This window comes from Euphorbia lathyris, chromosome 2 (genome assembly GCF_963576675.1).
Source record: "Euphorbia lathyris chromosome 2, ddEupLath1.1, whole genome shotgun sequence".
Taxonomy (NCBI): Eukaryota; Viridiplantae; Streptophyta; class Magnoliopsida; order Malpighiales; family Euphorbiaceae; genus Euphorbia; species Euphorbia lathyris.
The window spans coordinates 125,153,256-125,225,344 of NC_088911.1; the positions used below are offsets into that span (position 1 = coordinate 125,153,256).

The 72,089-nt window shown below is 37.3% G+C and overlaps 5 protein-coding genes across 6 annotated transcripts; 4 read left to right on the forward strand and 1 right to left on the reverse strand.

Annotated features, from left to right (window-relative positions):
* Positions 1-1,241: 1,241 nt before the first annotated feature.
* On the forward strand, positions 1,242-5,602 carry LOC136219831 (glutamine synthetase, chloroplastic). The gene is made up of 14 exons (XM_066007388.1): positions 1,242-1,387; positions 2,079-2,348; positions 2,446-2,485; positions 2,591-2,694; positions 2,770-2,818; positions 2,917-3,023; positions 3,186-3,273; positions 3,357-3,485; positions 3,591-3,665; positions 3,951-4,004; positions 4,096-4,133; positions 4,235-4,394; positions 4,509-4,569; positions 5,180-5,602. The coding sequence occupies exons 2-14, from the start codon at positions 2,095-2,097 to the stop codon at positions 5,317-5,319; spliced, it is 1,299 nt and encodes a 432-aa protein (XP_065863460.1). The 5' UTR covers positions 1,242-1,387; positions 2,079-2,094; the 3' UTR covers positions 5,320-5,602.
* A 198-nt stretch (positions 5,603-5,800) lies between these two features.
* Positions 5,801-7,821, forward strand: LOC136219832 (membrane protein PM19L). The gene is made up of 5 exons (XM_066007389.1): positions 5,801-6,604; positions 6,731-6,875; positions 7,097-7,316; positions 7,405-7,450; positions 7,541-7,821. The coding sequence occupies exons 2-5, from the start codon at positions 6,749-6,751 to the stop codon at positions 7,619-7,621; spliced, it is 474 nt and encodes a 157-aa protein (XP_065863461.1). The 5' UTR covers positions 5,801-6,604; positions 6,731-6,748; the 3' UTR covers positions 7,622-7,821.
* A 20,786-nt stretch (positions 7,822-28,607) lies between these two features.
* Positions 28,608-33,689, forward strand: LOC136219833 (F-box protein CPR1-like). Of its 2 annotated transcripts, XR_010684285.1 has the most exons (5): positions 28,608-28,962; positions 31,514-31,716; positions 31,807-31,852; positions 31,958-32,057; positions 32,661-33,689. XR_010684285.1 is itself a non-coding variant. In XM_066007390.1 (1 exon), exon 1 carries the CDS (start codon positions 28,844-28,846, stop codon positions 29,996-29,998), a length of 1,155 nt encoding a protein of 384 aa, XP_065863462.1. In that variant the 5' UTR covers positions 28,608-28,843; the 3' UTR covers positions 29,999-30,169. The 2 variants fall into 2 exon arrangements, 1 of the variants encoding a protein (XP_065863462.1); XM_066007390.1 differs by lacking the exons at positions 31,514-31,716; positions 31,807-31,852; positions 31,958-32,057; positions 32,661-33,689 and having other exon boundaries at positions 28,608-30,169.
* Positions 33,690-38,183: 4,494 nt separating this feature from the next.
* On the reverse strand, positions 38,184-40,611 carry LOC136219834 (pentatricopeptide repeat-containing protein At2g20710, mitochondrial-like). Its single transcript, XM_066007391.1, has 2 exons — positions 40,187-40,611; positions 38,184-39,809 (listed from the first exon to the last, which is right to left on the reverse strand). Exons 1-2 carry the CDS (start codon positions 40,517-40,519, stop codon positions 38,664-38,666), a joined length of 1,479 nt encoding a protein of 492 aa, XP_065863463.1. The 5' UTR covers positions 40,520-40,611; the 3' UTR covers positions 38,184-38,663.
* Positions 40,612-69,266: 28,655 nt separating this feature from the next.
* On the forward strand, positions 69,267-70,802 carry LOC136219835 (F-box protein CPR1-like). The gene has a single exon (XM_066007392.1). It carries the CDS (start codon positions 69,422-69,424, stop codon positions 70,622-70,624), a length of 1,203 nt encoding a protein of 400 aa, XP_065863464.1. The 5' UTR covers positions 69,267-69,421; the 3' UTR covers positions 70,625-70,802.
* Positions 70,803-72,089: the final 1,287 nt, after the last annotated feature.

A 72,089-nucleotide genomic window follows, 5' to 3' on the forward strand; every position in this document is an offset into this window, starting at 1 on the left:
TTAAAAAGATTGACTTTGTAAATTGTTCAAAATACACTTTCTAACTTTGCTAATTAATTAAACAACAAGTATTGCACCATGAAAAATTGATTCATATATAATTTTAACTGCAAAATTCACAAAGCACAACCCATGTTTGTTCTAACTTTTAAACCATGAGGATCATATTTGCAAATCGATCAAAACATAAAGTTTACATTTTATATTTTTCTCTAATAGTAATAATAATATCGCTTTAATTAGTTGATTGCTATTTATTGCCCCTGTTATTTATCACCACCCATCATTTGGCGTTTTTGCCCTTTTCATTTTTTTCAACCAAAACTTCTCATTTTATCTCTAATCTTTCCAAAAATCATAAATCCCTACACAGGAATCATGGCAGAAAATTACGGTAAATTTACAGGAAAGTTACGTTTTTTTATTAAATTTTGATCGAAAACAAGAGTTCCGTCTCCGGATTTAGAGACGGAACTCGTCATCCGCCTACTAGGCGGATGAATCTCCCACCTGCCCAAAGGGTAGGTGGGAATGTTCATCCGCCTGCCCTTTGGACATGCGGGAATTTCTACCGTTGAGACCAAATACGAATATAATTTTTTTTCCAAATCGTCAATTTCCGGAGTTCTTGAGTACATTTTTTTTTAAATTTCGGGTTCACTTAGAGGAGAGTGAAAATTTTCAGTTTTTTATCAAAATAAAATGAAAAGGGAAAATTGTCAAATAAGAGATGGTGATAAGTAAAACAAGGACGGTAAATAGCAACACCTCTTAATTAAGGGACCATAAATGTATTTTACAGAGAAAAAGAAGTAGTTGTTGAGGTTAATTAGTTAAGTAAGTTGGAATCTTGCTTTAATTGCATCGAAAAGCCATTTTTATATCATAATTAATACTACTACTAACCTTTTAAGATGAAGAAAGCAAGAAAAGAGATCATTAAATGTCATAAGAAGCCAAGAAACCGCCATTTGTCTTATTATGATATTAATCAGGATTGAATGAAAAGAATAATACTTTAATAAAAGTTCCTTCATATATGGGAGTGTGGTGAAGCAAGCAGAGGCAGAAAAACAACATGGAAAGGAAAACCTTATCTACAATAATGATGAATGTAGTCCAAAACTGCTCTTGGTGTATAGAAAGAGGTCAGAAATCATTTTCCGCCACACAAGCATTACCCCTATCTCTTATGGAAAAGCCAAGAAACCATCTTTGTTTTACCCATCACTATGGAATTTTCCAACTACTTAAACTCCTCTTCCTTCTCTCACTTCTTCTATTCCCTCCCCCCTTTTCTTTTCTCTCTCTCTCTCCCTTTTTATCTGTCACTCACTCACACACTGAGGCCAAGTTCTGCAATACCCACTTCTCATTTTATCCAAAGGTGCGTTCTTTATTCATCTTCTTTATCAATCCTTATCTTTGTGATCGATATGGAGAATGGAGAATGGAGAGTTATCATAATGAAGCATAACCTATTTTGCTTTACTTTCTGTTTTTTCCCCCTTTTATTGTGTTGATTTTGGGGAAAGTTGAAATCAAGAAGATTGTAGTTCACATGGGAATAAACTTCTTTCTTGTAGAGGTTGTCGTGTTAAAATTGTGTTATGTGCAAGAAAAATGATAATTGTGTCAATCAATCATGTATCATGTGGTTCGTGTGTGAGGAATTGTCACCCCTACTTTTTTTGGGGTGAAAAAAAAGTCAACTAAGGTTCTTGAGGAAATATTCACCATTTAGTACATTAGACTTGTTTGGTGAAGCATGTGACAAATTCTGACGCCCCATAGAATAGGATATGTTGGCTTGTAAGTGGCTGATTCTAGAGGCAATAACATAGCAAAAGTCAACTAAGGTTTGGTCAGCTAGGCACATTTTGGATCTCTGAGAAAATTTTCTAACTGCCACTTGATTCCGTACTGAGTTCTACGATCATATCTCCTTGGTTTTTTCTGTTTTTCTCTAGCATATGAGCACAGTTTTAGCCTAATTGTATCAACCAAATTTCAGATTACTGGATGGACTCTTAATTTTGAGCTATAAAGTTCTTACTTTAATTGTTTTAAATTTCCAGCTAGGAGTGGGTGAAAATGGCACAAATCTTGGCACCATGTTCACAGTTGCAGATGAGAATCCCAAAGAACTCAACTCCTGTAAGTCCCTTGACAACAAAGATGTGGAGTTCTCTATTCTTAAAGCAGAGCAAAAAAGCAACAGCTAGAAACACTTCCAGGCTTAGAGTATTTGCCATCAAGTCCGAAAACAGCACCATCAATAGGATGGAGGATCTACTAAATTTGGACACTACTCCATTCACTGACAAGATCATTGCCGAGTATATTTGGTACATGTTTCACCCTTTTTTATATGTTTGAGTAAATTTTCATGATATCCTGGAAATTTGGAAGTATCATTGATCATGCTACCTCTTGTTAAAACAGGATTGGAGGAACTGGTATAGATGTGCGAAGCAAGTCAAGGGTAATACAGAATACTAAATAATAGCGAATAGACAATTTTATACGTTTTTATCTACTGATTTGTGTTCTTGGTGCCTGTTACATTGTTGTCTATTCATGTTTCCAGACATTATCAAAGCCTGTTGAACATCCATCTGAACTTCCAAAGTGGAACTATGATGGATCAAGTACCGGACAAGCACCGGGAGAGGATAGTGAAGTTATTCTATAGTAAGTTACTAAGATCTTGTGAAACTATTTACAATATATATGTTAATCATAGCTCTGACTTAATGTTTTATCCAGTCCTCAGGCAATTTTTAAGGACCCATTCCGCGGGGGTAACAATATTTTGGTGAGTGTTATTGACCCAAGTAACTAGCAAATTGGTCCTGAAAGATTGTCGCCTTCACTTTGTTGACATGGCTTTGTTTGTACTTTGTTTTATGAAAGGTAATTTGTGATGCATACACTCCAGCTGGTGAGCCCATCCCTACAAACAAACGTCACCGTGCTGCCGAAGTTTTCAGTAACCAGAAGGTTATAGATGAAGTGCCCTGGTAAAGAATTTTCAGTTATCTTTGTCTTATTCTCTCATGTTTTGCAGCTCTTATTTGTTTCACCATGTTGTATGTATAGATTTGAATGTAGTACTTGTCATATAAATATTTTAGGGTTTTCATTGTTTGACAAAAATATTCATTTTTTAATTACTTGATAAGGTTTGGGATAGAGCAAGAATACACCTTGCTTCAAACAGATGTGAAGTGGCCTTTGGGCTGGCCTGTTGGAGGCTATCCTGGTCCTCAGGTAATAATTTTCTACACCAAGTTCTTCGTTAATATCTTCTAATGTGGTAATTTAACTTACATGGATGCTATTGTTTATATCAGGGTCCTTACTACTGTGCAGCTGGGGCCGATAAGTCATTTGGTCGTGATATATCAGATGCACATTATAAGGCTTGTTTATATGCTGGAATTAACATTAGTGGCACCAATGGGGAGGTTATGCCTGGCCAGGTTTACCTCTCGCCGTGAACCTTTACATTTTTCAGAGAACCTTATTACATCTGTAACTATGCTTGTTCTGTTTCGTAACTTCTTAACTTTTTGAATGTGATGCAGTGGGAGTATCAGGTTGGTCCCAGTGTCGGAATTGAAGCCGGAGATCACATCTGGTGTTCAAGATACATCCTTGAGGTAATCAAATGTTAGCAAACCTATATATTTACTGTTTACGGTCTCCAAGTACTAATTAGTAGCAGTCTTACTATTTCTCTATGAACCAGTTTAAAAGAGCTGTTTTTACCTCAGTCTATTGCAACTCTTAGTTTTCTGGTTGTCCAACTGTTTTCCAAATGGTTTCTTGCTTCACTTTTAGTTTTCTGGTTGTGATCCTTGGTGTTTGTCTACTGATTTAAAGGAAAGTCGGACTGTGTTTTAATGTCAAATTGTTCATCTTTTGATTATCTGCTGTTATGACAGAGAATCACTGAACAAGCTGGAGTTGTTCTCACATTGGATCCCAAGCCAATAGAGGTGATTCAAATGTTCATATTACTTTTGTCATTTGTTGAAACAAAACATTTTATCAAGTGGGACTATGTAAAACTCTTGTTTATGCCGACAGGGTGATTGGAACGGTGCAGGGTGCCACACCAATTACAGGTAAAATGATGTTCATTGATCTAGATTATGAACTCTTTTACAATGAAAATTATTATAAATTTTCAAGTATTAATTTGATTTGATATATATGTATTTTGCAGTACAAAGAGCATGAGAGAGGAAGGTGGCTTCGAAGTGATAAAAAAAGCAATTTTGAATTTGTCTCTTCGCCATAAAGATCATATTAGCGCCTATGGTGAAGGAAACGAGAGAAGGTTGACTGGAAAGCATGAAACAGCCAGCATAGATTCATTTTCTTGGGTAAGTCTAGAAGCCGTATCCGATTCTGAAAAATGACAGAAAAAAGAAAAAAAAAAATACAAGTTTTCCTTTCTTATTTACTGCTAATTATGTTTGTCAAATTTAAATTTCTAGGGAGTGGCTAATCGTGGTTGCTCAATCCGAGTGGGGCGTGATACTGAGAAGAATGGCAAAGGTAATCTACAGAAAGATATTCTATCCAACTTTCAACTTTATGTGTTAGAAATTGGATCGTTGAGTATAACAAGCTTGATATGTGGAACAGGAATTTGGACACAATCACAAGAATAAGAGATTTAAGTCATTCCGTTCGGCTAGTTAGGAAAACCACAGTAAATAGGAATTTTAGATACCTTAACAATATGTAAGGAACAATTTAGTGAAGAGGGTTTAGCTCTCCAACTATGTTTGCAAGGCCATAAAATGTAAGGGTCCCCTATACAAAAAAGCTTGAAGGGAATTACTTTGAAAGTTAAAAACAAGCATTATCATCATTAAGATAGTTCAATCCTGAAACCTTTTGTTCAATGGGATTTGTATTAGGGTGAAAATAAATCCACAAAATTTTAGTTCCTCAAATGGAAATGTCTGAGCTTTCGTTGTCACTGTTAGGGGTCACAGTTTCTGATATGATAACACGATTTACAGAGACAGCCTGACTGAGACTATCCGTTTTTGGTGCTTTTATATCATGTAAAATAGTATAATGTAATTGAGATTTTTCACTAGAATCCAATGACCATTTGCTGATCTATTTCATTAACTTTCCATTTTTGTGCTATTAGGTTACTTGGAAGACAGAAGACCAGCATCAAACATGGATCCTTATGTAGTGACCTCATTACTGGCAGAGACTACACTTTTGTGGGAACCAACATTGGAGGCTGAAGCTCTTGCTGCTCAGAAGTTATCCTTGAAAGTATAATGTAATTTAACTCAAGAAATCCTCAATCTGTCTTTTCATTCTTGAAGTTGTTCTACGTGCAGAGAAAATTATCGCTTAGTCCTTAGGAAAGATCATTTGTTTGTAAATAAAGGTTCAGATGTGAGTAATTTTTTCTCGCATAAGCTTGTAAAATGGCCTCTCTGATGCAGTAGACATCAAAAGGACCAGAGTTAGCGAGTCATCATTTGCTAGTTGAGAACCTATGAGTAAGTGTTTGATATTTGAAGTTTGAAGCAATTGGCATCTTGGACCTTTTTCTCCAGCCTTCTGACTATTTCTGAGGATTATGATATCACATTGAAGTTCTAGTTTTGATTGCATTTCTATTGGTCTTTGTAGTTGAAAAATGCCTTGTTAAATTGGATAATGATCTTCCATCTTTTGGTCTTTCTTTCTTCTTTTTTGATATGTATGGAGATGGAGTGCTGCAGAAACAAGCCCCAACTGAAATTTCGGGCAAATGAAGCATATAGTAAGGAGCTGATCAACTCCCTTTGTTAATGATGTTGGAGTAGAAAGCTTGAGAAAGGAGTGTCGGAGTAGAAAGCTTTAGCAAGCAACGGTCTTAAGGGATGACACTAGGTGAATAAATGAAATGAATTCCTAACCGGAAAAAGAGAGAGAGAGTTATTAGGAAATATTACTAAGGATTGTATCCAATACACGTAGATACGTTTTGAAACTGTTAGCCTAATAAGTTGGATTTGCACCAAAATGGATAATATCTACGATTCTAGGTGATATTGACTAGACTTTTACATTTGGTATTATAGCTAATTCTCTACGTATGATGTGTTGGCCTGGGGACGAACCGGGCAGATCTGGTTTGGAGTTCGTGACGTCGGGATAGAAAGTATGAGTAATGAGCGGATCGACTTTAAGGGATGGGTTGGAATTAATTGAAACCTACATTGGAAATGGAGAGCGAGTTTAGTCGTGCAGTGGGCCCTTGCAGACAGCAAACCGGCTTGCGCCATCAGCAAGTTGCCTGGGTGGAATAGGCAAGATTGGCCAAGAATGTGCACAGTTGGAGGCTTGCCAATGTTGGGAATTTTGAGTTTCTGTATTAACCCAGCAAGCCAAAGAATAAGTGCACATTAAACAAATAGATTAAAGTGGACAAGGATCAGCATTGTCTGCAAAGAATAAGGAAAAGCTTATATTCCTGCAACTGTACAAGAGTTAATTAGATTCTTTGCCCTTGAATTATGCAAGTCCAGCAACAACAGCAAGGAATTGAAGACATTTCTTTCAAATGAAGACAGTATGTTCTAAAAAGACAATTATTCATTAAAAATATAGCTGAACCACCCTTTATAATTATCATATAAATCAGAAAACATCAACTCACATTAACATCTCTTTTTCCCTTTTGATTTTCCTGCTGCAGTGAGGCCGAATCCATCGTATGGCTTCAGGATCATCAAAATCTGCAGCCTTATTGCTTTCAGTTGTCAACGTTGCTCTCTATTTCATTATATTAGTTATTGCTTCATGGGCTGTAAATCATGGAATTCATTTAACTCATGAGACAGGTAATATTCCATAGCTGCACATACATTTTATGTTGAAGAGTTACTATATATACTAACTTGCACTGGCGGAGCCAGAGCAAAATACTCGGGATTAAGCATCATCTGCGGAAAATTCCGTCACTAATGCTAAATCGGTTGAGGATTCTGAATATAATGAAATTACAAAGGAAAATTATACATTTAGTGACGGATGGTAATTCTATTTTTTAATATGTATGCAGCTTCGGTGTTGTCAATTCCGGCCCGAATTTTCCCGATATTCTTCCCAATGGGGAACATGGCAACAGGATTCTTCGTCCTATTTTCCCTCCTTGCTGGTGTTGTCGGAATTGCTACCTCGCTTACCGCACTCCACAACCTTACACAATGGAACGTTTCGAACTTGCATGCTGCTGCTGCATCTTCTGTGACTGCCCTTTCACTCACTCTACTGGCCATGGGGTAGGCTTGATGTACATTATTGCTTATGCTTATCATACATTGAAAATGAACTCAAAGTTGTAAACTTTTTGCATCAATTCTTCCGCAGATTGGCATGTAAAGAGATTCAAATAGGCTGGACCGAGTCGAACTTGGTAAGTTTGCTTCAACACTCAGCAATTTTTTACCAAAAAAAGTTAAATTTATGGTATGAAATAGTGAAAATTGTGATGTTTGTTAAACAGCGGACGCTGGAGATTGTGACAATAATAGTAAGCGGTACGCAATTGTTGTGCACTGGTGCTATATATTCTGGGATTAATTGAAGATGTTGCTTCAACAAACAGACTTCACTTTCTTTGTTCATTGCCGTTTGATTGATTGATTGTATTTATTTGTTCTTTTGTGATTGAGTTGTCTATATTTTAGAGGGTTTGTAAGTAAAGCATTTTAATCATTGCATTCATCTTGTAATGGATACTTTTTCCTGTGGTTTGTGAATGAATGAAATTAAATGTTCTTCCTATGGTTCATATATGAAATCAAGCAAAGCTTAACATTTATTCATGATTCATCAAGAAGAAAATACAAGAGCTTGTGTCTATATTTATAGACAATGTATACAGAGTAAAGAAGAAAAAAGAAAGCAACAGAAACAATATAAATGTCTAAAATACCCTTAACTAGCCGTTACTCTTTCCTTTCTTTAGTTTCTGTATTAACCCAGCATGCCAAAAAAGCTTGTGCCAGACAAAAGGAGAAAAGGAAGAAAAAGTGCACATTAAACAAAGGATCAGCATTGTCTGCAAAGAATAAGGAGAAGCTGTTACAAAATTGAGAATTTGTTCTATTTTTGTATTTAATTAAAATGTATGTTTTGTTCTAAATGTTTGTAAACCTTAGTTCATGATATTTGACTCTTTGAAAGTTAATTATGGTTAGTTGTTAGAAGTTTGTAGAAGAGTCAAGAAAGTAGAAGTTTGTAGAAGTCATGTACTGTACAAGATATTTTAGATTAGATATTTTAGATTAGTATAAATAGAAATTAAGTACCTCTCTAGAAGGAGAGAGTTTTATCTATTTCACTATAATCTATCTATCTATTTGTTCTCTGTAATACTATAAAAAAACAGAGTGTCTAAAATTGCAGAACAAGTGGTATCCGAGCATTCTTCTCAAGGGACCTGCCAAATGATCTTTTTTTTTTCAAAGGGGAAATGACATCCAACAATCAACTAGTTCCTCAATTTAATGGAGAAAATTATCACATACGGGCTTCCAAAATGGAAGCATACCTAGAATCTCTGGGTTTATGGGATGTGGTACGGGAAGACACGGATCCATCACCTCTTCAACAGAATCCAACTTTGGCTCAGATTAAGGCACATGAAGAGCTCAAGCAAAAAAAAAACCCAAGGCTCTTACTGCAATCCACTCTGCTCTTTCAGATATGGTCTTCAATAAGGTAATGAATATAAAATCTCCAAAGCAAGCGTGGGATAGGTTGAGGGAAGAATATGAAGGAGATGATAGAGTTAAGTCTGTCCGAATATTCTTCACTCTTATAAGGGAATTCAACTCACTAAGCATGAAAGAAGATGAGTTGATATCCGAATATTCTTCAAGGTTGATGAATTTAGTGAACAAAATCAAGCTCTTAGATAATGGGTTTTCAGATTCAAGGGTGAAGGAGAAGCTAATGGTAAGCCTCCCATCAAAACTTGAATCGAAAATTTCAGCAATTGAAGAGTTTTGTGATGTGAAATCTTTATCAATTACTGAAATTATAAGTAAGCTTCAAGCTTTTGAGGAGAGAATCAATCTTAGAGATGGTGGCAACATGGAGGGGGCTTTTCAAGCTAACTCTAAAGGAAAACAGTTTAGAAGGGAATTGAAGAAATCTGCAGGGGAAGGTTCAGATAAGGGCAAGAGAGGACAATGATCAAAAGATCAAGGTAGACAAGGAAATTTCCCACCTTGCAAACACTGCACTAGAACAAATCATAAGGAGGAGGATTGTTGGTTCATAAGAAAACCTCATGTTCAATGTAGATTCTGCAAAAAGATGGGTCACATTGAAAAAAGTTGCCGGCAAAAAAGGGCTCAAACTCAAGGCAGAGTGACACAGCTAGCAAACGTCTCCACTCAAGATGATGATGATGAAGATGACGAACCGAAAGCGAGTTTATTTCTTGCTTCTCACAAATTCAGCCCACTTGATAGTCAATATTGGATGATTGACAGTGGGTGTACAAGTCATATGGCCAAGGAGGAAGATGCTTTCTACAAGCTAAACAAAGATGTGAAGATCAAAGTGAGACTTGGAAATGGGCAACTGGTTGAATCAGCTGGTAGAGGGGTAATTGCGGTGCAAACAAAACAAGGTATGAAATTTATAAATCAAGTTTTGTTTGTGTCATCTCTTACTCATAACTTACTAAGCGTCTCACAAATGCTGCAACATGGTTACTCTCTCATTTTTAAAAATAACCAGTGTTGCATATATGATGATAAAGATGTTTTGTTGGTGAAAGTGTCTATGGTAGACAAATGTTTTACTTTAAACATGTCTTATGCTGAAGAAAATTTGAATTTAACCAGTCATGATGAGTCTGTATTATGGCACCATCGTTTCGGCCATTGTAGTTTCAATTCATTAGTTAAACTAAGTAAGGAGGGGCTGGTTAGATTTATTCCTGAAATCATCATGTCTGTTGATGCATGTGGTACTTGCCAATTTGGTAAAATGCATAGACAATCTTTCCCCTCAATGGCTACTTGGAAAGCCACAAAGAGGTTGGAACTTGTGCATAGTGATGTTTGTGGCCCTATGAAAACAGAATCTTTGAATAAGAATCGATATTTTGTGTTGTTTGTGGATGATTTTACTAGAATGACATGGATTTATTTCATTAGAAATAAATCTCAAGTCTTTGATGTCTTCAAGAAGTTCAAGAAGCTTGTGGAGAATCAAAGTGGTTACAAGATTAAATATTTTAGGACTGATAACGGGAAGGAGTACAACTCCATTGAGTTCAGAGATTTATGCGATAATGAAGGAATCTGTCATCAATTGGCAGTGGCTTACTCCCATGAGCAGAATGGAGTAGCTGAGAGAAAGAATAGAAGCATGGTGGAGATGACAAGATGCATGTTATGAAGGAAAATAGGCTACCGTATACCAGCGGAAATATAAAATTTTTAACCTATTTCCATTAATCCAAGATCCGTTAATCGTTATTTCATATAAAGAGGGATAAAAGAAATACCTTTCAGAAGTTCTATCTACCGTTGCAAACGAAGTGCCCACAACTCTTACTTCGAGTTCCCGAGCACAAAACAAAACAATTGAAGATCAAGTTAGAATCAACCGTTTATAACAACCAAAATAGATTGTCTCTAATTAATCAACACAAGATCAATGATAAAGAGAAAGAGATGAAAATCAATTGAACGGAAGGAAGCGGTAGATAATCTCGTCCTCTAATGTGTGGGTCGAAATTTCTCTCTCCCGGCTTGCTTGTGTGTTTCGAAAATTGCATAGGAGGGGGGTATTTATATCCTCTTGTATCTAAACCCTAGTTAGATAGAATTAGGTTACTGAATAAGAATTTAATTCAGAATATAATTCTTATTTATTATCTATAATTATATCTTAAATATAAAGATAATATTAGTAACCTTATAGGATAATAATAGGAGTAATATAATCTAATTAAAACTTCTAACTTATTTATCCTTTAATTAATTTTAATTCATAATCCTAATCTAATTAGAATTGATAAAATCAAATTAATTATTTATGTATCTTATATACATAAAAATCGCCCCCCTTCATTAACTGGGCCTTATTGGGCCCAGTTGGGCTTCCATCAATTAATTAACATCTGTTTCTCTTTTGGGTTCCAAGTCTTATGTGTGACCCATTAGGTTCTTATTGCTTCTAGCCGTATGCAAATATTAAATTAATTTTCACAGAATTATATTTAATCTTTGCATAACGGAATGAGTATGCAAAATGTGATTGGCAAATCCGAAACATTCCCCCTAGAGCTATAAGAAGACAGGTTGATTCTGTCGTTGACCTTTCCGTATTAGTTACAGTATAATTCGATCCTTTATCAACTACATCCTTGAACTGAATCTTATGACTATGGATAATGTCAAGTCACATATAGCGAGACGTTCGTTTTACTTGTACAGGCCGAGTCAACTCCAATTAGATAGGTTAAGAGAAATCTGTATTTCAATATTAAGCTATCACCTTGCAAGGATTTAGAGTCAAGTCTTCCACAAGCGATCCATGGACATATCTCCCATTTATCGGGAGTGATAAATGCTCAATCCAATGTATAACTATCCTGCAATTACTTCCTGTGATACCCAACGTCTGCCGTTCACACCCCAGAGTCATCTCTGTTAAGGATCATGTTACAACAGGATCAAAGCGTCACATTCCGTAATCCAGAATTACTAATTAACATTCCTTTGAGTCTGAGGATTACTTATACCTATTAATACCAATGAGATAAACAGGTGACAAGGATGAATCTACCCATCCCGTTATCTCAAGTCGGGTCCTCAATCCTAATGAACTCCTTTTCATTGGATACACGTAACTGTCCAGATATCTGTATATATGAATCTTGTGAGATCAGCTTTCTGTCGCGACAGAAGACATTGTTACATGCAAGTCTCAACAGTGATATGTCAATCCTAAACATATTACTTGACTTGGGGTGGTTTTAAGTTTATTAGTTTATTATAAAGTTTCGTCTCACTTCATGCTTGTATGAACACTTTATAATCATTTTAAACAAACTTACGGATTTCCTTTTATTAGACTTTATTTAGTTCTTAAAAGGGATTGCCTTTATATAGTTATGAAACCATATCTCATTAAAACAAATGATATAAAAAAACACTTCATTTACATTAAGTTTGTATCCTAGAACAATTGTCTATAGGACACTAAAACCCCAACATATTAGCTGGGAAATCGACGCCGAATCAGTTTTGGGCAGAAGCGTCATTTACTACAGTCTATATACTTAATAGATTGCCAACTGCTGCCGTTACAGGAATGACGCCTATTGAAGCTTGGAGTAACATCAAACCATCCGTGAAGCACATGAAGATTTTTGGGTCTTGTTCCTATTTTCACATTCCTGTAGTAAAACGAACCAAATTGGATGTGAAAGCTAAAGTTGGAATTTTTTTAGGTTATGCATCACTTTCAAAAGGATACATGATATTCGATCCAGAGAAGAAAAGGGTGGAAGTCTGCAGGGATGTTACAGTCGATGAGCAAGCCTATTGGGTTTAGGAATCAAATGAAATTAAGAAGCAAACTGATTTACAAACTCAAGCTTCAGAAAAGTTGTAGGTGCAAGGTGACTCCTATAAAGATAATGCTTCGTTAGAAAGGGAAAATGATGATGAACCTATGAATCCAAAGACAAGGAGCTTAGCTGATATATATGAAGAATGTAATGCAGTAATAGAAGAGCCGACATCATATGAAACAGCAGCTCAAGATCCAAATTGGATTCAAGCACTGCACGAAGAGTTGTCAATGATAGAAAAGAATCAAACTTGGAGTTTGGTAAAGAGACCAGTTAATAAGAAGATTATTAGGTTCAAATGGGTGTATAAAGTCAAAGTAAATCCTGATGGAACTTTGAATAAAAGGAAAGCAAGATTAGTGGTTAAAGGGTATGCACAGGAAGCCGGCGTGGATTATGGAGAAACTTTTTCAACCGTAGCAAGGCAAGATACAATCAGATTTTTGGTTGCCTTGGCAGCTCAATACAATTGGAGATTGTACCATTTTGATGTAAAATCAGCCTTCCTAAATGGAGTGCTTGATGAGGAGATTTATATTGATATTCCTCCTGGATATGAGGTACAGAACAATGAAAATGTGGTGTTGAAGTTACATAAGGCCCTCTATGGTTTAAAGTAAGCTCCTAGAGCTTGGTATGCCAGGATAGATTCTCACTTCATTCAATGTGGTTTCAAAAGAAGTGAATCGGAAGCTACTTTATATGTGAAACATGATACAAATGGAAAGATGGTTATTGTTTCTCTTTATGTCGATGACTTGTTAGTCACAGGAAACGATGAAGATCTGGTCAAGCAATTTAAGGAGGAGATGGAATCACAATTCGAAATGTCAGATTTGGGTGAAATGAGATATTTTCTAGGCATGGAGGTAAAGCAAACTTCTCAAGGAACATTCATGTCACAACAAAAATATGCAGCTGGATTACTTAAGAAGTTCAAAATGAATCAATCTAAACATGTGTCTACTCCCATAGGGCGTAATGAAAAACTCTCAAAAGACTATAAAAGGGAAAAGGCAGATCCTTCACTCTATAGAAGCTTAATTGGAAGTTTGTTATTCCTCACTCACACTAGGCCAGATATCATGTTCCCTGTAAGTTTTCTCTCTAGATTTATGCATGATCCAGGTCAAATACATCTTGTTCATGCTAAAAGGATCTTGAGGTATGTGAAGGGAACAATCAATTATGGATTATGGTTTGAAGCAGGAAAGCCAGGAAATTTAATTGGATTTTCTAATAGTGATTGGGCTGGAAATGATGATGATTGCAAGAGTACATCAGGCTATGTTTTTTCATTTAGGAATTGTGTGTTTTCCTGGTGTTCCAAAAAGCAGGATGTTGTAGCACAATCATCAGCCGAAGCCGAATATATCTCTACTGCTGGTGCTGCTAACCATGCTGTATGGTTGAGAAAGTTGTTGACGGATTTGGGAATGACTCCTACAAATGCTACAACTATCTATGTTGATAATAAGTCAGCTATATGCCTTGCTAAAAATCCCGTTTTCATAGGAATTCAAAACATATACGGGTCAAATATCACGTTTTGAGGCAATTAGAGGCTGATAAGGATATCAGTTTGCTGCATTGTTCATCTGAACAACAACTAGCAGACATCATGACTAATGGACTCCCTAAAGGAAGGTTTGAAAAGCTGAAAAGTCTTCTTGGAGTATTAGAACAAAATTCTCAAGGAGGAGTGTTACAAAATTGAGAACTTTGTTCTATTTTTGTATTTAATTAAAATGTATGTTTTGTTCTAAATGTTTGTAAACTTTAGTTCATGATATTTGACTCTTTGAAAGTTAATTATGGTTAGTTGTTAGAAGTTTGTAGAAGAGTCAAGAAAGTAGAAGTTTGTAGAAGTCATGTACTGTACAAGATATTTTAGATTAGTATAAATAGAAATTAAGTACCTCTCTAGAAGGAGAGAGTTTTATCTATTTCACTATAATCTATCTATCTATTTGTTCTCTGTAATCACTATAAAAAACAGAGTGTCTGAAATTGCAGCTTGTTCTCTTCTGAAATTAACAGAAGCTTATATTCCTGCAACTATGCAAGAGTTAATTAGATTCTTTGCCCTTGAATGATGCAAGTCCAGCAAGATCAGAAACGAATTGAATACATTTCTTTCAAATGAAGACAATATCTTCTAAAAAGAAAACATCAACTCACATTAACATCTCTTTTTCCCCTTTTGATTTTCTTGCTGCAGTGAGGCTGAATCGATCCTATGGTTTCAGGATCATCAAAATCTGCAGCCTTGTTGCTTTCAGTTGTTAATATTGCTCTCTATTTCATTATAATAGTTATTGCTTGATGGGCTGTAAATCATAGAATTCATTTAACTCATGAGACATGTAATATTACATAGCTGCACATACATTTTATGTTGAAGAGCTACTATATATACAAACTTGCAGTGGCGGAGCCAGAAACAATTAGCTGGGATTAGGCATCAGCTGTGGAAAATTCCGTCATTGATGCCAAATCCGTTGAGTTTTCTGAATAGAATGAAACTACAAATTAAAATTATACATTTAGTGATGGATGGTAATTCCATTTTTAATATGTATGCAGCTTCGGTGTTGTCAATTCTGGCTTGAATTTCAATCATCTTGTAATGGATACTTTTTACTATGGTTTGTGAATCAAATCCACAAATGGAATGACAGTGTCATTCCATTCCTTTTCCCTTGTTTCCCATTCTTGATTCTATTCCCTCTCCCCTGCACGAACTAAACGCCCCCTAAGTGGAGAATGAGTAGTTGAAACAACTCCTGACACTGTAGGTGAACTAGTTGAAGTATATTTTGATACTGTAGGAGAACTAGGAACAATCTTGACCAGTTCTCCAACTAAGACTGGTAAACTGGAAAGTTCTGATGGACCAACACTTGAGAAAGTCTATTCTGTAAAAGGAAACTCTATTTTACAGAAAACAACATTCCTGGAAACACATAGTTTATGAGTATGAACATTATATAACATTATTTCTATCCCGGTGAAGTACCCAAATACACTCCAGGATTAGCCCTAACTGCAAACTTATCTGTCTGAGGTTGAACATGTGAAATGTATCTGTTACAACCAAACACTATAAGAAAGGAATAATCAGGATCCTTTTGGTACAACACCTGATATGGAGTGAGCAAGTGCAATTTTTTTATTAGTGATAAATTAAGCAACATAGATGCATACAATAATGCTTCATCCCAAATCTATAAGGAAATTGAGTTAAATATAGTTACTAGAGTTCTATGCCTTCTCTCTACCACCCCGTTTTGTTGAGGTGTGTAGACACATGTTTTCTGATAACAAATGCCAAAAGCATATAAGACTATTTGTGTTTCTATGCCAGTGAACTCAGTACCATTGTCTGTGCGTATAACCTTGACTTTCTTATCAAATTGAGTATATATCATTTCAACAAGACACCTCAACGAATAAGCTACTTGAGATTTATGCTTAAATGTAATTGTCCAAGTGACTCTACTAAAATCATCTACTATGGTAAGCATGTACTTATCAACTACTAATGATGCCTTTTTGTAAGGTTCCCATCAGTAAATCAAAACAACACTGATTTTGTAACCCCCGTCCCGGGTCACATTGAAAACATATAAAAACCAAGCAATTATCATAATTAAGCACAAACACCAATATAACTACATAAATGCTCCTCATTTATGTCCGTCTACCAAAATCTCATAACCCAAGAATTAAATAACCAACCAAACAATTTAACCCGTCAATAATGTTCACTTAGAATTAAGCAAATAATCAAATCCAATAATATAATAAATCCTAATGAATGTCAATGAAATTGTTAATGGGAATGAGACTGTTGTGCTGGCCATCATGAATGCAGTGTAGACCTGAAAATCTAGTAAATAGGAGAACCTCTGAACCTAGCCTGAAAATTTCAACATGACAATTGGTGAGCTGTCTACTCAATAAGCATAATTAGGGATGTTTATATATATATATATATACGTATTCACCTACAGTTCATATATAGTATATATCACGAAATCATTAAAATTAAATAGATAACATCCCAAACCGGGTTCTTTATTACACATAATACCCTAAAGTTATTATATTTATTTTAAAGGTCCTAGCTAAACTTAAGTGAAATATGTCTAATGGTCTTATGGTGTTTAACATCAAAATAGGTATGCGTTATCGTCTACTCTTGCAAGACACACAACCTTGAGACTTCATAATATAAGTACTTTTATAACGGTACTGCTATCGTCTAATCTTGCAAGACACAGTACCAAGCCTAATCCAAAATTTAATATCACCTTATCGTCTCCTCTTTCAAGACAGGTGTATGTGATCACAGTATCAACAAACCTCAAGACCATTGTACCTATCCACTTAAGTTAGCTATTTATGTTATGTTCTAACTCAAACATAATCCAACACGATTTCATAATTCACAATCTTCTGAACTCATATACATTCACCTTTATACCATGGTATAATTTCATAACTAATTATCTCGATAGCTAAATCCATGAGCAATCCGATTTTAAGAGAAACAAAACCTTATATTAATAAATTCAACTATACAGATAACATTTGAAACTCCAATCTCAAATCACCATATATATAAATCAAATATCAATTAAATGATAATCAAATACTTATCATTCGTTCAACATATACTTAATTATTCAATGACAATATATCAATAGACACTCACATAAATATATATAGAGACATATGTATATAATCATAAGCAATTAAGTTTACCTCTCGTTCCAAAAAGCTAATCAAATTATTCGGGTTCTAATTAACCCGTTACTGGTGCCCCGGAGGTTCGCCGGAGCGCGGTGGTCGGCCGCCGGAGGTTCGCCGGAGATGTCGGAATCGCGAACCGAGACTATCACGAGATAGCCAACGATTAGGGGAGTTCAAAAGTACAAGCCATTCAATATTAAAATTGCCTAATAGACCGAGATCTAATACTTTCACGGTACAAAATACCCGCTCCGGTCACTATATTTTTCGATCAGAAAAATATCAATACTGGTCTCCAAATGTTCCTCACGAAACAAGGAATTTAATGATATGATTTTCGTTTCAAGAGGTGGCCGGAATATGAAGTTATGGAGAAAAATATAATCAAAGAAAATAAGAAAAAGAAAGAGAGAAGCAGGTTTCGTTTTTTTTTTTCCTTCCCCTCCCAAAACCCTGAAATTGCCCCCTGTAACTACAACCAACAATAATTAAATAATTTATTATTTTGATTCTAAAATTAATAATAATAATAATAATATAAAATAATAATTAAATAATTAAATAGGTTCAGTTAATATAATAAAATTAATAAATTTACTTTTTTTTTAATATTATAATAATAATATATACTATAAAATTTATTTTGAAAAGCATCCTTTAAAATTACGGATGTTACAGTTTTTGAATAGAACTAGTGCCAAAAGACTCTCTTACTTGCTTCGATTGATGACATACATCAAAGTTAAGTAACATCTCAAAAGAATAAAAAAACCAATATGTTGTAGCTTTTTTTAGACATATGCCCTAGTCTACCGTCACAATGGTGAATTACAAGTTGTAGCTACTACATTATTAATTTGATCGACATTTGAGACACTATGAGAAGAAAACATATTAACATGAAATAAGCCTTTATGCATACATCCTTTAGCTAGAATCTCCTAAAAACTCGGATCCTGCAGAAGGAAACTTTTAGGGGAAAAATGTACTTTCACTGCAGCACTATCTGACATCAAATTGTATTGTAATATAACATCCTCCGATAATTTTATAATAATAAAAATTATTTTAAGTGTTTTAAAAGATGGATACTTTGGTAACTTCCATTTAAAAAAATTGTAGCAAATAAAGAGTTATATGTCATTTAATCTTAGAATGAGGCGGAAAGAAGTAATATCACATTCTCACCTTTTTCTAAAAACTCTTTTTTTTTTCTTCTTCTTGTTTCTGTGTGACCATACATAGAAATTCGGCCAACATCTTAGAGGTTTAACACAATATTCTTGATTCTCATGTAAAAACATTTCAGTTAAGATCAGTTTCGTTTTAAGATTGTTTTGATTTCGGTTGAAGAACATATGAGTTAGAGTTTTGATATTTGACCTTCTAATTTTTGTTTTTTTTTTGGGTAGAAACAGGAAAGAAAACAAACCAACACCGAGACAAAAGCTAACCTGGGATCAGCCTAGGAAAGCTAACCCCAACTCTGTCCTCTAAAAGGAGAGAAGAAAGATAGATAGGAGGATCAGAAAGGGTGGAAACACCTAACATCCCCTCGTGCCTAGCCGCCGCCAAGCGATCCGCAATTCGATTTTGTTCTCTATAGATGTGGCTGAACTCTAAGGACTCAAAGGAGGAGCCAAGACTTCTTATTGCTTTGATAAGGTTCTGGCTACTAAGACAAAAAGCATGATTATTAGAGATCATACTAATAGCCTCCATATTATCAGACTCCACAGCAAGCCTTTTAATACCCAGATTTCTGGCAAGCTTGACTCCAGAAAGAATACCCCAAAGTTCCACTGAAAAGGATGAGCCCAAACCCAGGTTATGGGTGAATCCAGACAACCAGGCACCTCCTGCGTCCCTAAGCACGCCTCCAGCCGCGATCTTTCCATTGTTGAGACAGGAGCCATCCGTGTTCAACTTAACCACCCCATCCTTCGGCCTACACCACCCACCGAGTTGAACCTCTTTATTCTGGGTAAAATTGGCAAGGGGGTCCCCTTTGAAGCTCCCCGTAATGGTAAGGAGCTTTTTAGAGAAGAACTCGGGTAAGTTCTGAATAAAAACAGTCTTCTCACCAAAGATCTCCTCGTTTCTCCACTTCCAAAGGTGGTGGCAGATAATAGCAAATAAAATGTCTCCCTGCTCCATGCTAGCCATTAACCTACCTTTAACCCCATTGGAGAACCAGTCATTCTCAGGGTAGGCAAAGAAGGAGGGGAGAATGTGGTGCGGAAGAACTTTCTGCCAAACCTCCTTACTCTTAGGGAAGTCCCTAAGGGCATGGCACAAAGATTCAACTTGGCCTCTGCATCTACTGCAAGCACCTGAATCCGCCAAGTGACGTCTATGTCTATCCGAATTAGTCAGCAACCTGTCCTTGACTCCAAGCCACAGGAAGCTCCTCATTCGGTAAGGGATTTTCAGAGCCCAAATGGATTTCCAAGTGTCCGAAAGAGGGTCGGATCTGTCAAGAGTAAAAGCTTCAAAGGCAGACTTGCAAGAGTAAGCTCCATTTTTTGTCAGGGCCCAGCAATGCCTATCCTTGTCCTCCTCAAGGTTACTAATCTTCACTCCCCTGATTCTGAGGAGAGAATCAATGCTCAAGAAGGAATCAAACATAGACCAAATCCAGTCCCCATCAGAGTCCACCACATCGGCAATCCTCCAGTTGCGGAAATTGCTAGGCGGGGGAGAGCAGCAAACCTCTATAAGAGGTTTATCTCCGATCCAGGTGTCATACCAGAAGCTTATGGACTTACCATTACCCACCTCTAGGCCAACCCCCGTGCAGAACTCAGCAAACATAGCACTGAGCCCTTTCCAAAGGAAAGAACAATTGACAATCCTCTCTTTAGGGCCCCCAAAGATTTTGTCCTTTCGATACTTTCCACAAAGCAATCGAACCCAAAGAGAAGAAGGGTTCTGCCACATTCTCCAGAGGAGATTCATCAACAAGACCTTATTGTTATCTTTAGCTTGTCTGATGCCAAAACCCCCCTGCTTTTAGGCTGGCAGACCTCCTTCCAAGGGACTGGTTGATGGTGTAGGCGGGAGCGCTGGCTCCGTTTCTCTGCCGGCTGCAGGAGAGGGAGAGCATGAGCGGGGGCGGGGTCCTTGGCCTGCGTTGCGGATTTTATCGCCTCGGCTGGGGAGGGCGGTAGGCCTTTGCCTGGCTCTCCTACGAGTGTAGGCAGCGACGCGGGGTTGCCGGCACTAAGCCACACTCCGAGCCACCAAGCCCCACCCTAGCAACGCCTTCCTCCGGAACAGAAACCCGTTCCTTCGACCTTTCACGGATACGGTCGGTACTGAACCGTCTAACCCACGGAGAAATATCCGCCGATCTCCTAGCCTCCTCCGCCAATCTTCCATCCAGATCCAGATCCACGTCTAGCCCCTTCGCCGCCACACGAGCCACCGCCTCCTTCGCAGCCCGGCCGCCCGCTCCTCCCATCGTCACCCTAGACCTAGCCTCCCGTTCCTTCGCCATGAAAAATCGCCAAAAGAATCGCCCGTTTGTTTTTAGGATTTAGGTCTTAAATTCTACTATTAGTTATAGTTAATTTAGTTATAACTAATAGAGAGAGAGAAAAAAAAAATTGAGTTATAAAATTGATCCTGTGTTTTAGAGAGAGAAGAGAGATCTGAAAGAGAGGAGATAGATCTAAAAGAGAGAAAAAGATCTAAAAGAGAGAAATAGATCTGAGAGAGAGAAGATAGATCTCAAAATTCTCCATCTTCATAAAAATTCTTCACCATGACAACAGATCTGAGAGAGAGAAGACAGATCTGAAAAAGAGAAGATAGATCTAAAAGAGAGAGAAAGATCTAAAAGAGAAGAGATAGATCTCAAAACTCTCAATCTTCATAAAAATTCTTCACCATGACAACAGATCTGAGAGAGAGAAGACAGATCTGAAAAAGAGAAGATAGATCTAAAAGAGAGGGAAAGATCTAAAAAAGAAGAGATAGATCTCAAAACTCTCTAAATGGTTTTGAAATTCAATTGTACAAACTCTTCTAATTTTTGTTTTAATAATGTATAAAACGTATTTTAATTAAGTATTTATGTCCCTAGAAAGATTTTATACCATTAATCTTGTTTTTTATTCCATTTTGGTCAAATTTGATGCCCATTAGAGTTGAAATAATGTTGAACTCGATTTTCTTCTCCTTGTTCGTAACTACTAGCAGATTTGACAATCATTTGTAGTTTGACCATAACTATTTCATAAGAAATTGGATTACAGTGATTCAAGTTGCAAAATAAACTACAGACACAACTTTACAAAATATACTATTTTGCAACAATTCCATATTCTAACTCTAAGAGCTTAAAAATTGATTCGTAATCAGATGCATTTACTTAAACTTTGTTTTTCATTTTCACCATTTCTCGGTGAAGGTACTGCTGCGAGGCAAGCTGTAGAAGGTATCACAAGACAACCCGATGCAGAGGGAAAAATACGAGGTACTTTATTACTTAGTCTGGCTTTTCTGGAAGTTTATGGACGATAGTTAGAGTCAGCGGCGGAAACTGTCAATCTGAGGTGGAATTGTTGTTCATATTGAAATAAATCGAAATTGATATAAGGAGTTAGTCAATGATGCTCGAACATGTACTTATTTTGAGTGCCTTTTTTATTTTCTATCGGTATCTATGGATTGATCACGAGCTCTGAATTTGGAATCAAATAATGTTGGTGTGGTATTAATAGGTGATGGTTTAATGATACCAACCAATATTGTCAACTAATCATAATTTAGTTTGTTATTGGGAAAGTAATAAAAAAGAAAGAATAACTGACTCGTACGGATGAGAATTTGACTCCATAAGAAATTGAGTAGAAAGTAGTCCATTTTAATTCCATACTTTCCCGATCGATCTGAAATTTATTTTGGAATACCCATAACTCTAAATAATTTCTTAGATATTTTTAAGGGTCTTAGGTTTTTTTTACATGCATAACCATCTTTAATTTGACATATAGATTGATTAATTATAACCTACATTTTATGTTTTTAAGAGAGCAAGTGACAAATGAACAAAAACTCGACAAATTTGATTAGTTTATTGGATGAAACATAAAAGTGATTATATATATATATATAAAATCTCAATATTTGTAGATATTATGTGCTATTCATTGTTATATAAAATTATATACAAATGACTTTTAATTGTTTAATTATATTATTTTACTTTTATTTAATAACAATCTACAATACAATAAGAAGTTGTTTGATATAATTGCCTTACCAATTTGGATGTTAGGAACGTCATCGATGTGGCCATATTAGAGTTTGTATACTTATTTATTTATTCTTTTGTTGATTGAAACCTAGCTATATAATGATGAGGTATTTGGGAATAGACCATGTTTACCTAAGTTGGGCCCCCACGGCCCATATAGAAGATAAATACCACACTTAATTAGTAGTGGGATACTAAGGTAGCATGCTTCCGACCCTTTCACATCAAGAACCTGATAAGAACCGGCTCCTATGACATTCACAAAAGCCCAAAGCCTATACAAGGCACTGAGGTAGTCAAAAGAAGGGAGGAGGTTCTCCTCTCTATCTCTCTCCAAATCATTCATCATGATCTTGTATGTTTACTAACTTAATCATTGGAGCTCATTCAGAGGACCGCTCCCGACGCATGTCAACCACACTCTAGCAAACCCAGATGACGACACCCAAAATGACACATTTCTCATTATTTGGCGCGTAAGCATAGATCAAACATAAATATCCCTAACCTTCCTGAGATATTACCAACAACAAAGGCGATGGTAGAAACTCCTCTCCCCATAAGCTCCACCCCTACCAAAGAGGTGGTGGAATCTGTAAGTGTTGTATGCCCTAGGCCATTCCTTTTGTATATTTTACAGTGTGAATTTTGTATCCAAATGGCAGTTAATAAAATATGTATTCATGTGTAATTATTTATGTTGTTTAATTACTTAATGAATATATATTAGTCCAAAGATTATTTACAAAGAGATAATATTATTAAGAGTTAATAATAATGAGATATATTTCTTTGGTAAAATAATAATCTTAAATGTTCATAGTCGGTGGATAATGAATTGGACACTCATCTATCCTTAGACTATCACCTCTGTTTATTTTCTCGATTAGTATGAGATATTAATCAGAAACAGAAAATCTCATTCTGTTTGATATGTTGATATCTGAATAAATATGTTGACATTCAAAGAGGTGAATGGTTCGAACTGTGACGTTAGATAATAATTCCACAAAGGTTTACTCCTAGTCAACATAATTATTATCTAGGTCATAATAGTGCATATAGTCCTTTGACTTGAGGAAACTTAGTTGTTCTTGCGCAAGTAATTATAGTTTGTTCCTGCTTTATACTGGGATCTTAATTCTGGTAATCCGGCAGTGAATCGCTATAGTTAGTTGTGTAGTGTAACAAGAGTTTGCTAATAGAGGATTCATTACTCTAAGTAAATAGAGATAAATCCTAAGATAGTTATTGATTGGTTTTTTGATGGAATGAGTTCCTGACCAGGACTCATCTTATGAGATAAGTATCAAGGAATGGTTCCTTGATGTGAGTCTTATTTTATCAAAGACTTATCAATATTTCTTAGTATCTTGACAATTAGAGCATGACACTTTGTGGCTCTAGTGAAGATCGAGATTTTTAATGAAAGGACTTTAGTGTATGGAAATTATGATCAATGATTCATAATTAGTTTAATTATAAGTTTACTTCAAGTAACTTCATTCTTTAATTGGGACGTCATGGCGTAGTGTGTTAGCTGGAGATCATGACCTTTAGAGGACTATAAGTATATATAAGCTAAGCTTATATAGGATACACTTGTAGTACAAGGAATTGGATTCCTAACATAATTAATAAGTGTTATTATTATGCCTCTAATGCCAGTTAAAGATGAACCTAGAAAGTCACACACATGCAAGTTGTTTGTATCAAGCTTTAGTTAAATTGATTAATTAAAAGTGTTTTAATTAATTGATTGACACAATTGAATATGTCAATGGGATTGACAAAACATTCTAACACTGTTTGATATTCAATTGAGGAAATTATAAATTATTATTCTTACTCAATTTAAATTGATGTTTTTTTCAAAATGCAATAAGGTGTTTTAAAATAGCTTCTCTAGCATTTTGTTAAAAGATATAATAGTAATTAATTAAGTTATTAATTAATTATTATTAATAATAAATAATAATATAATTAATTATTATATAATAATTATATTATTATTATATTTAATATATATATATATATATATATACAATCAAAAGGGTTTTGATTGTTTCGTGTGGCTTCGATTCACAATTGAGCAAGATTAATCAGTTTCTTCGAGACTTGATCTAATCGACTTAGTGGACTGACTAGAGGCTTCACCGCTAGAGAAGCTTTAATACCCGATTGGAATCTACAAGAGGTATTTTTCCAATCTCGTAGTATAAATATCAATTTGATTATTGAAGAACTTAATGATCTTGGTTAAAGATTTGATGTCAGACATCAGATGTTTGACTGTTTATCAGAGTGATTGGATCACACTGATTGTTTGTTTAGGAATTTTTTTTGAAATTCGTCTCCTAAATACCAACATGCTTCCGCTTCAAATCCTTCAGAATCTAGCCAACAACCCAAGGTGAAAGGGTTGGACACAACGGTTTACAACATAAACTTTGAGCTTAAGTCACAGTGCAACCTCTACGTTCATCGACTTGACCTGTGATGACATGTGGTGGAACCGTGCAATATATCCTCTTAGAGGTTCCATCAACCTTTGCTTGATGTCATTGACCTCAGAGCTGATTGTTTTGGCTTTGACGACCCCTACGAAGTGGGCGATGAAGAGGTCCTTGAGGAGATCGAAGGAGTCGACCAATGCGGGAGCCAGACCTTGATACCATTCTTGTGCCACGCCTACCAGCGTGGTGGGAAAGACCTTGCACATGACATGTTCCTCCTTTGAGTAGAGATTAATCATGCTCATGAACATGGCGTAGTGCTCTTTGGGGTTCTCGATTCGTATGTAAGAGGGGAAACAGGGGGTTTTCCAGTTCTTGGGGGAGCTGGCCTCTATGATTCGCTGGACCGGGGGAGTTTTGCTTGACGTGATGCTTCCTGCCATGGCCCCCTAAGGCCTTTTAGTCTAGGAACCATTGGAATTTAGTTTTCCAATCGTTCGGTTTGCCTTGGCATGAGAGCGAGGGTGTTGCAACTTATGGGGGTCGACTCCTTTTCCGTGTGTAGGGCCCTGACCTCTTCCAAACCCAGAGTGGCCACCTCAGATGCCAACAAATGCTTGAGTTGCAGGAAGTCTCATATCCGCTTGTTATCTTTTAGCATGGTCGTCTCTGTGGCCAACATCTAACGTTGGGCCTTTGCCTGGCTGCTCTGGCCACGTGGAACTACTATAGCGTCTTCAAGAGTTCAGCTGCCGAGTCCGGTTCTAAGTCTATGGAGGAACTAGTCGTTACACCGTCTGTGAAGTTGAGGCAGTTAGTCGTTACCTCCAGCTATTGCTGGCGAGCGGGTGGGCTAGTTCCCACAAATTCCTTGGTGGGAGTGGGTTCCACTGGCTGGGGGTTTCTGTCATGTCGTTCCGGGAGAGAAAAAAGGTGAGGAGTTTTAAAAATGTTTGGTCCACGTTCATCGCACCAAATGTTGAGGAGTAACCTATTCATAGACTCACTGGTCCGTCCAACCAACCCAAGCTCGTCCATCATGGGTTGGGCTTGGGCATGTATTTTCATCATTTGGTCTGGCTTGGCCTGAACCCGTACATAAAAAGAGTTGGACTTGGGATTTATTTTGTAAACCCGAATTGTCCCGGTCCGGCCCATTCCACCTTTGTATATTTATATATATTTGATTTTTTTATTTATTTTAGGATTACAATTACTCTAAAATATATATTTAGCAATTGATAATCAATTGAATTTTAATATACATTATTTATATGTACTTTTTTTTGAGGGGGAAAACAATCGTGATTAATAGTAGGAATATCCTTACAGACCAGAGGCCATACTGAAGTCGGACAATCTCCATGTAAAACCATAGGAGAGGAAAGAGAAGCGGCCCATTTTTCTAAGTGGTGCGCTGCCTGGTTTCCTTCTCTAGGCACAAAGCGAAATGAACAAATAGAGAATGAAGTAGCCAAATTGGCGACATCCCTGTACAAGAAATTCAGTGAGGACAGTGGAAAGGTTCCGCGAATAAGGTTGTCGACAACGACCTTGGCATCCGATTCGAAGCAGACGTGCGTGAAGTTCTCGCTTCTGGCCAGGCAGAGACCCTCCCAAATACCAGAAAGTTCGGCTGCCTCCACCGTTGGACATGCCTGAATAGGTATACCAGCCGATAATAATACGTGTCCATGGGAGTCCCGTGTGATTACCCCGACCCGTGTGGAGAGGCTGTTAACCACCCATGTGGCATCACAATTGAATTTAGTGATACCTGCGGGCGGAGGATGCCAAACCTTTTAAGGGTCTAGGGGCAAATTAACGGGGCTACAGAGTTCATGCTGGCTGTTTACCTGCATCCAATCCAAGAGAAAGGAGGCCGCCTTTGTAAGGAGGGTGTGTGTATCCAATGGAATGTTTTCGTGAATATGCAAGTTGCGGCTGTACCATAACCACCACATGATCGATAACCCCAGCTCACTTTCGTCTGGCCCCGACTTCGAGCGGTTGTATAATACTTTTTTTTCTCTGAGTTGATATATATAATACTTTACAAAATATAACTTCACTACAACTCGTGATACACTGCCAATTGAAGCAATGAGAGGCAGAAGTAAAGCAATTCTAGAAGTTTTGTTTACCAATAGTACACATTAATTAATTAAATTTTAGTTATAATTTTATTTGTTACCATTATAATTAATTTTTTAATAATTAGTTGGACGGGTCGGGCTAAGTTTGAGAATTTGTTTTTTTAACTTAGCCCAGCCCGACCCAAGCATGATGTGAATATATTACGGGTTGGACTGGACTTGGACAATATAAATATATGACAAACCCGGTTAGATCCGGCCCGGCCCAATCAATGAACAGGTCTATTGAGAAGTCAGACCTGATATAACTGTGGGTCGAGCTGTATTGGGAACGGTCCCCTACGTACACTACGATGCTAAAGTTAATAAAGAAAATACGTAGAGAAAGAAAGTCCCAAACGTTAGGGAGAGAGAAAAAGTTACCATTTTGTGGTTATAGCCAGAGGATATTTATAAATTCTTACTAGAGACGGGCTTGTCTGCCTTGTAGCTCCTCCAGTTTAAGGATCTAGCCCGGAGACGATGAGTCATGTCCAAGTCAGACAGGATTTGATATGGGACCAAGGTTGATGGGTCAAGGAGAGAGCTTTCTTATATACTTTATCACTAAGTAAATTTGTGTTAATATGGATAATTATATAATTAATTATTATTATTTTTGGTAATGTTATGTATTTAATTTGAATTTAAATAAAGTATTAGGCGGGGGACGCGTGATGCATCGGACCATCCTTATTGACCTGTTACATTTTTTTTTATTAATTTTTTAATTAAAGCCTAATACACAAATAACTCCCTGAACTTGTCCATATGTTGCAACTGTCCCCCTCAACTTTCAATTGTAACAACTTACCCCTCAAACTTATCCAATTGTAAAATATAACCCCTCAAACTTGTCCAATTGTAAAACATAATCCAAAATTTAGATTTTTTTTACCCCCTACGTGAAGCAACCGTAAAAACGTTTCTCCGGATTCGTATCACGCCATGAAATCTTCAATGAAGTTATTTCTCCACATAAACACATTTTCAGCCTCATAATATCCCAAAACTTTGAATCAAGAAATCACTAAAAAAACGAATAGGAATAACAAAAAGAAGAAAAAGAAGTTGAAGAATAAGTTGAAAAATTGAGGATTTGGTTACTTAAATACTGATTTTTTTTGGGTCCAAAGATCTGATTATCACATTCCACGAGTGTTTGCATCTTTTGTATTTCACATGTTTCTTCAATTGCAGTCTGTGTCAACAATTTGGGGTTCTGTTTTATTATTGAACAAGTTTGAGGGGTTATGTTTTACAATTGAAAGTTCAGAGGTTATTTGTATATTAGGCCTTTAATTAATATATGTTGAAATCAGAGAGTTGGAAATTACCCATAATAGATAGACAGCTTTAAATATTGGAGATACATAGAATCCTTACCAAACTTGGATTCTTCCCAGATATATCATGTATACACACGTACATGGAATTCTTAGCAAACTCGAATTCTACCCAAATACTGCATACACAGCTTTAAATATACCAGTGGCGATTCAATTGAGATCCATTCAAACTCCGGACTATATCCCCGAGCTTCTCAGAGATAATCTACAAGGCACCGAAACTGCGAGAAACACCTGCGACGATGAACGGCGGCGGGAATATGTCAGAAGTCGATTACATCCCCGGTGACATCATTGCCGATATACTGTCAAAGCTTCCTGCAAAATCTGTATTGCGGTTCAAAACAGCCTGCAAGACATGGTACTCTTTAATCTCTCATCCTATGTTCATCAATCTTCACTGTGAAAGAGCACCTCAAAACCCTAAGATTCTCTTCTCTACAACTGGTTCTGAGGTTCAAATATTAGATTATGAAAGTTCGTCGTTGGATGATTCTTGTTTATCTCGTCCTTTCAATTTTCCAGGGGAATCATCTCTTAATTATGCCAAAATTGTAGGTTCAAGCAGGGGATTAGTTTGTGTGACCACTGATTTTTACGGTGACAATTTTTCCATATGGAACCCATTGACTGGAGAGTGTAGAAATATAGTAGCTGATTTGAGTTGTCAAGTAATTGATAGCTACAAGTACGCCTATTACCTTCATGGGTTAGGTTATGATTCCGTTGCTGATGATTTTAAGTTAGTTATATCGATTGATAGAAGCACATGCAACGTTTTCTCTCTGAATGCAAATTCATGGAAAAGAATTAGATGCATTCCACCGGATGCTTTTGAACATAGATATGATATGCATGTTTTTGAACGTAGATATGATATGCATCCTTCGCGCCCCTTGGCGATCATTTTAAGTGGAATATTCCATTGGCTTCTGGTACCATGTACCTCACGCCGTAGTGAAGCTTATGTTTTAGCTTTTGATGTAGCCAAAGAGTCATTTGAGAAGCTTCAAATACCAGTACATGACCCACGGAAATCCACAGTTGAAAATTTATTTGAGCACAAAGGATGTCTTTGTGTTTCCTTTTCAAAAGGTAGATCTTTTACTAATAAGGAGATATGGATGATGAAGGAATATGGTTTTTGGGTTCATTTACTTACGATTAAGAACTCACCGCCATTAAATTGTTTAGGATCGTCTGTTTTATGCATTTCTACGAGGGATGAGCTCGTATATCAAACTGATAGAAAGTTTAGCAGGCGTGGAAGGGAAGAGTATAAGTTGGATGAAATCCGTATGTATCGACATGTGTATGAGGCAGTTTTGTATGTTGAGACTTTGGTTTCACCCAATGCTGAGGATGAGGATGGGCTGCGACTGCCCATAAAACAATAGAGACAAAGAAGCCGATATATGTTTGATTATTTTGCTTTTATGTTAGTCCTTTTTCATCTTTCTTGTTTTGTTAATTTCTCTTATTATTGACATGACCAGTGTTATATTATCTGGTTCAGCTGTTGTTGTAGTTGATTCTCAATTCTAATAAAAAAATTATTCTTCTTTTCATAGCTCCTTTTTTTTATTGTTTTACTCCAAACATTATATATGAAGTGTTTGGTTACCATAGAGAAACAAACATCGATCATTAAACAAGAGCTAAACGAAAAATTCTCTTATAATTGGTCTTCTTTATTTCGGACATATGTATTTGAGGTTGGAGCTAAAAGAATTCTGTAATTGTATATATTATGATAGTAATTGCTTCATGGAATTCAAAGAACTCATAAAACAGGTAACATATAGATAGCTGCACAAACATTTACTACACTAACTAACTTGAGAAAACATCTGTATATATATGGGGCGGAACTGTTTTGTGATCCCACATGCCCCTCTTCTCCTAAGAGATTCCATTCAGCCATTGTAGGTGAGGTTTGTGTGGATCTGAGGGATGTCTCTTTGCTAAGATATGTTCATGATCCTTGATTCAATTGCTGCTTCATCAATGGTATGTATTTCAGTTTGTTGTTGTGATTCATACTTTGTTTATTTGATGAAACTGAAGATAGGATGTGCTATTTTACTTCTGGGAATGATAGGATGTGCTATTCTTGTTTTAACCATTGTCTTAATTTAAAGATTAGTGTATGGGAAAGTTTTGGCTATGGATGCTTGGGTTTTTATCAGTTGTCAGGCTGAACAGTTCTTGTTCTGAGTGTGGTTCAATTTCTTCTTCACCAATGATATGTAATGTAATTGTTCTGTCTGCTGGATCTTTTCATGCTGATAGTCAAGTCATGCTTTCATGACATGCCACAAGTGTGTGCTTAGATGAAATAGCTCAATTTGGTTGAAGTGATTTAGTGTTGTGTTCCTATGATGATTATATTAAAAACCCTCAAGAATATTGGTCTAATCTTTATTTTGTATAATTTTGTGGATGTCACTTTTTTATTGCACGATCAAAGGTCAATCTGATAAATTCGTGTAGTGCCTAAACGATTTACTGCATATGATTTGGACATGCGTTTTATAAGGTCATCTTCCATAAAAATTTACGAGAGAAACTAAACTAGTTATTAATGCCCTGTTGTTTGCTGGTACATGCTTGGAGATCAGGCTCGTAGCAGTTAAATTACATATCTCCCCCCAAATCCAGAAGTGAAAATAGTCGATATCAGATCAAAACCCATGTATTTTACGGTTTCACTCTTCTAAAAGTGTATATATATCCGCAAGATAAGTTGACTGTCCTATTGAGAATCGCGAACGAACGAGTGTTAGATTGCAATTTTGTTTTCTGAATATGATATAAATGATTTGAGTTTGTGATGTTGGTGCAGCTGTTTATTGGGCTGATCTTTATATCGTTTATTTTCTTTTGTTATTGTTCCGCTATGCACTATGCAGCTTGGTGCCAATTCCAGCTCGAATTTTCCCGATATCCCAATGGGGAACATGGAAACAGGATTCTTCACCTATTTTCCCTCCTCGGTGTCGTGGGCATTGCTACCTCACGTACCGGACTCCACAACCTTACACAATGGAATGTTCCCAACTTACATGCTGCTGCTGCTTCTGTAACAGCCCTTTCACTCTCTACTGGACATGGGGTAGGCTTGATATATACATTATTACTTATGCTGATCATTCATTGAAAATGAACCCAAAGTTACGACCTTCTTGCACCAATTCTTTTGCAGATTGGCATTTAAAGAGATTCAAATAGGCTGGGACCGAGTGAACTTGGTAAGTTTGCTTCAACACAGCAATTTTGTTTTTTTGTCAAAATAAGAAAAACCAAGTTTATGGCAATGAAATAGTGAAAATTCTGACAATGGTGTTGATAAACAGAGCACTCTGGAGATTGTGACAATAATAGTAAGCGGTACGACCATTGTTCTGCACTGGTGGTCTGTATTCTGGGATTAATTGAAGATGTTGCTTGAAACAGGTTGTTCATTGCCTTATGATTGATTGTGTTGTGAATGATGTTTATTCTATTTATTTGTTTTTGTGCTATTGAGTTACCTTTGATTAATTAGGTTTTCAGTTTGTAAGCAAAGCATATTCATCATTGCATTGATCTTATAATGAATACTTTTGTTCGAGTATCTTGTGATATTTTTGGTTTTGGCTTTTTGTTCGATTTTATTGAATCTTTTCCTTGGTTGAAATAAAGTTTTCATTCGATAAAAATCGGTATTTTCTGATAGTTTTGGTTTTTAGTTTTTTATTCAATTTTAGTTTTAAAAAAGTTTCTGTTAAGCCAAACCAAATTAATATGTTATATGAAAATAACATTTTGTCTTAGTCTTCTGTATTTGGTTGGAAAAGTCACTTGAATCTCAATGTTTAGAAATATCTTACGATTATTTATCTCTTTTGAATTTGTTTAACATGAGTTATTTTCTAAATTTATTTAAATTTAAAGCTTTTGATGTTCTAAACTTCTTTAAAGTATATTTTCAAACTTTTTTTTGCTTTTTGCTTAAAGTGTTATGCGCTTTTAACGTGTTTAAAAATTTCCCTTATGTGTTTGGCGGATGCCGAGAAGTTTGGCGGAGACAGCAGCTGGTTCCGAGAAGTTTGGCGCCTTCGGCTACCGGCGAAAATTCACCATTTCTGCTGGAAGTTGGCGAAAGGTCTTCTCCCCTGCCTGGCTGTTCTCTCACGACGTGGATTGATGGTTCAGAATGAATGTAAGGTATGTAATTCTTTTAATGAAACTCTAACCCATGTCTTTATCCACTGTCAGGAGGCTAAAAAAGTCTGGAAGAAATAATCTCTCTGTTAGAGTGGACAAATTACAAGCAGATAGTATGGAGACTTGGCTACGGCTGTGTTTTGATATGCTCCTGCACACTGAACTACGAATGGCGATAACCACGATGTGGTGGATATGGTTCCGACGAAACAAATTCTGGCATGATAATCAATGGACGGATGCTGAAGTTGTGCTGTGGAAATCCGAGGACTACATCCGCGAGATTGACGCGAACACAGCTCTAGAAAAATCCAGTCGCCTCCAAGCTAGTATTCCTGCCCAATTGAATCATGGCTCTACAAAAGTCTGGTATCCTCTCCCGAGCGGCGTCACAAAAATTAACTGTGATGCCTAATTCGGTGCAAATGGCCATGCGTGTAGAGCCGGATTAATTGCATGGAATTCTAACGGAGAAGTCATGGCTTCAGCTGGTGTTCCGCTCAACTACTGCGATTCGGTGGAAGAGGCTGAGCTCCAGGCGGTGCTGGAAGGGATAAAGCTGGCGCGGGACTGTTGCTTCAACCATATTATCATCGAATCCGATGCTCAGACTGTGGTGGTAGCTCTTCAAACGAAGAATTTCCCCCAATCCACACTTCGGTTCATGTATGAAGATGTTGCTCGCTGGCTTTCTATATTTAGCTGATCTTCAATTCAATATGTAACTAGACAAGGAAATCAAACAGCTCATTTTTTAGCCAAACGGGCCTTAGATGTGCATGATCTTATGGTGTTCATAGAGGATTGCCCTGTCCCAATTTGGCAATTTATTCATCAAGATGTCATTTCTATTATTTATTAATATATTCATTCATTCTTTCAAAAAAAATTTCCCTTATGTGTTAAATAAAATTCTTTAAAACATAAAGAGCACTTGACTTTTGTGAATGGCTAATGATATATTAGGTGCAACTCTTTTATATGTATATATAATTTTGGACTTTTTACATAAAAATCATGGATATAAAATTATAACTAAATCATATTACATTTTTTTATATATCATAAATAAATAAAGTATGTTTTTATACCTTAATTTAAAAATCTTATAGCTCCATTCATAAATTTTAGACTATAAAAATATATTTTACATCCTTAATTATAAAACCTAGCTTTTAAAATATATTAAAAACAATGCTTTTTTTTAGTTTGACATTATTGAGTTAAAAAAACATTATTTAAATTAGGCTTAATACATTATTTGCTCATTGAATTTGTCTAAAAAGTTTGATTGGCCCCCTAAACTTTCAAAATGTCCCGATAGCCCCTTCAACTTGCATAAAATGTTCAGGTAGTCTCCTGAACTTGCGTAAAATGTAATCAATTGATCAATCGGTTGCAAAAAAGTAAGTTAAATGCGGAAGATGCATTCCACACATCTTAGAATGTTCTTACATAATTCAAGAATAGATTAAAAAAGAAGTTATTGCTTGTTCAACTGTACAATTTGTCTTCTCTAATCTAAGAACCGTATACCTCGATTTCGGTCATTTTACTTTTTTTAAGACTCGTGCAATACATCTTCCGCTTAACTTACTTTTTTTGCAACCGAGTGATCAATTGATTACATTTTGCGCAAGTTCAGAGGACTAACTGAACATTTATGCAAGTTGAGGAGGCTATTGGGACATTTTGAAAGTTCAGGGGGCCAATCAAACTTTTTGGACAAGTTCAGGAGGCAAATGATATATTAAACTTTTAAATTATTACTTGATATATTTTCGTAAACAATTTTTCAAAATCTGAATTTCTATATAAATTTCCGTATAATTTTTTATTTTGATTAGGTTTACTATTTTATCTAAAATTGAACTAATAGTAATAATCGAAATTAAAAATATCACAACTTATCGTTCATTCCAATTGAGAGAACAATCAAATTGGCGGTGTCAACATACGCTGAAGACCTAGTTAGGATTTATGAAGATTATGAATCTAATTACTTTTAAAGTGTAAGTAATTGACGGTTTTAAAAGATAAAAAACTAAAAGAATAATGTGTAAAAGTACCTCTAACATTGATAGTCTCGAGTAATAATACCCTTAATTAAAAAAAAAAATTGGCATAATTAGAGACTTAAAATTTTACTATGGGTATACTTAAGTACAAAATTACAACTAAGTCATATCACTCAACTTAATTCTTAATATGTCATTATTCTCTGTATATTATGATTTTACACTATAATTTAAATATTCTAGACTCCAATGCATAAATCATAAACCCTAAAAAATATATTATAGACCTCTAATCTATAAATTCCAATCCTTAAAATATATTAAGGAAACTGATTTTACAAGTTTGACATTATCCAAAATTATAACTTGATATAGTTGTAAATAGTTTTTAAAAGATGAATTTTTGTATAATTTTCCCAAAAACCTTATATAGCGTATATTGAGCCCAATCGAGAAAATGTATATTTATAGCCCACCATAAATACCTTGACAAATAATTGATATTTTGTTTTTAATGAAAAATTTGTGGGTGAAGTTACATTTTGAGGTTGGATAAAAAACATTCATGTAGCTGTATATATTATAATAGTAATTGTATTACTTTTCTCATAAATGAAGGTTGATACATGTCAACATTACCCAAAAATATCTTTCACTTAACTCACTAAAATCAGCTAAAATCAGGTATCCCACGTTCAAAGATTCTAAGAACCATATAACAAAAGTGCCCTTTAGTTATATAAATCCTCGCATTAACCGTATAACGAAGTATCCTTTAGTTATATAAATCCTTGCAAGAAAACATTTTAATAAGTAAAAATCTCTGATATAGGACTAGCCGTGCTTCAATCCATAATCATACAAGTTTTTAGTGACAGTTCCGTACAATACATAGACTTCAGTTCTCTCGCTCATTTGTATTGGATCGGCGTGTAAACTCATCTACCCGCTTCTCCACCTGTTTCTGGACTGAATTAGGCTATTTAGCCATCGACACAGGTGTTCGTCTAGGTCGACTTCATTATTCAACAAGCTCAATTCTTCTACACATTTCTTCATTTTCAGCTCAATGCATTGATAGATTAGTCCAATAAATCATGTAAAAGATAGTCACATCATAGTCCAAGAATACAAATGGCCGAGATTTATGATCAAATTTACTTTTCGTAACCCTATGTTTTTGCTCAACACTTCCATTCTTTTTCTGGGGTGTAGAGACCAGAAATATGATGAAAAATACCATTAGCAGAAAAATAATTTGATAAGGCCGTAAAGTCACCACCACTATCGGATTGAAATATTTAATTGGACGGTGAAAAAATTTCTCCACAAGGACACAAAGTTGAATAAAAACGAGCACATCAGATTTATGTTTCAGAAAGTAAACCCAGAAATACTTGCTACAATGATCAAGAAACACAACATAGTATCACATAATTATCAATTGACGAAGTGGGAGCTGGGGCCATGCGTTTGCACAAATTAAATCCAATGGATCAAGTACCTTATTACTCTTACTAACACAATAGGAAGAACACAGTGTATGGCAAGAGTTTGCAACTTTAATATTATTGAATTTAAGTAAATGTTTAACAATAGTAAAAGAGGCATGTTCCAAACCATCATGCCAAATCGATTTCCACAAGTATAAAATTTAAGCCTCAGCAGCCCAAAAATGATCGGCAAAAACGGTGCCTAATTATGAACGAAAACGGTGATGTCCAAATTGAAGCTTTATAAATCAAGGAAAAGTGTACAAGATAGTTAAACTTTGTTTAGAAGGGAGGTCTGAGTGTGCTAATAAATAAGTCCAAATGGTAACTTATGACTCTTACTAACATAATAAGAACACAATGTATGACAAGAGTTTAAAACTTTAATATTATTGATTTAAGTAAATGTTTAACAATAGGAAAAGCGACATGTCCCAAACGATCAAGCCAAATCGATCTCCATAAGTATAAAATTTAAGCCTCAGTGGCCCAAAAAAGTGATCGGTTCCAATTAAACCAAATTAAACTGGCATTCGGTCCGAATTTTACAACTATGAAAATATTTCAACTCAAATTAAGGGCATAGCAAAAATGGTGCCTTATTCTGAACAAAAAATGGTGATGTCTAAATTGAAGCTGTATAAATCAAGGAAAAGTGTACCGTAGTTGAACTTTGTTTAGAAGGGAGATTTAAGTGTGTTTTTATAAATCTATGTTTGGAATAATGGGGTTTTCAGATAATTAATAAAGTATTTAATTTTGTCCCAATTCTTAACACTCAAAACTGGATGGTTAAACACTTTCCAATCAAAATCTTTCCTTTCCACCCTACCCTTTAATAACCATACATGTCTAAATTGAACTCAATAACAATAATATATATATGTACTGTCCTTTTGTGCCTTCTTTTCCAGCAGCTAATCAAACAACTTACAACTCCACAACCAAGTAGCTAATGTAGTCATCTTGTGATTAACTACACTTTGGCAAATATTCACAAATCGAACACTGCAATCTCAGAAAAATAAAAAGAGTGAACTGCTTCTTGTTTTAGAAAAGGCCATTCAGATTCCATCACTCGCTATCTTATAAATAAAGTGTGATATCAGTATGATAACTTTATGGGAAAATTACAAAACTGGATCAAATGGGAGGCCCATTTACATATTTAACCCATTTACTAATTCTACTACATATCTAGACTGATTTTGTGTGACTTTCCAAAAATACCCTCAATATTTACGCGGAGCTCGCCCCATCCCGTCTGACTTCGCATATTCACCCATATGCGAAGCCTGCGAAGTTAATGTTTTGATTTACTTAATGAATTTAGTTCGCATATGCGAAGCCAGCGAAGCTGAAGTTTGTTTTGTTTGATGAATTTAGTTCGCATATGCGAATGCTGGATATGATTTGAAGCTAATACGCGAAGTGGTATATAACAAAAAATGGCAAACAACAACGGATTCAAACATTAAAATCATAACATTATCAAAATTTACAACAAGATTGCCACAAGAAATTCATTGTGATTTTGACTAAATGGTGCAGATTTCGTGCAATTTAAAGAAAGAAAGGAAGATCAAAAGTCTTGAAATCATTAATGCAGGAGCAACTTTTCGCATAACCAAAGAGATGGGGGGAGCGGCGATTCATGAGGTGGAAGTGGGAAGGTTAGGGGTATTTTTGGAAAGTCACACAAAATCAGTCTAGATATGTAGTAGAATTAGTAAATGGGCCTCCCATTTGATCCAGTTTTGTAATTTTCCCTAACTTTATCTAGTTTATCTAGAAAAGGCCATTCAGATTCCATCACTAATCATCTTTGTCTAAAGAAATGAGTTGAAAAAGGGCAGACGAGATGGTGCTTTTCCAACTCTCTCAAAATGGAATCTATTCCAAACATATATGCCATGGTTCCTTACTTTGACAGGGTACAAATATCTAAATTTGATATTTTTCGATACCTTTTCGGACCTATTACCGATACTAAGTAGCAGTCAAAAATTTGTATCCATTTTTCATGATATTATGCATGGATCAGATATAACAATACTACTTCCAGTTAAGTTAATCTAAAGAAATAATATTTCTAACCTGAACCTGTAGTAGATTTGCAAATTCTTATCTTTGCTCTATGTCTCCTACTCCTTTCAGGTACTCCAGACATGCTTTAAAAAGTGCCATGTCCAGCTTCCATGAAGTTCCGGTCATCATTTCCACTGCCTTCTAAGGTTGCTCGTTCTCAAGGTATCCTTCAACATAATTATACCATCCGGTTTTAGAAAGCACAATAGTTTTCCTCACACCCCACCAATTCAGTACTTCTTCTCTCATTCACTTCAGTATTTCTCAGTTTGAATAGCATTCAATAATTTTTCCTGAATATCTAAAGAAATAATACTTTTATCCAGCAGTAATTTTATCAACTCTTGTGCTTCCTCCATGTCTCCCACTCCTTTCAGATGCTCCAAACATGCTGCTAAAGGTTCAGTACTTGGTTTCCACAACGGTTGACAAATTACAATAGCTCTTTTCATCATTTCTACTGCCTTTTCAGGTTGATCCTTCTCAAGATACCCTGTGGCCAAAAAATACCATGTCCAACAATCCGGTTTCCCTCCTTTTGATATTGCCCTGTCAATTACTGCTTCTGCCTTCTCAAACATGCCCTTATTGGAATAAGCACGAATCATGGCATTTGGGATATGCATATCATATGTTAAACCCTGGGATTCCCACTCACCAAAAATTTCTTCAGCCATCTCAATATCACCTAAGATCGCAAGAGATTTCAGGATAGACTTGTATCCCCGATTGTATATCTTGTATTTCTTGTAGAGTGACCAGATTCTCACAACTTCATCCTTCCTCCCTATTGTAGCATATTCTATGAGAAGGCAATTATACACTGCATACATGTACCCTTTGGTTGGAACACATGCCTCAGCCTTCTTCAGCATTTCCAAAGCCTTGTCCAAGAGACCTGCTTTTCTATAACCAACAGCAGCAGCAGAGTAATTAGTCCAGTCAAAAGCAACCTTAGGGTCAGATTCCATCATTGTCACTATCTTATCCATTTTCTCAATTTCCATAACAGCAGCATATGCAGTTAGTTGTATTGAAAGTGTAAATCTGTCACGAACAATGCTATTCTCTTCCATCTCCTGCAACAAAGCATCAAGCTTCTCCATATTTCCAGTCTTTTTATAAAGATTAAGCATGAGATTATACTCTACTGGCCTCTTAGCATAACCCAAATCCCTTATCTTCTGCATTAATGCTTCCGCCTTTTCAACACATTGTGCAGTTGCATAGCAGTTGAGGAGCGCAGAATAAACTTGAACGCCTTTTAGCTTTCGTGAAAGGCTATTGAAATATTTTTCTGCTTGTTCTATCCCTTGAGCTTTTGAAATTAATTGCAATCGAATGGAAGCATCCAAAGGACTGAGCTGAAAGTATCTTTTGTCAGTCATCCACATTGAAATCTGAGGAACAAAATGGCAAACACATAAGAGCCAGCAATGAGAAAACCACAAGACTTCGTCCAGCATATAATCAAGCCCTAACATAAAACACAAATTTGCTAGAATAAATTCCTAACAAGTTATTCTCGACACAAACACTTGGGCAAATTCCATTTTCTTCTTCTCAAGGACAGAATAAACTATTTACTACAATGGGAGAACTTCAAATGATAAGAAAACGTTTTTGATATAGTTAACTAGAATCATACTGAACGAAGGAGAAATCTTTGCGCATTAAGTGAAGACTCCCGATTTCATATACAAAAGTAAAATTTGAGAAATATAAAATACAAAACGATTTGAAATGGTACGGTTAAGTATAGGATGAAATGCAGTACCTGTAGAGCATGATTGTGTCGCTTATAATACAGCAACTGCCCTATGATGTTTTTTAGGTCTTGCTCATCTACAGATCGTCCTTCTTCAACCCATTGATCAAGAATCGGAACAATTGAGACTTTCGGATCTCCAACTGGAGAAATTCGACGGTACAGCTGCTCGGTTGTTGAGTCTTCCGATGATCTATAACTTATAGATCTACAGATTGGGTTTTCCTTTATGGAGTAGACATTTGAACGGAATCCATTTCGAGATCCAAAACTACTAATTTCATGCGGCGAACTGATTAATCGAGCAAACTTCATCTCTTGGAAAGACGGCAAACTGATCATTTTCAGTCGGGAGATTTAAAATAGCTTTGAGGGATAGACGAGTTCGAAGCCATTTGCATCTTCAGTGAATATCCATTTCTCCATATCGACGGTTCTAGGAGTCTTGTGCAATCAAGGAATGATATTGATACACGTGTAAATGAACTAAAACATATTTCTATGAACAGTTGTGTTCATATGGACCCCGATTACCACGTAAATTTGGTCATTCACCGTTAGATCTAGACGGATTAAATATAAGTCTTAGGATATTTTGAATCTCCACCTTAGGATTTTAATCCGCCTAGATCTAACGGTGAATAACCAAATTTACGTGGTCATTAGGGTTTATGTGAACGCAACTATTTCTATGAAATGTTCATCCATGAGCATTATTCACATGGACCTTAATGATCAAGTGAATTTGGTCATTCACGGTTAGATCTAGGCTTATTAAATATAAGCCTTAGGATTTTTTGAGTCTCTACCATGAGATTCTAATAAGGCTAGATCTAACAGTGAATAACCAAATTTTACATGGTCATTAAGGACCATGTGATCAAAATCGGTTCCTCCATATCGGTCCAATTGTAACTAAAACATGTTTCTATAGAATGTTCCTTAATGTGTCATTCTTTAGCAATGTAGATGAATATATATCCTCCATTTGAGTACAGTGCGGTTTGGAAGGGGAATCATTGGATCATAATAAACATTTATACAAAAGACGTAAGATACAAGCTAGAGTGTACCAACGATAAGAAGCCTTCGAAGGGGGAGAAGGAGAGAGACCATAAAGACAAGGATAAACAAAAGTATCAAAAGCAAAGAGGCAAACCCTCTATCCTCTTTAACGCTCCTAGAAAGGAGATTTTGTACTGGGTAGAAGATAACAAGTTGCGTATCTGGTACCCAGCCAAGCTTAAAAAGACATCAAGGAGAGGTAACATGACTTTCATAAGAGTGAAGGTCACGATACAGAAAACTGCATGCAGCTGATTGTAGAGCGGGAAAAGATAGGTGAGAGTGCAAGTTAGGCCACTTCCTCAAGAAGTATGTGTTGAAACACCTTTCCACAAGATTTTGATTTGACAAAATCATCCATGATTAAGAGGCAATTAAATTTAAATGCTTTGATTTAATTGTACTAATGTGTTTGTTCATTATTGAGTGCAAAAATATATATATAAAGTAAGACAGGACAAAAGTCAGCATGAAAGAATACAAGCTGAGTGGAACGGAACTCAGCATAAAAGAATAGAAGCTGAGTGGAGTAGAACTCACTTTCAGAAGTCTTCTTCAAAGTTGCCAGAACGAAGCTGACTAAATTAGAAGACTCCTTCAAAATTGTATGAACAGAACGGAGCTGACTAAGAAGGAACTCAGCATTGAAGTTGAACATTCGAAGATAACGAATGAAGCTGAGTGACAGTCAGGATAGCATGAAGGATCCGTTCACTAAAGGACAAAGTCTGCCAATCTTCTGCACCAATAATTGAAGTCTCGAAAATACACAGAAGACTAATTCCAAGAAACATGGGTCAATGGATTATTGGTAAAAGACAACTGCCACAAAAAGACAAGTCTGTAGGAAGAAGACAAGGCTGACACCTGAAGAAATCAGATGACAGGATTGGCCTGCAAAACTGAAGCTGACCAGAAGCTGTCTGCTAAAAGAGCCGTTTTGGAATCAACGGACACACCAAATTCAAACGGTCTAATCTCCAGAATTCATCTATAAAATGGACAAGGATTTCACTTGGACATTTGCCGAAGTACAAAAAGAAAAATACAAGTGAGAAATCTTCAAAGCACTCAAATACAAAGATCTTACACCAAATCTTCTATTCTTTGTGTAAATGCTAGAGTGATTCTATGTAATCTTCTAAAGTGTTCTTTACTGAAAAGAGAACAAGTGTTTATCAATTGTAATATTGAGAGTGTATGATGAGTGCTTGGTAGTAAGCATTCAGTGATAGAAAAATCTAAGTGTTGGGTTGTAGTACTTAGTAGGAGCTGAGTAGACGAATAGAGGACGTACTCTTGCATACTCACTGCCTTGTAAAGGGTTTTTGCTCTACTTTGAAAGAGCTCAGTATTGGATTGAAAATCCCAGGAGGAACTGGGGACTGGACGTAGGCACAGAGGTTGAACCAAGATAAGTCGTGCTGAGTAAACTTCTAAACTCTTTCTCTCAATATATATATATATATATATATATATATATATATATGTGTGTGTGTGTGCATGTGTTGCTTGTGATATTTACTCAGCATATAAATTGTTAAAACTGAAACTGAGTAAATCTGAGTGCTGAGTTAGGAAGCTGACCTCTCAAAGTGTCAATTCCCAACTCTCAAGTCAAGCAGTCTTAGTCAGCATAGGACTAAAACTGTCTGACTAATCAATCGGTCGTGCTGACCAACACGTTGAGTTAACAAACTCTTAAAATAACATTAAGTCAGCATAATTAAAAGTGAAAAAGTTACATTAGTTCCTATCCCCCCCCCTTGGAACTAATTACTAGGGACCAACAAGTGGTATCAGAGCTAAAAGCTCACTACTCAAAGATCTAACAATCTTGAGCTGATCCCGATAAATGGCTGAAAAACGGCACTCGTTTCCTTCCAGGGAACCAAACAACACAGATACTCCCTGAGGGATTATCAATCAGTCGGCCTCCCCTATTCTTTGGATCTAATTATACATTCTGGAAGAATAGGATGAAGAACTTTATTCAAGCCACAAACATGAGTGCATGGCTTGCAATAGTTCAAGGTCCACATATACCTTACAAAACTGTTGATAATGAGAAAGTTGTCAAGAGTGAAACTGAGTGGACAGAAGATGACCTCAGAAAATTACAAAATAATGCTTCGGCTATCAATATGCTTCATTGTGCTCTAGATGCTGCAGAATACAATAAGATTTCAGGTTGTGAGTCAGCACAGGAGATCTGGAAGAAGCTGGAAGTGACTTATGAAAGCACCAACAAGGTCAAGGAATCCAAAGTGAACCAACACATGCGATTGTATGAGCTGTTCGAGATGACTGACAATGAGGACATCTCAGCAATGAATGCCAGGTTTACCAACATAATAAATGAGCTCAAAAGACTCGGGAAGAACTTCACTGAAGAAGAACAAGTGAAGAAAATCTTACGAAGTCTTCCCAAAAGCTGGCAAGCTAAGAAGACAGCTGTAGAGGAAGCTCAGGACCTGACCACATACAAATATGATGAGCTGATCGGTTCCTTGCTGACCCATGAAATTTCCATGAAAAATTTTGAAGCTAAGGAGAAAACCGAAGATAAGAAGCAGAAATCATTAGTGATGAAAGCTGACTCCACTGAAGCCGAGTCAACTGATGATGAAGAAACTGCCATGTTTACTAGAAAAATGAAGAATCTGTTCAGAAGAAATGACAGAAACGGTAAAAGGTCATTCAGAAGAAGTGACAAATACAAAGCTGAGTCGAGTGACAAATACAAGAAGGACAGCTCCAAGCCTGTCACATGTTTTGAGTGCCATCAAACTGGGCATATTAAGTCAAGCTGTCCCAACCTTAAGAAGGAGAAGAAGGGAAGCAAAAAGGCTATGGTAGCAACATGGAGCGATAGTGATGAGTCAACCTCATCTGAAGCTGATATAAATGAAACAGCCAACATATGCTTTATGGCTGACGATGCTGACCATTCTCAATCTGAGCATAATGACCTCTCTGATGAAACTGACCAGGAAGTACACACTAATGAGGTAACACCCTTACTTTTGTTTAGAAATGAGATGGTAAATGCCCTAAGTGATTTATATAAGCTAACTAAAAAATGCAATAACAAAATAAAATCACTCAGCAGGCGATGTGACGAGATTGAAGAGGTCAAGCTGAGTGACCTCCGATATCTCCTCCAGGACAACTCAGATTTACATACCAACATGCAAATCTTGCATAAGTTTGTCACGGAGGTTCAATCTAAGTCAAAGAAACTTAGAAAGGATGTCACAACCTTGTAGAGTCAAGTGAAAGGCTCAAGTAGAAAAAACCCCATACTGAGTACGCAAGTACTAGTCAGCATAAGCAATTCACTCAATGTGAGTGTTGTGGAAAAAGGGGGCACACAAAAGATGTGTGTTGGCATAACAAGCGGATTGTCCAATGTGATTTTTGCGGAAGAAAATGGCATTCCACAAAAGTATGCTGGCACGCCCAACACAACAATGCTGACCATACTCAGTACAACCCTCAAAGGGTACCTTTTTGTGACTTCTGTGGTAAGCCTGGCCACACTATAAAAGTATGTCGTCACAAGATGAAATATGACTTTGCACCTGTTTATGCTAACAAGAAAGGACCCAAAAAGAATTGGGTACCTAAAAACGAATAGTTTAAAATGCAGGTCAGCTTGACATGCGTGGAGAAATCAAAACTTTGGTATATAGACAGCGCATGCTCAAGACACATGACAGGTGATGAAACTCAGTTCATCACACTAGAGCTTAAACGAGGAGGTAGTGTAAGCTTTGGAGACAACAAGAAGGGCAAGATAGTTGGCTCAGGAACTATCGGAGGTAACCCTAAAATTGAGTCAGTCTCCTTAGTTAAGGATCTCAAATATAATCTTCTAAGTGTAGCTCAGCTTTGCAAGAGTGGAAGAAAGGTTATATTTGATGATACTCAATGTCAAATACTCGAGGGAAAAACAAACGATTTGATTTTAACAGCCCCTCGTGTAGAAAATGTTTATATGTTGAGTTTAGAAAAACAATTTTCAAATAATATATGCTTGGTATCTAAAGAGGACAACTCCTGGCTATGGCATAGGAGACTTGAGCATGTCAGCATGGACCTCCTTGCCAAACTAGCTAGAAAGCAATTAGTTGAGGGATTACCCAAATTAAAGTATGAAAAAGATCAACTTTGTAATGCTTGTCAGCAAGGTAAACAAACCAAAAAGTCTTTTCATAGCAAAAATGTTGTCTCAACCAAAAGACCATTGGAATTACTACATTTGGATCTTTTCGGCCCTATCCAGCCACTCAGCATGGGAGGTAAGAAATTTTCCTTAGTTATTGTAGATGATTTCTCTAGGTATACTTGGATCATCTTGCTGAGTAGCAAAGATGAAACATTTGAGATGTTTACCACATTAGTCAAAAAGCTTGAAAATGACAAAGACCTAAGAGTAGCTCACATTAGAAGTGATAATGGTGGAGAATTCAAAAACCAAATGTTTGATGAATTCTGTGAAACCAATGGTATTGACCACAATTTCTCTGCCCCTAGAACTTCTCAACAAAATGGAGTTGTTGAAAGGAAAAATAGGACAATAGTAGAAATTGCCAGGACAATGCTGAGTGAAAATAGGCTTCCAAAGTATTTCTGGGGAGAAGCTGTCAACACAGCATGTTATATATTAAATAGGGCTTTAGTTAGACCCATATTAAAGAAAACTCCCTATGAACTTTGGAAAGGACGAAAGCCCAACATTGGCTACTTTCGTGCCTTTGGGTGTAAATGTTTCATACTCAATACAAAAGACAAGTTGGCAAAATTTGATGCCAAAGCTGACGAAGCAATCTTTTTAGGGTACTCAACAAACAGCAAAGCATATAGAATTTATAATAAAAGAACTCAAGTTGTAGAAGAGTCAGTCCATGTAGATTTCGATGAAACTGACCCTGCAGGTAAGACAACTCAACCCATGGAGGATGAGCCAAACTCGGCTCATACTGACCTGATTGGAGGTGCTGAGTCATCAGCACAAGAGCTGACCAAAGGTAAAATCGAAACTGAAATTACCTTTGCTGACCAATCTGTCCCTGCAGAGATTGTAGAAACACCTGTTCCAAACAACTCAACATTACCCAAGGAGATAAAAATTCCAAGAGGACATTCAGAAAAGTCCATCCTTGATGATGCCAACAATAAAGTAATGACTAGAGACCAGCTCAGGAAATTCCTTTGCAACGTTGCTTTCGTATCAGTTCATGAACCAAAGAACTTTGCTGATGCTGAGCATGATGAATATTGGATCAATGCTATGCAAGAAGAGCTTGACCAATTCACGAGAAATGAGGTATGGGATTTAGTACCTAAGCCTAGGAATCAAAAATCCATAGGAACTAAGTGGGTTTTTAGAAACAAACTAGATGAGCATGGAAATGTAGTTAGGAACAAAGCCCGACTTGTAGCCCAAGGCTATAGTCAGCAAGAGGGCATTGATTATGGTGAAACTTTTGCACCAGTTGCTAGGTTAGAAGCTATACGTATATTGTGTGCATATGCTAGTTTCATGAACTTTAAATTATATCAAATGGATGTTAAAAGTGCATTTCTTAATGGCTTTATAAACGAAGAGGTATATGTTAATCAACCTCCGGGTTTTGAAGATCCAAAATTTCCAAACCACGTTTATAAACTCAAGAAGGCCTTATATGGCCTGAAGCAAGCTCCAAGAGCTTGGTATGAAAGGTTGACCAACTTCCTGCTGACCAGGAATTATGTCAGAGGAAAAGCTGACACAACCTTGTTCATTAAGAAAAAGGGTAAACATACCCTACTTGCACAAATCTATGTAGATGACATAATATTTGGTGCTACTGACGAATCTTTGTGTCAAGAGTTTAGCAAACAGATGCAGACTGAATTCGAAATATCTATGATGGGAGAACTCAGCTTCTTCCTTGGACTTCAGATCAAGCAAGGTAAGAACGTCATCTTCGTCAGTCAGTCCAAGTACACCAAGGAGATGTTAAAGAAATTTGATATGGAAGATTGTAAGCTCATATCAACCCATATGGGTACTGATACTGTCCTATGCAAAGATGAGAAAAGTAAGACCACCCACAATGGGTGATACAATTATTTTGTATCATATCCAAAAAAACCCATTTTAAAAAAAAAAATCTAATACACTCAACTACCTCTCCATTAAACCAATTTGTATCACTTTTTACATAGGATCCACTTGTCATAAAACTCTTACATATTCCAAATAAATTATTATTTCTTTCCACCAAACAATTAATCTAATTATTTCATCACTCAATCTAAATAATTCCATTAATATATATATATATATTGGTTAAAAAAATAAATATCAATTATATCTATAATTATTTTGAACCGAAATAGTTAATTAAAAAATATAATTAATTGCAAAAATAAAAAATATCACAAAAGATAATATTTTATTCAAATAAAACACGAGAATACAAAACGGAATAAAATACAAGATTTAAAAACGATAAAAAAGGGACGATAAAAAAACAATTACATAAGAACAAGCAACATATTAAGCAACTGAACCGCTAGGTTTTTGGTTGAGATCTCTCGTTCCATGACGTTGCCATATATGCTTAACTAGATCATCACTTAGCACGGTATGTGTTGCTCTATTGCAAATTGCCAACTTCTGTCTAACTAAGTTTTCGAAGTATTTCGGTTTGGCATTTGGAAAGGATCAGCGTGTTGCGAATCAGAATGTCGATTTTTTTCCGAGTATTTTTTCTTACCTTGACGTTTTTCCATATCTCAAATAATGCAAGATATAGTATTTTGATGTGTTTTTTGGTTATGTAAATATTTGGGATTATGCAAAATATAATGAGTTGGGAGTTGGGTATTTATATGAAATTTTAACAATAAATAGGCTTGAAAATCAAATTATTACCGTTTATAGCCGTTGTATGTACATATATTATTTTATGTGTTGTAGCTGTTGTTTAAACGGTAAAAAATTAAAATAATTTTTTAATTTTGTAGGACCAAAACAGGTTTTGATAAAATTTTGAAATTAAATACTCCAACCCTGCTTTTTCTGAATTTTTTTTAAAAAAAAAAAGTGGAGCACTCAGTCCACTTTTGCGGCTGAGACGCGCCTCAAGGGCGCGTGTAACGCACGCGCCAGCTGAGGCGCAATCTCAGCCGCAGAATGGAGACTGAGATACAAACTCCCTTTTTCCCCAAATAGTAAACGATTGTATCACAATTGTGATACAATTCCTCTCTCCCCTCATTTAATTCAATCACCCACAATGCAATGATACAGATTTTTGTATCAGATTCATCCAATTAACTCTCCCACTACACATGCTCTAAGTCAATAGATAGTAAACTTTATCGAGGTATGATAGGCTCCTTACTTTATCTCACTGCTAGTAGACCTGATATACAGTACTCAGTATGTTACTGTGCAAGATATCAAGCTGACCCAAGGGAATCTCACTTAATTGCTGTAAAAAGAATTTTTAGATATTTGCAGAGCTCAGTTGATGCAGGTTTGTGGTATCCAACTTCAAATGACTTCACACTCATAGGATACACTGATGCTGACTATGGACGGGATAAGCTAGAACGTAAGAGTACTTCAGGAGGATGTCATTTCCTTGGAAGCTGTCTAGTATCCTGGTTTAGCAAGAAGCAGTCATCAGTTGCTCTGTCTACAACTGAAGCTGAGTACGTTGCTGCTGGAAGCCGTGTAGCTCAAGTCCTATGGATAAAGCAACAGCTTAAGGATTATGGAGTAAGAACTGAGACAATAGAGATCAAATGTGACAACAAGAGTGCCATTGATCTATCCAAGAACCCTATCCAACACAGCAGGATGAAGCATGTCAGCATAAGGCATCACTTCATCAGAGATCACGTACTAAAGAGTGAGATCAAGCTGACCTATGTGCCGACAGATGAACAGCTTGCAGATATCTTCACCAAGCCTTTGGCTCGTGAGCAATTTAACATACTAAGGGAAGCTATCGGTATGTCTAATCCTCCTCAATAATTCTAAATATTTGAATGAATGTTGAGTGATTGTCATGCTGACTGATATCAATCTAGTAACTACTGCACATTGAGCTTAATAGTCTATGCTGGGTAGATACAAATGTTGAGTAAATATTCTGTGCTGAGTAGATAAACATATTGAGTGATCACCTTATGCTAAGTAGATGTACATGCTGAGTGGTTAACGTATGTTGAGTTACTAAGAAATAGAAAATCCATCTACATAGAATTAAATACTCAGTATCATAAACGATTCATATTCTGGCAAACTGAGTAAAAGCCCACTTGTACCAATGAACAATGACACGTGTAACAAATCATACCTAGAAAAACGCAAGTAATAATGAATACCCATGCGCCGAACCTGTCATAAATGGCAGAATCTTTGTCGATCAAAGTCCCAAGAAGAAAATGGCTAGTTCATTAATTAGGAATGATTCAAGACTCTATAAGTAGTGGAAGAATCCCCACTCATTACTCTTTACACTTAAAATCTTCTGAAATCGAATCCTTCTCTCTCCCTAAACCTCAAAACCTTCATCTGTAAAAATGGCTTCCGGCAAAAACGAAATCCCTAACTTCACCACTCAGCTTGGCCAAACCTCTGGCAAACCCACTCAAGCTGACCCCGCCGGTTCATCAAAACCAGTAGAAAGGAACTTGATCAAGGTCCATAAGAAGGTCAACAACTTAGAGGTTCTAAAATGCAGATGGTTCTCTCCAGGATTCATCACTTCTGAGAAACCGTTCTGTGACTGGATCGGGAAGAACAAATAGACCGGTTTCTTCTCACTCACCGGAAAAACATACCCTAGACTGGTCAGAGAGTTCTATTCCAACATGTATGTCGATGAAGAAGATGCTGACTATTTGGAGACCACGGTCAAAGGACAGAAAATCACCATAACCCCTGCCTATCTAGCCACTCTGCTAAACTTACCAGACGAAGGAATAGAATTTAGGACAACAAAAGAAAAGGTACCAAAGGAAAAGCTTGACCAGATCAAGGGGTTCTGCAAACCCAAGAATCATAAAGGTGAAATACCCAGCACCTGTATGGGGCAAGACCAGAAGATGGCACACTACATATTGACCAACTTCATCTTCCCCAAACTCAGCTCAGCTTCCTCTGCCTCCAATTTTGAACAGTGCTTCATATGGCACATGTTGACCTACACCCCTCTCAACCTTCCGGTATTTCTGGTTGGTGCGCTCCATCGAGGGGGTAAGAAACTTCGGTTAGGTTCCTTAATCACTAAGATCATCGAGGATAAACAGATCGAGACCATAAATGAGACTGATACCTTGGGAAGTGAGATCACAACAGCTCTGCTGGTTGGATTATTATACAATCAACCATTGAAAGGATATGAAGAAGTTGAAGATATTGAGGAAAATGATGAAGCTGAACAGGAAGTTGTGCCTGAGCATGAGCCTGAGAAAGAAGTGGAGGCTCCTGCTGAGTCCCCTAAGGACAAGAAGAAGAGAAAAGCACTGGCAACATGCGCGAAAGATGTTGACTCAGTGCCCAGGAAAAAGAGGGTTATGACCAGAGCTAAGAATGTTGATACTGACCAGGCTAAGGAGAAAGCTGAGTCGGCAGAGAAAAGAAAGAGGCCAGAAGAGCATGAGGATGAAGAAGATGGAACTCCGGAATCCCATTTGGTGAAAAGGAAGAAGGGTCATACCTCAAAGATAGTTGAAGCAAATCCCTTGGATTGGATTGTACCTCCAAAAGGTCATGAAATTGACCTAGACCAAACTCATGCTGAGCCGGTCAAGGATGCTGAGCAAGAAACTCATGTTGAGGAAGAAGTCAACACCGAGCAGGAACAACCTACTGATGCTGAGCAACATCATGATGATGCTGAGCGGAGAATTGAGGAAGAAGAAAATGTTGCTGTGGAGGATCACGTTGAGCAACACGAGAATCCAACTGTGGAAGAAGAGACAGTTGATACTGATGAGGAGGATATTCATGCTGACCCATCTCCTCTTAAAGAAACAAGGTTCAAGCGGCTCAAGAAGAAAGCCCATAAGACTCCAGCTCTTGACCTCCTTGCAGACTCTCCTCCTCAAGATATTGATGCTGAACTCTCCAAAATTCAGTTCAAATATTTCTCACATGATAATGAGCCTGAGTCTCCTCCAATGGATCTTGTGCAAAAACAAGCCTCTGTTACTCATATTGAGGAACAAGACAAGACTCCGGAGAATCCAAATCCAACTGCTCAAGATGGAACAAATCCTGCTTCAACTTCACCCACTCAAGTTGAGCAGGTCAACATGACTAACCAAACTCCACCTCCAACACAGCATGTTGATAAATCAGCTCCTGAAGCCAATCTGCAAGATGATCAATCTGGCAAACAGCCAACTCCACCACCATCAAGCTCAATTCCAGCCTCTGAGACAAATGCTGCTAAATTCACATACTTGAATACTACTGAGTCAGACCGACGAATTATTGCCTTTGCTCAGTCCTTGCTTCAAGAATTGAACCCTCCTCAAGCTGATGCTCCTCGATCCTCTAATGCTGAGTCCTCTCAACTGTCTGGTATCACTCAGCTTCTCAATGAACTACGAGGACTCAAGGATCTAGTAAGTATTATGACCACCATTCAAACTCAGCAGCCCAGGTCAGACCAAATAGCAAAGCTGACTGAATTGGTACTCACAATGGTGAACAATCTGAACTCGCTTGAAGGCAAAATCCAACAACCATCGGAAGTTAATCCAGGGTATGCAACTTCCACTGAACTTTAAGGCTATTTTGCTAAGTTAACTGCAGAACTGTCCAAATCAAGCGCAACTGGCAATCCTGAGTATGCTACCTCTGCTGAGCTACAAGACTGCTTTGCCAAGCTAACTGCTGAACTGACCAGTACGCGTGAATTAGTCTCCTCCTCCTCTTAGTGCACAATTGACCAACTGAGTGAAGCAGTAAGTTTACTCAACGTCAACAAAGCACAAATGGATATTGATCCAGTCTCAAATAGTCAACTCTTGAGCTTTTCCCAAGCAATTATGAAAGCAATGCGCATCAACAATGCCCAGCGCATGTTTTTTGACTCTGCCATGCTGAAGATGTACCACCAATCTTTTGCTCAGATAACCAGCTCGCTCACCTGGCTTAGCAAATCACATGAATGCCTACTCAGCATGATTAGCAGCTCTTTCCGGGTTCCTCGGCATGTCCAAGATGACAGTGTCCCTGTAATTGATGGCTTGGGTGAAAGCACAAAGAGGCTCCAGCGTTACTCACATTTTCTCTCCACTGCAGCTCGAAACGAAACCTTCCTTTATAAACCCGATGATGGCAAAACGGGGGAGACAAGCCAAGAAGGAACTCAGCTTGCAGGAAATGCCTCAGGAAGTAAAGATAAAGGCAAAGGAATAGCTCGAGATGACCCTCAAGCTCAAGTCAATATAAAGGAAAAGAAGAAGAACTAGATATAGCTTAGGCAATGTTTAGAACTTAGCATAGAATCTTTCTTCATATGTTTTTGCTTAATCTATGACAAGTACCATTTTCTCAATCTGGCTGATAAAATTGAACAAACAAATTAAGAAGTAAAACATACTCAGTATACATTAACACCAAAATACTGATGCAATAAACTGAGTAACAACATACTTCAAATATTTTTGAAAACTGACTTAAATCCAAATTAGCTCAGATCTTGAAAAATCTAACATTAAACTAAGTCAGTATACACAAAAGCCTTAAGGTTAATTCAATTAAATCTTGGAAGGTTTAGAATTAAGTTAAGACAATATGTGCAACCCTTACGGGGGAGTTATTTCAAAAATATATCAATCATGAGGTAACTTATAACTGAGTTCCATAATTATGTATTTTGCCAACATCAAAATGGGGGAGTTTGTTGAAACACCTTTCCACAAGATTTTGATTTGACAAAATCATCCATGATTAAGAGGCAATTAAATTTAAATGTTTTGATTTAATTGTACTAATGTGTTTGTTCATTATTGAGTGCAAAAATATATATATAAAGTAAGACATGACAAAAGTCAGCATGAAAGAATACAAGCTGAGTGGAACGGAATTCAGCATAAAAGAATAGAAGCTGAGTGGAGTAGAACTCACTTTCAGAAGTCTTCTTCAAAGTTGCCAGAACGAAGCTGACTAAATTAGAAGACTCCTTCAAAATTGTATGAACAAAACGGAGCTGACTAAGAAGGAACTCAGCATTGAAGTTGAACATTCGAAGATAACGAATGAAGCTGAGTGACAGTCAGGATAGCATGAAGGATCCGTTCACTAAAGGACAAAGTCTGCCAATCTTCTGCACCAATAATTGAAGTCTCGAAAATACACAAAAGACTAATTCCAAGAAACATGGGTCAATGGATTATTGGTAAAAGACAACTGCCACAAACAGACAAGTCTGTAGGAAGAAGACAAGGCTGACACCTGAAGAAATCAGATGACAGGATTGGCCTGCAAAACTGAAGCTGACCAGAAGCTGTCTGCTAAAAGAGCCGTTTTGGAATCAACGGACACACCAAATTCAAACGGTCTAATCTCCAGAATTCATCTATAAAATGGACAAGGATTTCACTTGGACATTTGCCGAAGTACAAAAAGAAAAATACAAGTGAGAAATCTTCAAAGCACTCAAATACAAAGATCTTACACCAAATCTTCTATTCTTTGTGTAAATGCTAGAGTGATTCTGTGTAATCTTCTAAAGTGTTCTTTACTGAAAAGAGAACAAGTGTTTATCAATTGTAATATTGAGAGTGTATGCTGAGTGCTTGGTAGTAAGCATTCAGTGATAGAAAAATCTAAGTGCTGGGTTGTAGTACTTAGTAGGAGCTGAGTAGACGAATAGAGGACGTACTCTTGCATACTCACTGCCTTGTAAAGGGTTTGTGCTCTACCTTGAAAGAGCTCAGTATTGGATTGAAAATCCCAGGAGGAACTGGGGACTAGACGTAGGCACAGAGGCCGAACCAGGATAAGTCGTGCTGAGTAAACTTCTAAACTCTTTCTCTCAATATATATATATATATATATATATATATATATATATATATATATATATATATATATATATATATATATATATGCATGTGTTGCTTGTGATATTTACTCAGCATATAAATTGTTAAAACTGAAACTGAGTAAATCTGAGTGTTGAGTTAGGAAGCTGACCTCTCAAAGTGTCAATTCCCAACTCTCAAGTCAAGCAGTCTTAGTCAATATAGGACTAAAACTGTCTGACTAATCAATCGGCCGTGCTGACCAACACGTTGAGTTAACAAACTCTTAAAATAACATTAAGTCAGCATAATTAAAAGTGAAAAAGTTACATTAGTTCCTATCCCCCCTTGGAACTAATTACTAGGGACCAACAGTATGGAGAAGACTCATGAAGGGAGAGTACTGAAAGGAATCATCAACATAATAGATGGAGGATCAGGCCCCAGGAGGAAGAGAGAGATTTCCAATTTAGAGAAGGTGTGAGAGACTCGGTTAGACTTCTATTTTGGCAACCTTAAAAGCAAGTCAGACCAAGAGCATGATGGCACTTTGATTATTGAGATGATAATCACGGACTTCAAGGTTCAAAAGGTCTTTGTGGACACCGGAAGCTCGATCAACATCATCATAAGGAAGTTGTTTGAAAGCCTCCTCATCAGCCAAAACAAGTTGTTTCCTAACAAAGCCCCACTAGTAGGAATCAATAGACACACAGTCCTACTGTTGGGCAACATTCACCTCGAGGTCGAAGTGGGAGATTCAGGACCCAAGTGGAGGAATAAAGTCGAGTTCCTAGTAGTAGACACTGTTGGGGTTTAGTATCCTATAGACAATTGTTGTAGGATATAAATCAGTTGTAAATGAAGCATTCATAATCGTTTGTTTTATAAGATATAGTATGTTTAACTATATAAAGGTATTAATCTTTTATCAGAACTAATGAAGTTAAATAAAAGAAATCTCAAGTTTATTTAAGTGATCATAAAGTGTTCATACAAGCATGAAGTGAGACTAAACTTTATAATAAACTAATAAATTTAAAAACAACCCTAAGTCAAGTAATATGTTTATAGGATTAACATAGAACTATTGAGACTTGCATGTAATAGTGTCTTCTGTTATGAACAGAGAGCTGATTTAACAAGCTTTAGATATTTGGATATCTAGATAGTTACATGGATCAGGTGAATGAGTTCATTAGGATTGAGGACCCCACTTGACATAATAGGATGGATAGATTTATCTAAATATCACATTTTTCATCTCAAATGATATTAATAGGTATAAGTAATCCTTAGACTCAAATAAACATTAATTAGTTGATAACATCTGAATATTATCCCCGGGGAAAAATAATAAAAGTCCACAAATAAAAGGATTTATTGGCACAAAGCACAGTCGCGTAGTAAAAACCACTAATTCAAAGATATGGCATATACCAGATGAACCCGGATACACCACGTGGATTAGACACGCCAAAAGGGACCTACGTCCGCCAAAAAGAGGCAGATACGCCATCCGAGGCAGGTACACCTTTGTTATCACTGAGCCATCTTCCCAAGAAACCGTTATGACCATTGACATTAAACAACTCATTAAATATCCTAACGCCCAAACCTGAAGAATGTATAATTAATACATTAAAGGGCACTAAATCCAAGACAGTTCGAATACCACAAAGATGGTTAGAAAATCTAGTATAAATATACCAACCCCAAGGAGTATTAGGTATGCTTATTTATTCCTTACTATAGTGTTTTTGAGTTTATTCTTGGAACTATTACTGACTTTGGCATCGAAGTGTCCCTCGCCAATCCCAATGGCACCTCACAGGGAAGTGCTCCAGTAAGAAGACTTTTTACAAGTTATCAACTAGTGCGGTGAGCGTGGAAATCTCAAATTTATAGAGTTTGCACCATAAACACAATGTCATCGGAGAGACCAAATCCTCCCACCATTGGAATCAATAACACAACTCAGGGAGTCACAAATCCACTCTCTAGTGGAACCACCACCCTCCTAATGGAGCCTTTTATTCAGCACATGCATGGAGTTTCAGCTTGTTCCTTCAAGGAGGAAGTCCAAGCATTGGTGGCAACTCACATAGGCTTTGCATCAAGAGGATCGTGTGAGAATTATTATGGAGAACCCATCTGTGGGAGGTGATGCGCCCTCACCTAACTCAAGATGAGAACTCACTAAGGGATAAGTGTACCCCGTCGTTATCAAGTAATAAATTTCTGGTTTAAGTCCAAGTTATCGTCCACAGGATTTATTTCTGCAAGTACCGAGCTACTCGATCTCGGATGTTATCTAGGCTTAGGGGGTTTTGAGTTGGTTTGTTTAAACTAATCTACTCCTAGGTTGAATTATACTAATGCTAGCTAAGTTATCTAATTCTAACTAAGTTATCTAATTCTAACTAAGTTATTCTACGCCTAACTAAGTTACTCTACCCCTAATTGATCTTTCATTAATGAAATTATCCGAAGGAACATGGTATGAACGATAATAATGAAGATAGATTATCAAGTCTATTGAATAAAAACCTAATCTGAGTCACTTGTATTCAAGGCGATTAACCCTACTTACCCTCCTGAGGTTCCTAGCGCGTGATTCCCTAAGGCCGAAACTAGGTCTAAGGCTCAGTAAATTGGCGCTTAATCAACTAAGAGGTCGTCAATCTCCTAGGCTCTGACTAGGTCAGATTCAGCTCGCAATATGTGCCTACTAGATTTTGGGGCTTTTGAATGAGTTAAACCAATTGAATAAAGCGTAAGACAGAGGTTAGACAAATAAACATAGAACAAAACAAGAGCTAAATTATTATTAAAGGCGAAGATAATTGTCACAAGATACAATAAGTCAAGTTCGGCAACTGTATCAAAGAGTACAAACATGGAAAGATAAAAGGAGATACAAAAATCCCTTTCAGGGAACCTGTTTACTCTGCAGCCGGCGACTTGATCTTAAGGACGGACCTTGATAATTCCTCGAGAAAAAGCTTTGAAGGAGCTTCAATGGAGGTTGAGGAAGATGGAGAAGATGGAGAGGAATTACAAGGGGAAAGCTAAAATAATTTACAAAAACGAAAGATATCTAATTACAATTGAAAAATCCTATTTATAGACGCGTCTCGGGCCTCGTTTTGACCTATTTTCGTGTCCTAGTTAGTGTAGGAAGACGTGGGGCCGAACGTGGCTTCGTGGGGGCGGAATTGGTCTTTTTGACCAATTCCCGCAGGGCTGCTCGCGCCGAGCAGGCGCAGGCCACCAGGGGCCTGCTCGGCGAGCAGAAATGGCCCGTGGGGCCCTGCTCGCCGAGCGTTTTCGCCCGAAGCGTGCTCGATCCAAGCTCGATGAGTTCCGTGACCTTTTTCGTCCGACTTCACACCTGCATACGCATAAAAACTCCGGAAAACATTAGTCCAAAAAGCTAAATTGATCCGTCAATCGCTTATTTTGAGCAAACGCTTCGTTTGGTGCGACTTTTGACGGACCAATTAGCTTCAAAAGATAACGGAATTCTAATACGCATGCTATTTCGGCCGTATTTGCCTAAATTGATTACAAAACGAGCCTAAACGGCGAAAAGTAAATAGAATGTTTTCAATTCCTAACTAACTCGCACAAAAGCATTTAAATGCGAGAATCGCTCGCTTATTAACCGAATAACTCTAAAAACCGTCCTAAAACCGTACCCAAAGATAGGGGTTTTTGACCCCTATCAAACCTCCTCGCACTTAAAACTTTACTTGTCCCCAAGTAAACTAAAAAACTAAACCCGCCATCACAAGCAAGCTAGAAAACTTCCCAGTTTGACTAGGTGCTTGACACAATTTCGAGCATCTGTAATTACATGCATTCGGAAATACAAAGTAGAGACACGATATCCAAAAGCTGCATTTCAATTATCATGGGTCATAGTTTTAAGCAAATGGACACATGTTCAATTAAACGAGTTTAAGGGGATCGCTAGGTAAAACACCTCACCATAGGTAGTTCACTCATTCACACAATTTTGGTGGCTAAAGTGTTTACTCTCGGCTTATGTTCTTGCTTAGGATTACGTTGATTTTGCACGTTCATCCGAGTTCCTCTACTATGCTATATGACTCCGATGATATCAAAAACAGCCTCTAATTGGGGTTGTAATGTGGTTAGAGGGTTAAAGGTACAACAAGGGTTAAAAGTTCTAGCGCTACAAAAACAAAGTTAAAATGGCTTTAGCAAATACGAAGTGACTGAGTTTTTTATTCATCCCTTATATTTATATTTTTTTTTCTTTTGGGATGTTTTCTTGAGACGTTTTTGATTTTTAGGAACTGGGGAATGAAGTTTTTCCCCTTTTGTTTGTCTCTTTTCTTTTCTTTTTCTGTTTCTGTTTTTCTATTTTTCTTTTTGGGGTAGTGATGCTCATTCACTTCTTAGCCTTTTGGCTTGCTACTGAAATGCCATAAACAAAGGTAAAGCGCTAGAGGAAAGCAAAGGCTCAATTTCGAGCTTTGCAAAAACAAAGGTTAAATAGCGAACCAAGTTGTGGTTTGCAAAAACGGGTTAGAACGAAAAAAAAAATCTACAAACTACAAAAATGTCGGCTCAAAGGGGCTTCCTAGAGTTGATGAAAAAGAAAAAAAAAATAAGGTAAAGAAAAAGATTAATTCTAATGAGGCTGATTCATCGTTTATCATCTCAAATCATTGCATGTAGGTTCAACACAGTATTAGGTGCAAAATCTGTAATCTTCCACAAGTCAAAGCATTCACACAAAAATGTCAAGAAAAAGAGCTTTTTGATGTTCGCTCTTAGGCTCAAATTCAGCTCACAATTCTTTGGGTTTCAATTTTGTGTTTACTAGTTTTCCCCAAACTCAAGTTTAATATCACATGCCTTCAATTCTTAAGTTATCTACCTAAGTAATGATTTTAGCATTTCTTCAAAAGTAGGGTCTAAATGCAAACTGTAGCTCATGCTTTTACAGATACAAGAGTTGTGTCCTACGCCTAAACTAGTTGTCATGCAATTTTAGTTTCGGTTCTCAGCCCTCAAAGACAAATAACGAAGTTTAGATTCGAAGGAGGTTCACGGTTTTAGGTCCTAAACATGCAAAAACATAAGTAAAGCAAAAATAAAACACCAAAACGCAAACCTAATCTAGACACGGCGCAACAAAAATTAAAAATTTATACAATTTTTGTAAGTTTGTCTACCCCTCCTCCTCACACTAAAACATGCAATAAGTTCCAACATTGCATCACAAATCATGAAGTACGAGTGTAAAGAGTTAGGGTGGAGAAGACAACTTACTGATTGGCCGGGGGGTATGGCCAAGGCATGTTGTAGCGCTCGCAGTAGTCTGCTGCTACGTATTCAAGATCCGAAAGCCTTCGGTCCATATTCTGCTCAAAGTTGGTGAACCGTTGGTCCATCTGCTGAACAGTGTTAAAGGTCCGTAGGTTAAGATCTCGCATTTCTGCCATCATAGTGTTGATGGCTTGGAATTGGGCCTCCGTCCCCGACGCTTGGTGTTCCCTTTGGTCTCCTGCTGTCGCAGGTTCTTCTTCCTCAGGTTCTTCGTCCCTTTGCTGTTGTGGAACTCGTACTTTTTTTCTTCCCCCTGCGCTAGAGCTTGCTCCTCCGGTTGGGTTCCTGTTTAAGACTTCTTGAAAAGTAGATTTCCCCAAAAACTTGGAGTTAAGCAAAGTGGGGTAAATAGCAATTTCGGGATTGTCCAAATTTTTGAATTGGCTCTCAAGTAGGTTGGTAACTAAGTGCCCAAGGCCTAGGGAACCACGTTTTCTACTTGTTTGGCTTGAGAAGCCTTCAAATATGGTCTTGACATTGTCCACGTGTTTGTGGTTGGCCACGCACCATAGTATGAGCAATTCCGTCTTTGAGACTTTATTGCTCTTGTTTTTGCCCAATAAGTTGTGGGCCATAAATTTGTGAACAAGATTGAGAAGTGGGTCTAGGAGAGCGACTGGGCTAGCAGTCTGGGAGTTAAAGTCTGATATGTTTGTGAGTTGTTCCCAAGCTATATCTTTTGTTATAGGCTTCTCAAAGTCTGAGTTTGCCTCTGGGTCATTGTAAACTCCCATTAGGGCTGCTAGTGTGGTGCCATCGAGACGGTAGGGTTTACCGTTTAGTCTAAAAGAGTGTTTCCCACCGCCCAAGGGTAGCTCTTTTTTCCAAGTGGTCAAGAATTTCATGGTAAAGTTGTGATAAACTGGAGTCTGTTTAGTGGCTAGTCTATACCAACCGTGGAATTTGAGGATTTCATTGAAATCCTTCTTTAAACCTATACTCGATAAATAAGTTTGATCAACAACTATGTGTGTAGCAAGGTCTTGCTTGGAAAACCTATCGTACAATATTCCCTCACGTTCATCAATAAGACCAAAGGGTGGATCATACTTAGCTTGGAGGCTTTCGTCGAACTCGACCTCAGATTCGGCTTCATTCTCGACGACGACCTTAGCTTTGCCTTTCCGACCCATAGTTCCCGAGGAATAGACCAAAAATGGAAGAGTTAGAACATATTTACAAGTTTCAACATAAACCCCCAAACAACCATTCATAGGCAAAAATCATAGCTTTAGGAACTTAGGGACTAAACCATAAGTATTTGGTCCCTAAGTGTTTCACCCGAAATTCACAAATTCATGCAAAATTTGAGATACCCAATGACTAAAACATAAAAAGAATGCAATTCACAACTCCATTGATACGTTTTTAACTATAATCTGAATAGTTGAACTTTGAGCTAAAATGGGGATTTTACCCAAATTGAGCAATTTCTCCAAATATCCACAAATTGAGAATGGAAATCACACCCAAACTATAAATTAATCATCATGTCAACATAAATTGCAAGAAAATCAAGAATTTAAAAGCAAACAAGAGATTAATTTGAGAAAAGAGAGAGAAACCTAAAACTTAGGTTTTTCTTAAAACTCAAAAATTATCACCCTAAGCTAAAATCTAAGCCTAGAAACATGTTAGAAATCAAAAATAGGTAAAGATTCATACCTTATATCTCGAATTCGGGTTAGAATGGTGAATTTGGGGGGTTAGGTTTTTGAAGAAGCAAAAGGGGAAGGAGAAGGGAAGAATGGAAAAATAGAATAAAAAGAAAGAAGAGAGAAGGGAAGAAGAAGGTGGGGAAGGGGATGATGAGTCACCCCCCCTTTTTTTCTTTTCTTACTCTTTTCTTTTTCTTTTATTTATTTTTTTCTTCTTTCTTTCTCTCTTTTTTTTGGTTCGGGATTTTTAAAATCCCGAACAGCCCATGTCAGCCTAGCCGGCTGACTCGGCCGACCAGCCCGGCGAGCTGGGCATTGCCTAACTCGCCCGGGTTGGGCGAAATTCGTTTTTTTTTAGAGTGCGGGGGAACAAAGTTTGACAGTGTAAATAAACAAACGAGATCAAAATTTAATTAACCAAAATAATAAAAGAAAATAAAAGCAAAAAGAAAAGAAAATGCAGAATCAAATTGTTCAAACTTTGAATTAAAAACCGAGGAGAACCCGATTTCTCCCCCTTACTCAATCCTTTCTCAGGATCTTTAGGTTCTTCTCCGTTGTGCTCGGGAGAGAACCCTGTGGCCTTTCCCGCCTGTCACTATTAATCTGAGCCACTTGATTGCTCAAATCCTTGCAGAAGGCTTCGTTGTTGGCAAGCCTAGCCGAGATCTCCTTTAAAAGAGTGATCACTTCGTCGGATTCCTTAGGGTGTTGCACTGGCCCTTGATTTTGCTGTTGGTATGGAGGCATGCCAAGCCCCTGCTCTATATGCTCTTGAACAAATCCGCTAGGAGGTCGAAGCACATTCTGATTTGAATTCCCGTAAGAGAGGTTCGGGTGCTGAGGCCTCCTGTAGTTGCCATTGTTGTTGTTGTTGTAGGAGTTGTAGTTGTTGGGGTTGCCGCTGTTATAGTTCTGATTGTATCTCGGCTGCCCCCCCAACGTAATTGACCATCTCCACCCTATCTCCAGCGAAAGGGCTACCTGCTTGACAATCCTTTCCATTGTGGTCGCCGCCATAGTGCACGCAGGTGGGAGGTCGGCTAAGCGTAGCCAATAGTACATCCATCTTCCTACTCAAATCCGCAACAACTGGATTTTGTTCCTGCTCTTCCACAGCAAATACCCGCTGCCTTGTGGGGCCGACGAGCTTTTGTTCTTGCCACTGCACACTCTTTCTGGCCAGCTCGTTAATCATGTCATATGCCTCTGTTGGTGGGTGTCAGTCCGTGATAGAAGACGCTCACTAGCTGATGCTTAGGTATGTCATGATGAGGGCACATGCGCAGCATTTTCCTGAATCGAGTCCAAGATGTGTGGAGCGCCTCATGCTCGGGTTGGTGGAAGGATGTGATCTCACCCCTGAGCATTGCTGTCTTCGAGGGAGGGAAGTAGTAGGACAAGAATTCCTTCTCCAACCCTGCCCATGTTGTGATTGAACCATGCTCCAGTGTTCTCAGCCATTCCAAAGCTTGCCCCGTTAGAGAGAATGGGAACAGTTTCAGTCTAGCAGCATCTTGGGGGACCCCATTGGTCCTTGCAGTGTCTGCGCACATTAGGAAGCGATCCAGATGATCATTCGGGCTTTCATGCGCTTCTCCTCCAAACATTCCGGTCTGTTGGATCAAGTGAATTATGCCAGACTTGATTTCGTATGTATTTGCCTGAATGTTTGGAGCAGCAATGCCTGACAGATGCTGATGTCGGTACGGTGCCAGGATCTCACTCATCAGACGAGTGTCGGTTTCTGGTCCGGTGTTCTCAGGGTTCCGCTCATTGTCAGTCATCTTGAGAGGCTTGATAGGCTCGATGATCTGTTTGCTCCTGCGAAGAGTACGTTCAAGTTCAGGGTTAAGAGGGACAACCGATATTTTCGCTGATCTCATAGGCATACGCTGAGAAAAGATAAATACAGAAATAAATGAAAGCTGAAGGGAAATCATACAAATCATACAGTTTTATACAAGTATAAGAATGGTATAGATAAACATATACAGACACGTATAGATGAAGTTTATAGCTACATGTTCGTACAAATGAATATAAACAAGCGTAAGTATAAACAAGGATGGTTATCATAAATGAGTATATATAAATATGTGTATATAAACAAGTATAAACGGTATAGATACGTAATAAAAAGAATCATGATTATAAACAAGTATATATGATATTAACAAAGAAAGTATTCACAAAGAATGCCTAAACTAACAAGTCGACCTTTGGTTCGATATTGCAGAAGAAATAAATCCCCGGCAACGGCGCCAAAAACTTGATGCGGATTCCAGAGAATCCTCACTTAACTCGAGATGAGAACTCACTAAGGGATAAGTGTACCCCGTCATTATCAAGTAATAAATTTCTGGTTTAAGTCCAGGTTATCGTCCACAGGATTTATTTCTGCAAGTACCGAGCTACTCGATCTCGGATGTTATCTAGGCTTAGGGGGTTTTGAGTTGGTTTGTTTAAACTAATCTACTCCTAGGTTGAATTATACTAATGCTAGCTAAGTTATCTAATTCTAACTAAGTTATCTAATTCTAACTAAGTTATTCTACGCCTAACTAAGTTACTCTACCCCTAATTGATCTTTCATTAATGAAATTATCCGAAGGAACATGGTATGAACGATAATAATGAAGATAGATTATCAAGTCTATTGAATAAAAACCTAATCTGAGTCACTTATATTCAAGGCGATTAACCCTACTTACCCTCCTGAGGTTCCTAGCGCGTGATTCCCTAAGGCCGAAACTAGGTCTAAGGCTCAGTAAATTGGCGCTTAATCAACTAAGAGGTCGTCAATCTCCTAGGCTCTGACTAGGTCAGATTCAGCTTGCAATATGTGCCTACTAGATTTTGGGGCTTTTGAATGAGTTAAACCAATTGAATAAAGCGTAAGACAGAGATTAGACAAATAAACATAGAACAAAACAAGAGCTAAATTATTATTAAAGGCGAAGATAATTGTCACAAGATACAATAAGTCAAGTTCGGCAACTGTATCAAAGAGTACAAACATGGAAAGATAAAAGGAGATACAAAAATCCCTTTCAGGGAACCTGTTTACTCTGCAGCCGGCGACTTGATCTTAAGGACGGACCTTGATAATTCCTCGAGAAAAAGCTTTGAAGGAGCTTCAATGGAGGTTGAGGAAGATGGAGAAGATGGAGAGGAATTACAAGGGGAAAGCTAAAATAATTTACAAAAACGAAAGATATCTAATTACAATTGAAAAATCCTATTTATAGACGCGTCTCGGGCCTCGTTTTGACCTATTTTCGTGTCCTAGTTGGTGTAGGAAGACGTGGGGCCGAACGTGGCTTCGTGGGGGCGGAATTGGTCTTTTTGACCAATTCCCACAGGGCTGCTCGCCGAGCAGGGAAGGCTGCTCGGCGAGCAGGGCTGCTCGGCGAGCAGGGCTGCTCGCGCCGAGCAACCCCCTGCTCGGCGAGCAGGCGCCTGGTGGCCTGCTCGGCGAGCAGGCCTCCAGGGGCCTGCTCGGCGAGCAGAAATGGCCCGTGGGGCCCTGCTCGCCGAGCGTTTTCGCCCGAAGCGTGCTCGATCCAAGCTCGATGAGTTCCGCGACCTTTTTCGTCCGACTTCACACCTGCATACGCATAAAAACTCCGGAAAACATTAGTCCAAAAAGCCAAATTGATCCGTCAATCGCTTATTTTGAGCAAATGCTTCGTTTGGTGCGACTTTTGACGGACCAATTAGCTTCAAAAGATAACGGAATTCTAATACGCATGCTATTTCGGCCGTATTTGCCTAAATTGATTACAAAACGAGCCTAAACGGCGAAAAGTAAATAGAATGTTTTCAATTCCTAACTAACTCGCACAAAAGCATTTAAATGCGAGAATCGCTCGCTTATTAACCGAATAACTCTAAAAACCGTCCTAAAACCGTACCCAAAGATAGGGGTTTTTGACCCCTATCAGGAGGCTCAACAACTGGCCGTCCTCCAGCCCATGGGCATGGAAGGAGGTTTGGATCAGGTAGCACTAACCTAGGACACTGGGGCGATCTGGTTGCCCCTAACAAATCAAGGGCCCAAGATCGAATAGTGTTAGGGCCAAACGCATAATAATCTGCCTTCATAGAACCAGGAAGGGAGAATCCTCCCCACACCACAACATGGACGCAATGGTCAGCCATACTATTCAAAGAGGTTGTTGATCTCCCTGAGTTCTCTTATGGATTTTTCTAGTCTCAGTCCCTGTCATTTTTTGATGCCTCTATGCACCGGTGGAAGGTGACCTTATCTTTTAGAAGATGATTTAGCCTATAAGCCTCCCATCTATATAAATCACTTGCCCGAGTCATCAGGTCCTTGAAGGTTCAGGGCATGTTGGTTGTTAGCTCTCAGGATAGCTCTTTATTGACGCAACTGGAAGCCATGATGACAAATGTTCTATCTAGATTCAGTTCATTGACCTGGATGGATTTCTGATGGAACCGCTCCACGTAATCCTTTAGATTTTCATTTTCATACTTGACTGGATAGTTGAGATACTTCATGGTTTTCCTCTCTAGGATGGACATCACAAAGTGGTTCGCGAAGAGCCCTGATGTGAGCATGGACTTTTGACGGCCCTAGTGATGAGTTTACGCTACAATCTAACTAATAGTTGGTGTAGGTGGGTTTCACATGACGCGTTGTGCAAGACACGAGCTAAGGACCCGTGCCTCGTTTTTTAAGTCATTTTAGTTCATTTTACTTTATTTTATCAAATTCTATTTTGATCTAGCATTTCCGAAATAAAAAATACTCGAAGTCCTAAAGGACCTTCGATTGAAGACCTATTAGGATCCTTGACGATTTCGGGCAGTTTTTAATCAGTTTTCTGGCAGTTTTTTGGTCCATCTCTAGTATAAGAAAGGCAGTAAATTTCCAGTATGGGGGAGAGGTTCAGAATCACACATTTTGGAAAAGGAAAAAAAAAAGAAAAAGAAAGGAAAGTGAATGAAATCACTTGAAATCAAGTGAAAGTGAGTGAAAAGGAAGGTTTTCTACACTATTTCTACCAAAACAAATCATTCTGAAAGGTTCAAACACCGAAATACATACTATTTCAAGGATTTTAGTCAAAGAATCACGTTTATCACAACTTTTCTTCACTAATTTGTCAATTCTGAAGTTATTATACTTTCAGAATTGATCTTTTGGGTCAAATCTACTTCAAATTGGTGGTTTTTGATCTAGTCTCGTGGGATACCACATTCTGATCAGTTAAATTTCTTTTAAAGTATAAAACATAAAAGAATACATACACCAGAAGGGACACGCTAAACGTTGTCCTTAAAAACGGTAAGCGACAATGTTATGTAAAAACAGAATCCAATTTGCCAGAAATCCATCCCCCATCGCGGGAGTAAAGGGTAATCGGGTTTCGCGGCCGCTCACACCTGGCATTTGTTTGAAGCTGGTGATCTTCCTTATACCGAGTTGCTCATACTAGTAGGAGGCAGAGTCCTTCAAGGTAGTGGGAAAAAGGTAGAAAATCACAGCTTCATTTGTCGTGGTAGTATCCATATCATGCCTCAAGTTTTTTTATGTGAGTGGTAGGGTCCCCTGTCATGTTGTACTCTTTCACCAGTGGGTATTTAAACCCTCTCGGCATGGGTTCAGTCATGATCTTCTTACATAATGATATTTTACCTTTATTATGTTAGAAAGCTTTTAGTCGATCCCTACTTCAGCGATTGTGCTTATCTAATGTTTTTGGATCACATTAAACTTATCCTCATAATCCTCACCCTTTCTCGGGAGGTTCATTTCCTTGAGCGCCCATCGATCCCGAGTATTCGGTTTGGCCAAAGGGACTTGACAAATCTATGTTGGGTTCTAATACTATTTGAGTTTGGGGTCCTTTTATTCGGGGAGGGTCATTTTTCTTCTCTCACCTGGGTTGATCTCACGGGATATTTCTCATTGGCACTCCTTGCATTTTGTGTAGGGGGAGTTTTGGATCTGTGGTGTCTTATTGGGGAGCCTTTTCTTCCCATTGACAGGCCGCTATATCCTCTTTGCCGATTTATCACCGATCCATCTCGATGATACAACATCCTCAAGCGGTTTGGTGTCTGGTAGAGCAGGCTATATTCTCAAATTTGTTCATATATTTGATAGTTTTCTTCTACTATCTCTAGCTTCTCTTTGACTTCTACCATTTGAATGATGAATTTTTGTCGCATTATGCTGATGATGTCATGGATAGATTCAAGGTTTTATGCTAGTTGTCAAAAGATTGTGCCTAAAAGCCTTTGTTGTTATGACTTTAAGGCTTCAATATACTCCACCATTTCTAGAGCTAGATCATGACGGGTCTAAAATTGTCGACACGCTTCTTCTTCCTCCACTTTCTAGACTCTAGACACATGAAGTGCACTAGAGGATGGAAATGGAATGGCATTTCTTAAGCGAGTCATTGATATGTTTGTTCTGCGCTCACCACACCAATTTTATGTTGAATCTTGTAAGTCTACTTGTAAACCTGCAATTGGATATAAAGAAGGTCAAGAGGGGACATGGCGGAGTCTAGCTAACCCGCTCCGATGCCTATGTCAGTTTTAAGGGAAGAGTTAAGGATGGACACAATAAATCAAAGATGTAATGTAAGCCTAATGAATGAATAAAGTAGTGTACCTTGAGTTGTGCTTACTCTATTGATACTGTGATCGAGCTATATAAGACAGTTATAAACTTAGGAGCAGGACGTGCTATGTGTCACCTATTGATAGGTGAAAACGTGCGCCCGTATATCAGGGTCTAATATCCCTCAAGCTCCGTGATTTACAGGAATAGACGTGATTGCTGTAGCGAGTGATTCTTGATGGGGTCTATAGAGAATTTCCGAGCCAAGGCCTTTAAGACGGGGTCGTATTGAGCAACTTTGCTACGATGCCTCCACGTGTTCTCTTTCCCGGATGATGGTCCGGGCTTCATAAGTGCCACGCGGACGAGTTTATATTCGCCTCATATCAGTTACTAAATAATATGTCACTGTGAAACCCAATATATAGATAATTCAAAGGACAAATAATACTTTAAGCCTTTATGTAATATAAAGTATAAAATTAAAGAGAAGAATAAAGAAGTCAAAGAAAAATACTCTATTTAAAAAGAAAATAAGCGAATCTATTTACGAACGAGCTTAAGTAAGTTCAGATACGACTTGTTAATGTCTTAAGCCAATCTCGAGTTTTGACGGAATCAAATTTTAATAAATCGAATTAGAATATTTTTGCTTTGAAATTAAACCAAATAAAATTATAAAAATAATAGTTCCTATCATTCCCGTACCAAACACTTGATACTCTCTTAATTCAATGGGTTAGAAGTTGGAAAAATGGTAACTCTTATATAGGCTTAATATATCACTTGCGTTCTGAATTTGTCCAAAAAATTTGATTGGTCCCCTAAACTTTTAAAGCGTTCCAATAGTTCCTTCAACTTATATAAAAATTTAATAAAAAAAAAAACTTATATAAAATGTTTCAGTTAGCTAAAATTGTCAATTGATCAATCGATTGCAAAAAAAGAATAAGTTAAATGCGGAAGATTTATTGCACGCATCTTAAAAAAAGTGAAACGATCAAGATCGGGTATGCGGTTCTAATATTAGAGAAGACAAGTTTTACAGTTGAGCAAGTAAGAATTTCATTTTTAATCTATGATGTGAATTATGTAATATCATTCTAAGCACGTGCAACGCATCTTCCGTATGGAGCTTACCTTTTTGCAATCGAGTGATTAATTGATTACATTTTGTGCACGTTCGAAGACTAACTGAACACTTTATGTAAGTTCAGGGAGCTATCAAGACACTTTGAAAGTTCAGAGGGTCAATCATACTTTTTGGACAAGTTCAGGGACCAAATGTTGTATTAAACCCCTTATATACTTTTACGTTTGAAATTTCTATTTTTCCCCAAAACAACATGACCTTCCCTTTCTAAACGCCTGAAACTCAAACCCTTACTTCAATAGGCTGGCGACAGAGCAGATAGGCTGGCGACAGAGCAGTTAGCCACTCGAAGCTTCTCCTATATAATCGATCCTACAAGGGGCGGCCCGAAACTGTGAAACACCGTAGCGATGACCGGCGGCAGCAATATGACAATATCCAATTACATCCCGGACGACGTCATTGTCGATATACTGTCAAAGCTGCCTTCAAGATCTGTATTGAAGTTCAAAAGTGTCTGCAAGAGATGGCACTCCTTAATCTCTGATCCTGTATTCCTCAAAATTCACTTCAATCAGCCATCTCGAAACCCTAAACTCCTCTTCTCTATAGCTGGTTCTCAAATTCAGGTATTAGATTACGAAAACCAATTGTTTAATGATTCTTGTTTATCTGGTCCTCTTAAATTTCCAGGGGAAACATGTCTTAAACATGCAAAAGTTGTAGGTTCTAGCTGTGGTTTAGTCTGTGTAGCCACTAATTCTTGGGGAAATACCTTTTCTATATGGAATCCATTGACGGGAGTGTGTAGGAAAATACCTAGATTGAGTTGTCAAGTAAGCAACAAGTATTACTTTCATGGATTAGGTTATGATTCTGTCAATAACGATTTGAAATTAGTTATATCGATGGATAGACGAATCACATGTAACCTTTTCTCTTTGAAAGCAAATTCCTGGAAGACAATTCCATGCCCTCTTGCTATGAAATATTACCATCCTGGCCCAGTTCCAGAGCCATTATATGCTATACTTCCATGGAATTCCCTCGCAACGGTTTTAAAGGGAATCTTCCATTGGCTTGTTGTAGCAAATTTGAATAATGAGTGTGAAATTGTGGCATTTGATTCAGCCAAGGAGACATTCCAGAAGCTAAAACTACCGGTAAATGCCCCATTGAAATCCAGTGTTGTAAGCCTATTCGAGCACAGAGAAAGTCTTTGTGTTTCCTTTTCAAAGACTGAATCATGTCATGTTAAGGATATATGGATGATGAAGGAGTGTGGGAGTTGGGCTCATTTCCTTACCGTTAAGAATTCACCGCTAGTTGATTGTTTTCGGTTGCCCGTTTTATGCATTTCTCCGAGGAATGAAGTGGTATATCATAGTGATAGACAGTTTAGCAGGTGTGGAAGGGAAGAAGAGGGGAAGTTGGATGAAATTAGTATACAACAATGTGTCTATGGGGCAGTTTTGTACGTTGAGACTTTGATGTCGCCCTATGATATCAATCCCGAGGTTGGGCTGCAGCTGTCCATAAAACGGAAGAGAGAAGGTGCTGATCCAACACAGAAAAGCAGAAACAGAGTTGTTTCTCCGTCTTTGAGGATGTGAAATTGTCGTTTTTTCGCTCTTTGTTGTAAGTTTGAAAGGATGGGGATATGAATTGCTCTTTTGTTTTTGTTCTGGTTGTTCTGTTTGATGATTGAATTTTTCTGAAATATGAATTCTTCGGGTTTTCTGTTTGATGAATGGTTACATTTATTTTAAGTTATTAAGTTTAATTTAGATTTGTGTTTATTGTTAAAATGAGTTATATGTTTTATTTATTTATTAGATTGCAATGTTAATTTATCTGCGGTCATGGTAGAAGAAGGGGGGACATGAAAGCACTAGAAAGAGAAAGAGGATTAGATTGTAATATGTGTCTATGGATATCTGTAAATTTGTTTTGGACGAGAATGAAATAGTATACATAAATTTGAAAGTGGAAACAACAAGTTTTATGGCTACCAATAAAGTTGCCAACAGCTTATTTAAAAATGTTTATATATATATATATATATATATATAACATTTTTTTTTGAAACAATATATATATATAACATTTAAAGCCATAATTTTCTCATTTCAGCAAGTAAATTGTCTCGTGATCCAATTTTGAGCACAACATATAAATGTGAAAGTTGAATGTCTTAGTTTTGGTAGAAACTTGAATCACATCAGTTTGGATTGGTATGAACAATGTATGCTCACAATTCGAAAGAGTTCGAATCTGAAAAGTTGGACGACAGATTTTGTTTTCCTTCTTTGCTATGACTCGGTGAGTCAAACCTCATTTTTGCTCTTTCGGGTTGTTTTCGACTCCATTGATACTCCTTTTCAGGTCTTCCTTGACTTGGTTGCTTTCTATGGTCTGTTATGATTTGGTTTGCTTATCACTATCAATCTGGTGCATATCTCCAGGGCCTAATTCATCATACTTTATCTAATTGAACACCTTTATCTAATTTTGTTTTATGGTCTTGAGTACAGTTTAAGCTTAAATTGCTTTTCAAGTTTTGATTTTTATGTAATCATATATTCATAAAGTCTTAAGCATTTTGATTATAATCCTGTTGTCACTTTGATTTGTAATGCTGCCTTTGAGATAAACACAGATTCTTTAGCAGGCGTGCAAGAGAACAAGTTGGATGGTATTGGTATATATCGATATGTTTATGGGGCAATTTTATATGTTGCCACTTTGATTTCACTCAACTGCCCATAAAATTATATATATATATATATATATATATATATATATAGTCAATGTTTACAGTGGTGAATACAAAATTGCTTCGTTAGGGGCAATTTTACTGTCGCGTGCGTTTTTTTCCTCTTTTTGCTAAATCGAATTTGTTCAATTGTATTTTGTGTATATATACATGTTATCATCTGAGTGGTCCAGAACTAATTTTTCCGTACTAGTAAAACTCTCAAAGCTGAACTTGATTTGAACTGCAAAAGTAAGATTGTATAGTTTTGAACAAATTTAAAGAAATTTATCTCCTATTATATATTAATCAAGTTAAATTTT

Excerpts from the sequence above, each read along its gene's own strand:
- LOC136219834 (XM_066007391.1), bottom strand. The coding sequence starts at position 40,519 with ATGATCAGTTTGCCGTCTTTCCAAGAGATGAAGTTTGCTCGATTAATC. Across the intron at positions 39,810-40,186 it reads GACACAATCATGCTCTACAG|ATTTCAATGTGGATGACTGA; the intron begins GTACTGCATTTC and ends TTTGTTCCTCAG.
- LOC136219833 (XM_066007390.1), top strand. The coding sequence starts at position 28,844 with ATGAACGGCGGCGGGAATATGTCAGAAGTCGATTACATCCCCGGTGAC.
- LOC136219835 (XM_066007392.1), top strand. The coding sequence starts at position 69,422 with ATGACCGGCGGCAGCAATATGACAATATCCAATTACATCCCGGACGAC.
- LOC136219832 (XM_066007389.1), top strand. The coding sequence starts at position 6,749 with ATGGCTTCAGGATCATCAAAATCTGCAGCCTTATTGCTTTCAGTTGTC. Across the intron at positions 6,876-7,096 it reads TCATTTAACTCATGAGACAG|CTTCGGTGTTGTCAATTCCG; the intron begins GTAATATTCCAT and ends ATATGTATGCAG. Across the intron at positions 7,317-7,404 it reads CTCACTCTACTGGCCATGGG|ATTGGCATGTAAAGAGATTC; the intron begins GTAGGCTTGATG and ends ATTCTTCCGCAG.
- LOC136219831 (XM_066007388.1), top strand. The coding sequence starts at position 2,095 with ATGGCACAAATCTTGGCACCATGTTCACAGTTGCAGATGAGAATCCCA. Across the intron at positions 3,486-3,590 it reads GGGAGGTTATGCCTGGCCAG|TGGGAGTATCAGGTTGGTCC; the intron begins GTTTACCTCTCG and ends AATGTGATGCAG. Across the intron at positions 4,570-5,179 it reads TACTGAGAAGAATGGCAAAG|GTTACTTGGAAGACAGAAGA; the intron begins GTAATCTACAGA and ends TTGTGCTATTAG.